Below are 72,089 nucleotides of genomic sequence, written 5' to 3' on the forward strand. Positions count from 1 at the left end.
ACTACTTACTAGAATATTATCTTTTAAAGCATCTTGATATACATATACATGAGTTACTTGTATAATCACATAACCACTTAGGGGCTGTTTGGTTCATTCACATCTGAATGAACATCTCATTCAGCAATAACGATAAGTCTTAATGATTAAGATCTAATTTTAACCATTCAGATGTTTTTCTGTTTGAAACCAAACAGTCTGAAGTCTGAATGAATCAGATGTTTACTTCCATTCAGATGTAAACAAACAGCCCATTAGTTTTCTCACTCCGTTATATCTAATTAACATCATATATTCAGATGTAAACAAACAACCCATTAGTTTTCTCACTCCGTTATATCTAATTAACATCATAATACGGTTCTCTGTTATACTTAGTTATGGTTGGTTAAGTATTGAATGCATCCCTAGTTAATTATGCTAACAGAATACTATAAAGATAAAAAGGATGGTAGTACATGTTATTTAATTTCTGGCAGTTTAATAGTAGTTTTAAAGTGAGGACCTTTAATTGTACTTGTCATTTAAGTATAGGGTTGTTTTATGTTAACTTCTTTGTAAAAGGTATCTACTTTTTAATGTTTAAAGGGGAGTTGTTACTTGTTTGGTCTCCTTCAAAGATTTGAAGCAAATGACTATAAAAGTAAAAATGTTTAGATTTTGTTAAATTTGGACTTGTATTTTTATTTTTGGCTATTTTTCAAACTAGAGTCAAAAGTGTTAGTTACATCCATATTATCATCAAACCGTATGCTAAAACTCAATACAAACTAAGTTACAAATCACATAGGCACATAGAATTGTCATTGCAACTGACTCCAAGATTGCAACACATTATGATAACATATTCAACTCAAAGCACCAAACCCGATACATGCTTCATGAGCAACATTAAACTCTTGAATTGTGTGTAACGAATGAACATTTTTAAATAGACGGTCTTCAATAGTAGTTGTGAATAGATCTATGATTCACGGGTTAGCTGCCTTTACATCAATCTAAAATTGAGCCCGCAAAAGCAATCTTAGCAAACTTGGTAGGTTCGTGGTTGTCGATCATTTCAACATGTTTACTCATAACATGTTAAATGCACCAGTCAAATGACTATGTTAACCAGGATAAAGGTCAATCAAATTTGTGTTTATGATCCATACAACCCATAAAATTGCTTTGTCTTTAGAAATTGTTATTACTTGTATATGTAGTTTTAGTTGTCATGTTTTTATATATACTTTTGGTGATAGTATTTAACACATTAAAATATAGTAGCTGGCAAATTAATTGAACAATCTTCTTATACTTACACATTTAGGCTAGGGGTGGCAATTTAGACCTAAACCTTTTCAAATGAGTTAATTTGAGTTGTTTTAAAAGTTAAATGAGTTGGTTTGGGTAAAAGGTCTTAACTAAATGGGTCAAAATGAGTCATTTGAAATTCCATCTTTTTATTTTCGGGTCAAAATGGGTCGACAAGTTCAAAGAAATGGGTCGATGTGGGTTAGTGTCCTAAGGAAATGTGACATGTTTCGGATCGGAACGGGTTTTCGTACAAATTGGAACGGGTTCGGTTCAGGTTTCAAGCCAACACGAGTTTTCACCCGAGACGTGTTGGGTTTTGGTTTCTTTTGTTTCTTTCTGGTCGATTCCGGACTCGTTTTTGTTCGTTTTTTCAGTTTTATTTTTGTTCGGTTTGAATTCTTTTAGTTTCGTTTTGATTGATTTTAATTCGATTTCGATTGATGTGGTCCGGTTTTGGCTTTTTGTTTCTTTGTTTCATTTTCGTCGATTCTTTCGGTTTCGGTTCGATTCTAGGTGTTTTTATTTTTATTTTTTGTATATGGAACGAGGACAACGTAGGAAACATTTTAGTGTTTTTAATTTTTTTGTTTATGATTTATATTTTGAGTTATAAATTTTTTATTATTATTTTTGAATATTTTTTTGAGTGTTTTTTATCTTAATAGAAAACTTCTCAAAAGAAATTCAAAAAAAATCATAACTTAAAATATAAATAAAAAACAGAAAATCTAAAAAAAAACTAAAGTGTTTCCGCTGTTATTCTCGTTCACAAAAAAATAAAAAAACATTCAAAACCCGGTTCGACCCTAACCTATTTCGACTCAAACCAAAACAACCATTTTTTAATTGACCCGTTTTGACCAAAACTCATCTTGACTCATACTCGTTTTGATCCATGACTCATTTCAACTCATGACTCGTTCGACCCAACCTAACCCATTTACCACCTCTAATTTATGCTAAATAGTTTAGAACATTCACAGTATATTAGTAGCTTTTCATATATTCTTATAATTTAACTAAAAAACACGCTTCTTAATAAAATGCTCTTTTAAAATTCTCATAAAAATCTCATTTCTCATATCTATTCAAACTCGATCAAGTAATATTATTTAGTACTATTTCTATTTTTTTCACCTCGTTAAAAATATATAAAAAATAAATATACAGATTACAGAGTCTAAAAGCCTCCTGTTGGGCCTTGTGATCTCATCCAGATCCAGTGAGTTAACTAATGGTCCACTAACATCTTTATTCTTCCTGCAAACATAGTAAGTTAACCACCCAATCCAACATGTTTTTCTAATTTTTCTTCATCTAAACAAATCTTGTATGAATCCGTAACTATACAAACCATCCTTCGTCTTAATGGACGTGATTTGTTTCCTTGTATAGTTCCTGCTTTGCAGCCTTATTTTATTTTCTTTCCTTTTTGTTTTTATACCCGTACATGATAAGACATGAACACGAAATGTGTATATACATGTACACGACATAAAACTTATTGTGTAACTGTATCCCAAACACGAACCTGCTTTGTATACACGATAAGAGCTTTTTAGAAACACATATTTCACATCTTGTTTAGTGAAACAAAAGTCAGAGTGAGAGAATGTTCGTGAGTGGTGAGTGGTGACGGTTGAGAAACAGAGAGTGAAGAAACACTAAGTGACCCGGGGCAGATTATAGATAATCTGGGGGTTAAGTAATGTTTCCCACGAGGATGAGGTCCAGCAGAGAAGGTTGTTCTTCAAGGGACCTGCAAAACAGACACCGTAAGCTCGTCACTGAGAAGGGGGGGGGGGGTTCCTCCTTGTGACCACCCTCCGGCGTGAAAATCAGACTAGATTGCTCTGAATATAAGTGTATATTAAGAGATTGCTAGATAAGATTGAGATATCAGATGATGTCCTTACCATTCCAAGGTGTTGGAGTATTTATAGCCGAATGTAGGTTTCCTAGAAGGTACAGCCGGCTGAATAGTATTCCAGTTCCACCAACAGTGGACTACGCACAGGCCATGCTGGTTGGTGGATAGGTTACGGCCGACAGTAATAAGGTCGGCTGTACACTGTTCCTTTACTGCCGGCTGCGCACTGTTCCACCAACTGTAGGCTGCGCACGTCCCATCGTAAGGGTTGGTGAGTAGGCAGCGGCTAATAGTGACAAACAGTACTAGAGGGTGCTCCTCCTCGTACTGTTGTCGGTGAGCTGTCACCCTGTGATTGGTTCATGGGCTGTTCTGGTCAAATCGTCTGTTCTGCCCATACCTTAGTAGGTATAGTACAAAAGATCTTCCAGAAGCATACGGACTGGCTCATTTAGGCGGGAGTATTCCCGCCTTGCTCATTCCTTCATGTGACTACTGAAGTAGCTAGTGCCTTGTGCGTGTAGCCTTGCTGTTAGTGCGGGTAGCCTTCCCTGATGGCTTGTATCCGCAACTGCGGGAACAGGCGGGGTACTTCACCATTGGGAGGCTTTCCCTGCGGGTACAGCTGGCGTACTGCGCGTAAGGTTCTCTGAGCATGGTGGGTCCTGCTGGAGCAGTTGGTCGTTGCGCAGACGTCCCTGTTCAAGGTGAGTCTTGCGGGTCCAACTGGGCTCTGCTGGGACCTACCTCTTCAAGTCCCCCCAGTCCAATGTTCTTCTCATGAATTATTAATAAGTGAGGTGAACTTTTGGACTTAGCAAGGGGTTTTGAAAAGGGCTTTAGTTTTTAGGTTTTCCGTGGTGATTCTTCCCGCGGTTTTCCTGATGTCACGCAGAAATTCCCGACTTTTCTGCTTGATCTTAGGGTATGAAGCGGGTAGGTTTGTAACCTTCTCGCAAGTCAGGAGCGTTGAGTCTCACTTGTGGATTCTCCATGGGGTTTTAATAGTTTTCAACATAGTGATCAATTATGCTAAAACCACCAATTCCATCTTGGAGTTTCAAACAATATAGTTATCGACGTTCCCGTCATGCGGGGATGTTATTCCCGTTTCCGCAAGCATGGCCCAGAAGATCCTTCTTGGTTTGAATTCCCTGCAGAGTGCTAAGTATGTGAAGGGTTTTGCCTTGACACTGTACCCGCACTCGTCTTACGGTTACTTTATTCCCAAGGTATTCCTGGTGTCAATTCCCTGCGGGTGCTAAGTATGTGAAGGGTTTTGCCTTGACACTGTACCCGCACCCGTCTTATGGTTACTTGGTTACCATGGTAAGGGGTATTTTCCCGCCTACTTTTGAATCTTTTTTTGAATTTTTTTGAAATTCGAAGAGTTGGTGAAAGGATAAGAACAGTCCAAACCTCTGAAACGTCGTGCGACGGTTTTTTCTGACTGTGTCAGGACGTGCAGGAAGTTATGGTGACGTGACAGTACATGGTCATTCCAGACGCTTTTTCAGGCGCGTGGGCGCGATTTTTCGGGCGCGTGGCCGCGAAATTAATGGTACGCGTCCTTTCAACAGCTGTTGCCGGCTTGCTTTTTGCCATGTGTCATAGTTTTATTGCACCTTCGATTTCTCTCTCCTCCGCATTAAATTCACCGCATTAATTGCGATTAGTATATAAAGGGGGAGAGGGCTCTTTGCAATTCACACTTTCACTTCTCTCTTCATCTTTAACGATTTCCGGCGAATACTCTCTTTTTTAGTCGGGCATTCTCTTGAAATCGTTTTCTTCCATCTGCAAGATGTCGTCTCGTGATCTTGAGTCTTCAGTCGATGACAAGAGTACTGCTGGCGAGTGCCAGTGTGCTCTGCCTGTCGATCTGTACCAGTACGTCGTCAGGAAGTTCATGCTCGAGTCTCTCGAGCCTGAGTTTCCTGAACCCCATCAGACAGTGTACGATGCCCCCAGAGGCAAGATCGGGGTATATGCTGCATTCTTTGTTTATGGGAATCTTAGGTTCCCATTGACAAAGTTTGTTTACCGTGTCCTGGAGAGGCACGGTGTGCACCTGACCGAGGTGCACCCGATGGCGATTGCCAAGATTCGGCACTTCGAGTGGGTGTGCCGGATTCTGGGCATTGAGCCCTATGTTGACCGCCTGATGACCTTCTACACTTGGAGGTGCATCCAGGGGTGGTATACATTGATAACCCGGATTAAGGGTTTGAAGATCTGCGCAACCGAGCGCAGTCTTCGCTCGTGGAAGCGGGAGTTCTTCTACATATCCGCTCGCGCCATCCCCCTTGCCATGAAATTCAAGAACGGGCAAGCACTTCCCAGCCTTCACGCCTCCAACTACGAGGAGGCGGAATGGTTTTCGAAGATATCCCGAGTCCAATCTCCGGTTTACCGGTTTGCGGAGTCCGGGATGGTGATGCTGGGGATGAGCCGGGTGTGGAAGGAGGCGGATGCGCGAAAGATTCCGATCGTCCTCGAATACGGTTCGAACTCTGTCCCTTACGGTATGCTTTGTTTCTTTTTGTTGATTCTGAATTTCTTCTAACTTTTTTCCTGTTTATTTCAGAGGGGAACGACTTGCAGTCGCTCCTGAACCCGCGGGAGGCTGACGGTCCCGCTCGGATGGGTACTCGCGCTCTAGACGAGAACGAGTTGCCCATCCTAGAACAAACGGCGGATCGGTTCGTGGAGGTCTACCCGCTAGGCCATGAGATCCTGAGCGCCAGGCGGCCAGGTAAGGCGCTATTCAACCCTCGACCCCTCAATGTTGAAACCTCTGCTGGAATTCCTCTAATCGTATGTTCTGATGAGGAATCCGCAGATGGTCCTCCGTTGGTGCGGAAGAAGAAGGCTGCCGGCGGGAAGGGGAAGGAGAAGGTGGCCTCCACTGCCGATCCGGTGCCTCGGTCTGATTCGGAGACCGAGAGCGAAGAGGTGGCGGGGAATCCCGGTGGTGATAAGACCACCGCTCCGGAGGCTGCGACTGTCACCTCCGGAGAGCCCAAGAAGACGACGGTGAGCGGCGCAAAGAGGCCGGCTCCATCGGGTTCGTCCCCGCCTCTCCGTACCTTTAGGCTCAAGAAAACCCGTAAGTACAAACTTCCTTTCTTTAACTTCATAGCTTAATATCATTAACACTTATCTTCTTTACGCAGGCGTGGATGTTGACGCATTCCAGGGTGGAGCGCAGAGGAGTACCTCTCCGCCAATGACGGTAGGCTTGGTCAGCCTACCTGAGGCGACGACCCAGGCGCCTGCGCCTGCTTCCGCTGGTTCAGTTGCTTACTCCTTTGAGCCGACTGTTCCAGCTGTGATGACGTCACCGCCGGCTGTGAGTGCTATTTTTACAGCATCTTTCACCGAGCCGGTGGTTACTATTGTTGCGGATTCCGCAGCGGCGACCGCGGCGGCCGCTACCATGCCTCCTCCGTCATCGGCAACGACGGCCGATCCTTCAGGTATGCATGGGGCGTATCGCCGAACTCTGCCACCTTCCCATCTGCCTGACATCTTGGATGGATTTCCCTTGGGTTCAGGTGATGGGTTCGGCGGCTATCGACCTGTTATTGACCCTACAGGTGCGTAGGGTTCTTTTGGCCTATTTTATATTTTTCAATCATCTTTTCCTAACTGCTCTTTGTTTTTTGCAGTGTCGGATTCCAATGAAGTGTATGTTCCACGATGGAACATTCGCCGAGGAACAACCCTTCGCACACCTGTGGAGTGCGTGGAGTGGGCTCGTCACGTTGCTCCCAGTGGTGCGTTGGGGGAAGCCATGGCTAGCTACCAGGAGGGTAGGCTAAGCAATGAGCTTCGGGTTCTCCTGGCCCGGATGCAGCCGCGCGTCGAGCTGCTTTGTCGTGAAAACGACAAGTTAAAAGCAGCTCGCCTTCAGGAAGTAGCTCAGGCGCGGGCTGTCCGGGAGGAGAATAGGAGGCTTTCCGCCGCGGCGGCGGAGAAGGAGAAGGCGTTCAAGGCCCTTGAAGTTGAGGTTCAGGCCCGTCTCGAGGCTCGCTCCAAGGCTGCCCAAGCTGTTAATGAACAGCTTCGGCTGGCTAAGGAGACTGCTAGGAACGCGACTGAAACGGTCACCAAGGCTGAAGCTGCTGCTGAGCCTCTACGCCTGGAGAATGAAGAGCTTAAAGCCAAATTAGAGGCTCTCCAGCAGGCTCATGATGCCTTGGCGATGGAGGACGCTAAGAAGCTTCAAGAAATCCTGGACCAGAGGGGGGTGCTTGACCATACCGAGCGTAAGCTAAAGGGCGTCGAAGAGGCTGCGGCTAAAGATGTGTTGCTTGCCAACCTCAAGAGTGAAGCCGAACGCGCCTGTACCCAAGCTCAAGCCGCCCTCCAAGAAGCTCTGGTTGCCAAGGAATGGCTTCTTCGAGAAGCGTTGTCTCAGGTAAGCTTTTCATGTCTTTAAGCTTTTCTTTGTAAATAGAAAAGGTTCTGATACTTGTATATTTTCTTTGTAGGTTGTGCATCGGGTCTTCTCAGAGACGTCTTATGACGATGCTATGAGCGCAGCCCTCAACGCTTCTCATGAGGATGGGGAAAAGGCCGGCTTCCTGCTTGGTCTAGGGTTCGTTGAGAAAGGCATCCCGCCTTCCAACTTCCCTTTGTACAATGTTGATACTGAAGCTGTTTACGACCAAGCAGTGAATCAGTATGCCGCCTTCCCGCATCCGGTGGTGGAGAAGGTGAACGAAGTCGCTGCTGCTGATGATGGGCTAGCTATCCTTAAAGCTTTCCTTGAACCACCACGCTCTACCGATGGAGCGGGTCCAAGTGGAAGTGGTCCTGAAGCTTGATTCTGAAGATCCCTTTCCACCATTAGCGTAGATTTTTTGCTTTTGTATAGCTATCTTTGTAATATTTGAATTTGATGAAATAAAGATTGTGTTAGTTCTTTGCCTTGTTATTTTACGCATGTTTTGATCTAACTTAGCAATTTCTTTAGTACTTAGATAAGTTAACTTTTTAACGTGGCAAATTATAAGTTTGTTTCGCTTCCTCTTTCATGATTGTGCGGGTATGACCGTCACTTACACTTAGTAGGATGGCTTAACTTTACTTATATCCGACCTGCGTGGAAGTTTTCCTCATCTTTTCCTTTGAAATTTTCTAAGTGTTCAGAATAAGTTAACCTTTGAACGTGGTAGATGATAGGTTGAAGTTTTGCTTCCTTGTTCGTGATTGTGCGGGTAAGACCGTCACTTGCACTTACAAGGATGGCTAAACTTTACTTACATCTGACCTGCGTGTAGGTTTTCCTTAAAACTTGAGATTTCTAGCGTTGTGTTTATGCGGGTTTTGCCGCCTTCCACACGTAACGACTTACTTCTTCCCCCATTTATGCGGTGAATACCGGCACATTAGTGTGGGAAGTTCATAAGTATAAAGGTAAGGCTATCAACACATTGTGAAAGGAGAATCATTTCCATTAGACGTGGCTCTAGGCCTTTTCTTTACAAGTTTGGAATTGATCTACATATAACATTTGCGTAATTGAGCTCCATTCCATGTTCTTGGGATGGGAGTGCCATCGAGCCTTTCGAGCCGGTATGCGCCCTTTCCCAGGACTTCTTTGATGATGTATGGCCCTTCCCAGACCGGGGCCAACTTTCCTGGGCGTTCTTGGTTCGAAGCCTCGTTGTTACGCAGTATGTAGTCTCCTACTTTGAAGTTGCAGAGTTTTACCCGCGTGTTGTAGTACTTTTGCATTTGTCGCTTGTAGTTCTCTTCACGCACTGCGGCTAAGTCTCTGCGTTCCTCGGTTAGCATAAGGTCCAACCGTCTTTCCGCATCATTGTCTTCTGGCTGAATCAAGACCCTTGGTGAGGGTAAACCAATTTCGACCGGGACCATGGCTTCAGTGCCATAAGTGAGGCTGAACGGGGTTTCTCCCGTAATGGCCTTTTTCAGCGTTCTGTTTGCCCAAAGGACGTGCGGAAGCTCGTCCACCCAGCCGGATCTGTGTTCCAAGAGTCTTTTCTTTATGCCTTCGACGATGCTCTTATTTGCTCTTTCCACCTCACCATTACCTTGCGGGTGTGCCACTGAGGTAAAGGTGTGGGTGATTTGAAGTTCTTTCAGCCACTGTTGTAGCTTCTTGTCAGCAAAGTTGGTGCCGTTATCGCTCACCAAATTCTGTGGAAGTCCAAAACGACAAATAATAAATTCCCAAATAAACTTTTTGATATGTTTCGCGGTTGTTTGGGCTAAGGGTTTTGCTTCTATCCACTTGGTGAAGTAGTCGATGGCTACCACTAGGAACTGAACATTTCCTGCTGCTATAGGAAATGGGCCTGTCACATCGATGGCCCACTTCTGAAATGGCCATGAAGAGGTGACTGGAACAAGTTCATTCTTCGGGCGGTGCGTGTTGGGTGCGTAAAGCTGGCAAGACCTGCATTTTCTGATGTATGCCAGCGCATCCGTATGCATCCCCGGCCAAAAGTATCCCGCGTTGTTTAGCTTAACTACAACAGCGCGGGGACCTGCGTGTACTCCACAGATGCCTTCGTGTACCTCCCTTAGGAGGTAGTCAGCATCTTGGTTGTCCACGCATCTTAAGAGTGGGCCAAGAAAGTTACGTCTGTAAAGGATGTCATCGATGAGTTGATAATTCAGTGCTTTACAGCGTAGTTTTCTTGCCTGTGTTTTTGACTCTGGTAGTGTACCTGCCGCAAGGTATTTTATTATTGGTGTCATCCACGTTTCCGTGCCGGTTTGGATGACACAAATTTCCTTGTGCGGGACCGAAGGTGTCTCGAGGAGTTCAATGCGGATATCCTTTCCTAAGTGTGTGAAGGCTAATGATGCAAGCTTGCTTAACGCATCCGCAGATTTGTTTTCACTTCGCTTGACGTGTATGACTTTGCAGTAGTTGAAATCGCGCATAAGGGATTTTGCTTGCGCGAGGTACAGGGCCATTGTGTCGTTCACGGCCGTGTACGTTCCGTTGATTTGATTGGCTACTAACATGGAATCCACGTGGGCTTCCAAGTTTTTCACTCCCATCTTACGCGCAATTCTCAGCCCAGCCAAGAATGCCTCATACTCGGCTTCGTTATTCGTACTTGGAAAATCCAGTCGAATAGCGTAAGTGTATTCTTGGCCTGCTGTGTTGGTTAGTTTCAGCCCTGCGCCTGAACCCTCGTTACTGGCTGCTCCATCAGTGTAGAGTCGCCAGACATCATTGATGTCTTGTGCTGGAGAGGGTTGAGCCTCTTCCTGGCACTCTTTTTCCCGCGATGCAGGCACTTCTGCAATAAAGTCGGCCAGAACCTGGCCTTTTATGGCTGGTCTTGGCTTATACTTTATCGCGTATTCCCCCAACTCAATTGCCCATTTGGCTAGGCGTCCCGATAACTCGGGTTTGCCTAGAACGTTTGCAAGTTTGAAGTTTGAGAGAATGGTGATTGGGTGACCCTGGAAATACCGTCTTAACCTGCGTGAAGCGTGTATAAGTGCTAAGACTAATTTTTCGAGGGTAGAGTACCGGGTTTCTACGTCTGTTAGGATACGGCTGACATAATAGATTGGCATCTGGATGCCTTTTCGCTCTACTAGCAGGACTGCCCCGGTTGCTCTCTCTGTTGCGGAAAGGTATAGGATTAACTCCTCTCCCGCTTTTGGTGCTGTGAGCGTTGGGAGTTCGATCAAGCGTGACCGAATCTCCTGAAAAGCTGCTTCCGCTTCTGGTGTCCAGCGGAAGTGCGTTTTCTTTAAACAGTTTCTCAACGTTGTCACGAAGGGAAACGACTTATCCGCGTGGTTTGCCAAAAAGCGATTAAGTGCCACTAGTCGTCCATTCAGTGTCTGAGCCTGTTTGATGGTAGTAGGTGATTCCATTTTGATAATGGCTTCGACCTTCTCAGGGTTCGCTCTGAAGCCATCTTTAGTGACGATGACCCCCAAGAACTTCCCTTCTTCCATTCCAAAGGCACACTTGCTCGGGTTGAGCTTCATGTTTATCTTCCTGAGCGTGTTGAAAGTCTCTTCGATGTATTTCAACATCGCTTCTGGGTCAGGGCTTTTGATGACCAAGTCATCCATGTAGACTTCCAAGTTCCTCCCAATTTGGGCATGAAACTGGTTGTCCATCAGGCGTTGGTATGTGGACCCGGCATTCTTAAGTCCGAATGGCATCATTTGGTAACAAAATGTGCCATCGGGCGTCCGAAAAGCGGTTTTGTCCTGATCATCAACGGCCATGTGGATTTGATGGTACCCCTTATACGCGTCCAGGAAGCATTTAAGGCGGAACGGTGCCAACGAGTCCACCTTAAGATCAATTTCGGGTAACGGATAACAATCTTTGGGGCATGCTTTGTTCAAGTCTTTGAAATCTATGCACATACGCCATTGTTTGTTATTCTTCGGTACCATAACGGGATTTGCAACCCAAGTTTGATATCTACTAACGCGTACGATGCCTGCGTCAAGGAGTTCCTTGACTTGGGTTCTACACGCGTTAGTTTGTTCTGGCCCCATTACTCTGCGCTTTTGTACGATCGGCGTAACAGCCGGATCGCATTTGAGCTTATGCTCTGCCTTACTTCGGGGTACACCAGTCATGTCAGCTGGTGTCCACGCGAAGATGTCAGCGTTCTTTTGTAATAAGCGCTTGAGTAAGGTGCGTGTGGGATCAACAATTGTTGGGCCAATGGAGACGGCCTGGTCCGGGTACTTGCCGTTGAAGGCCCATCTTTCTGGTTCGGTGATGGTTGGTTTAGCCATCTTTGGTTTGGGTTTAGATGAGACAGATGCGATGCATACCTGGGGAATGCCGGTGATCATCGCTACACCCTCAGCTGTTGGCCATCCCATCATGCCGTGGACTGAGGATACCACGGCGTTGAATCTTGCCATCCCGTCTCTCCCGAAGAGAATGTCGTATGTGTGGTGTGGCTTCCTCATCACGACAAAGTCCACATCTTCCGTGCGGGAGTGTTTCCCATCCGTAAGAGTGACGGGGAAAGATAGGATACCCAGGGGGTGTTTGTGCTGCCATCAAACCCTTCCATCGAGGCGCAGATCGTTTCCAGGCGTTCCTTGTCTTCGTCATCTAGCTTGTCGAAGAACTGCCTGTACATCACCGTTGACGAGGCGCCGTTGTCAGCAAGAGTGCGAGAAGTGATGTAGTGCCCCAGCTGGCTTTTGATGACGATAGGGCCTTCTTTGCTGGGTCCTCCTGGCACTCGCGGGAAGCGCACCTCAGCTTCCTTCCACGCACATGGTTCTGTCGTTCGCCTTTTTATTCCTCTGATCTTACCATGAACCATGTTGATGCTGATGTCAACGGGCTTTCGTCCGTTGCCTCGGTACCGGTTGTCGTTCCTTCCTCCCTTCTTGATTGATGCCACCAGGTGTGCCAGTCTTCCATCCTTGACGAATGCTTCAACAATATCCTTCAAGGATGTACACTCTTCCGTACCATGACCTTTTGTCCCGTGGAAGTCACAGGATTTGCTCTGATCCGCATTAGGTCGCTGCCGGATCATTGGAGCTTTTGGCCATGGTAGCTTTTCAGTGGCAAATATCTCCGTGACGCTTTTGGTGAGTGGCGTCCACCGGTGCTTTTGGCTTGAAGGGTGTGTGTGATTTCTTCCGCCAACAAGAGGGTGAGAGCTGGATGAGGTGTCAAAGTTTACCCTTGACTGCCAGATACCTAGCTTCCTCTTTTTGTTCTGCCGGGCGATCCGAACATTGTTCTCTCTTGTCCTCTGCGTGTAGAGGTGTGTACTCTGGGGAAGATCCCTTCCCAGTTGCTTCTCCGTCTCGGCAAAGCGCTTGGCCGCCGTCATGATGGCATCCCATGTTGATGGCATGCCATCCTTACCCGTCAATGTGCGGATAAGCTCTGGGTATTCGGCGCCCTGGATGAAAGCGGCGCGAACAAGATCTTCACTTATGTTGCCGAGACTTAGCTTTTTGGAGTTGAAGCGAGTGATGAAGTCTAGTAAAGATTCATCCTCCTGTCTAACGCAGTTGAGGATCGTCCACTGTTCTTCAGTATATTTCCTCTGCTGGCTGAAGTGCTAGCTGAACTTGTTCTGAAAGTCCGCCCAATCATAAATGTGGTGGACCGGTAAACGGTCGAACCATGCCCTGGCCGCTCCAACCAGAGTCATCTGGAACATATAACACCACGTGGGTTCCGTCCAGTTACTGACGGTTGCCCCCGCAATGAATCTGTTCAAGTGGTCGTCTGGGTCGGATAGACCATCATAAGTGCCAATGTTGGACATTTGTTTGGCACTTCTCGGGGCGATTGCTTCCGCAATGTCCCTTGCGAACTTTGACTTTCCTGCATTTGTAGCAGTTGGTCTAAAGGTTTTGGAGAAGTCACGCGGGTTTCTCTCCGCATTTGTTGGTTTAAAAGCTTCCCCAAAATTCCTTTTCGGTTGGAAGTCCGTTTCCTTACGCTTCCCTTTCGCCTTATGGCGAGGGTTTGCGTCGGTATCGGATTCTTCCCTCTCGTCGTCTGAGTACTCGCACTCACTGTTCATATTGAGATGGCGAGTACTGCCGAATTCGTCAGCCTGTTGAACTGAACGCAAGCGTTCATCCAATTCAGCTTGGAACTCTCTCTGACGTGCTTCGGCCCACGCCTTCACTTGATCTAGTGTTTGGCGAGGGACCCTCGTTCGTTTTTCCAACTGGGCATCAGTGAACCCCAGTGGAATATTTACTGCACTTGCCCCGGCTTGGGTGGTCGGGGTAGTGTTCGTAAGATTTGTATAACCGCCGGTGTTCCCCCCAGTTGCTGGGGTTGTGGTTACCGGGGTTTCTTGGTCGATTACTGGCCTTTGGACCGGAGTAACGTTAACCATTTCTTCAGAAATTTTGAAAAAACTAAGAATTAGTTCTAGCTTTTATGCATGGATGGCGCCAATGAAGAAACACTAAGTGACCCGGGGCAGATTATAGATAATCTGGGGGTTAAGTAATGTTTCCCACGAGGATGAGGTCCAGCAGAGAAGGTTGTTCTTCAAGGGACCTGCAAAACAGACACCGTAAGCTCGTCACTGAGAAGGGGGGGGGGGTTCCTCCTTGTGACCACCCTCCGGCGTGAGAATCAGACTAGATTGCTCTGAATATAAGTGTATATTATGAGATTGCTAGATAAGATTGAGATATCAGATGATGTCCTTACCATTCCAAGGTGTTTTAGGAAGGGTTTAGGATAACTTATAACTATATATATATATATATATATATATATATATATATATATATATATGATCAGAATCAGGATCATGAGAGAACCTTTTTGAAATTGAGAACTATGAGAACCATTTTGAACCACAAACAACCCAAAAATAAACAGTCATGGTCATGGTTGAAATTGAGAACTATGAGAACCATTACCATGGTCATGGTTGACATGGTGGCAAGATAATTGATAAACAGTCAGCTTCGGTGTCGAACACTTAGTAATACTTGTTGATAGGTTAGCTACCTATTGATATATAAATTGACTTAACACTATCTGGTAACGCAAACGCAAAACGTAAACGAAAACGCAAACGCTTTATTTATATAAACTTGTGAACTCACCAACCCTGTGTTGACACTTTTAGTATGTTATTCTCAGGTAGCCGAGGCGGGCGCGCGGTTTAGGACATGCATTCGCTAAACATCATTGTTTTAAAAACTGCTTTTAATTTCTGTCTTGACAACTTGTGTTTTTAAGTCGTCCTGTGTGGTGCAACTGTTTTGGTTTACGATTTACGCTTCCGCATTTTTACTTAAGACTTGATGTCTTGGTTGTTTGAAAACTTTATTTTTGGTGTTAGATTATAACTAATTATTCCGATCCTGTTAGTTCACACCTATGACGGTAAAACTCCGTTAGTGGATTTCGAGGGTGTGACATTACGAGAAACTCGTAGTGTCCATAACGCGTCCTAAACGCTGTTTTAGGGATGTCTGCCTCTTTCACCTTCAGCTGATGATAGCCTGATCTGAGATCTATTCGTGAGAACCAACTTGAACCTTGCAGTTGGTCAAACAGATCATCAATCCTTGGCAAGGGATATCTATTCTTTACCGTAAGCTTATTCAATTCACGATAGTCTATGCACATTCTCATACTTCCATCCTTCTTATTCACAAACAACACTGGTGCGCCCCACGTGGAAACACTTGGTCTTATGAAACCTTTGTCGAGGAGTTCTTGCAGTTGGGACATCAATTCTTTCATTTCGGACGGTGCTAGACGGTAAGGTGCTTTCGCGACGGGTTGGGCGCCTGGTACTAAGTCTATCTGGAATTCTATCTCTCGCTCCTGTGGCAACCCCGGAAGATCCTCTGGGAATACTTCTGGGTAGTCGCGCACGATAGGAACATTTTTCATTTCTTTCGTCTCGGCCGTAGCGTTGACAACATACGCCAGGTAGGCACAGCACCCTCGCCTTAGCAAACCCTCGGCTTTTATCATCGAAATGACATTAAGCCCAAAACTTTCCTTATCACCATAAACCGTCACCGCACTACCATCCAAGGACTTTAACCTTATTATCCTACTCCTACACACTATCTGAGCTTCGTACTCAAACAACCAATCCATCCCCAAAACCACATCGAACCCTCCTAAGATCATAACATACAAAGTAATAGGGAACTCATGTCTCTCCAATTCTATCTTACAGTCCTTAACCATTTTCATTATTTTAACCGAAGTGTCACCAGTGGTTTCTACTATAAGAGTTTCAGACACTCGGCAACATTTCATTTTAGCTAGTTTACTAAATGGTGTGGCTACGAAACTTTTGTTTGCGCCCGAATCAAACAATACTGAAGCGGAAATACTGTTTACTAGAAACGTACATGTGACGACATCTGGGATCTGCTTAGCTTGCTCCTGGTTCAGTATGTAGGCTCTGGTTCTTGGCCTAGCTTGCTCAGTATCCTTCTTCCCACTCCCTCCAGCTTCACCCTCGGTACACTCCCTAGAAAAGTGACCTGTCTTACCACACTTGTAGCATGCAGGCTTAGAACTGCACTCATGAGCATAATGACCTGCCTTCCCACACTTGTAGCAAACATTCGACCCAACTCTACACTCTCCAGCATGCATCTTTCCACACTTATGACATGTATCCGAACCCTTCCCCACCTACACTCACCACTGTGTGCCTTGCCACAAGTCTTGCACGACCTGTTCTCCCAAACTCTCGGCTGCTTGTTCTTAGGGTTCCACATCTGGGTACCGGGTCGTTTAGCAGGAGCGACCCATTTCTTCTCCTTCTTCTCGTCTCCCACCACCACCTCATCTGCAGCCAGGTCTGCATAGACCATCTCTGCGAGTTCGACAGCAGAATCGAAAGTAGCAGGTTTACTTGTCCTGACTAACATGTGGACTCTCTGTGGCAATCCCCTCACATAACACTTGATTCTCTTAGCCTCAGTGTTGACCATATCGGGCACCAACCTAGACATTCGGTTGAACTCAGTGGTGTACTCACGATGTGTCATCGTCCAAGCTTTCAAGTTCAGGAACTTCATCTCCGCCCTTTCAACTTCTGCATCAGCGCAGAACCTCTTCATCACTAACTTTTTTCTGATCCTCCCACTTCAAGGCTTTGATTTCCTCTCGACTCCTTCTTTGCTCAATCGATTCCCACCAATACATTGCCTCATCTTTAAACGATTGGGTGGCATAACCGACAGCTTGGTCAGAACGACACTCGCTGATTCGGATAATTTTATCCATGGCGGTTATCCACTGAAGAGTGGCGATGGAATCACCCAAACCAGTCAGCTTCGGCGGGTCACATCCTTTGAAGGACTTATAGTTGCACCTGCCTCGGCATCTCTTCCTGTCACCGGCTTTCACAGACCTAACTCCACTCGAGGCCTCCCTCTCTTCTTCTTCTTCATTTCTCACACCATCACCCCCTGCCCCTCCAGCAGTCCCTTCCCGACTTCCAGCAGACCCTCCCGGAGTAATATTCTTCACAGCAGTGGCTACAGCTTGAACAATAGCTGCTTGAATTGCGGGATCCAGTTGAACCTCTTCGTTGTTGACCAGACCTCCTCCAGCTGCACTCCCCTCATCTCCGGTGTTGGAAGCTGTCTCAACCGAAGGTTGCTGGACACGACGTGGCCTGCCGCGTCGTCCAGTGCGACCTCCAGCTCCAGCAATGTCTCCAGCTCCAACCATCGTATTCTAAAAGGGAGACACAAACATCATCACTCAAGGAACAATTTAGTACAAGGATAGTAAGGCTAACAGGTAATAACAATGGCCAGCTGTAATTAGCTGATCACATTACCTTCCGTGTCCTATACACTTCCTTTTATGAGTCCATTTGTGCTGATTCTACTTAAACAGTTAGTCAATCAATACAATCAATTAATCCTATCCTTATCGATCACATATCCTTTCTTTATCTGTTATCATACATCATTTAATCATACATCTTACCTTTGCTGAGCTTGCTTGAGCGACCCATGGCATTCTTGAACTGGCATCTTGTTTTTTTTCTTACTTAAATCCCATTCTCTGTTCGAGTCTAAGCATGTAGGATGCTTAAATCTCTCGAACTTTGCTCTGATACCAACTTGTAAGGCCCCGTTACCGGTAGCCCTACTTTCGTGTTGGATTTACTCATAAACGCAGTTCTAATATCAGAGTTAATAAAAAACATTCGCGGAATATAAAAACTTTAATAAAACATTTCATAACAATTCAAAACTTGTCTTAAACAACCAACTTGTCTTTCGAAAACTAAGTAATTAAAACATAACACACCCTGAGCCTTCCGATGCCAGTCTCTTATTCAACGCCACGTGTCCCCTCAAGCGAGCTGCCTCATCCTACTCACCTGCGTGCATACTAAAAGTCAGCTACGCTGAGTGAGTTCTAGTTAATCATACATTATACAATACACACAAACTTATATTCTTTCATACTTTACTAACTTGCTTTCATATCTTACGTTATAAAGAGCATTACGCCCTACATTCCTCGAGTATTATTAGGGCTCGGTACCCTCATTCCTCGAGTATTATTAGGGCTCGGTACCCTCATTCCTCGAGTATTATTAGGGCTCGGTACCCTCCTTCCTCGAGTATTATTAGGGCTCGGTACCCTCTTTCCTCGAATATTAGTAGGGTTCGGTTCCCTAGTTCTCGAATATTAGTAGGGTTCGATTCCCTCTTCGTTACCATACAAACATACATCATACCTCGAGTATTATTAGGGCTCGGTACCCTTTTCGTAACCATACAACCATACAACCATCCTTTCCTTCTTTTATTAACTTTATCACTTTCATACACATAAGCATACATATCATACTTTCCTTATACATAGCGTTACAACCTGACAGTACGTGCAATATCCGAAGATCGTTCACGTACCATCAAGCAATCATTCATACATTTCACATTATTCACATAAGGTATACGCTTATCTCTTAGGATAAGCGTATTAACAAACATATTGAGTATGCACACAGCCCCGAAAACATAACACATAAATGGGGCTAGAACTCACCTGAAGTCGGTTACGTTCACCGTTAATTGTTATTCCGTTCTTCAGTTGGGCGCGGCTAACTGTATAACAATTACTCGTATTAATTATCTATTACTAGCCATATTACTAGCTTATTTGAAATTAATTCATTCCTTTCTAAGTTAAAGGACCATTTTGTCCTTCTGTTAAACTTCAATTCGTTACTTTGGTCTTAGCGAATTAGACCTTCTAATTCGTTATCTTTGTTAACGAATGGTCTTAAAGAATCAAGGGTAATTCGTTACCCTTTTCCTTAACGAATCGGATAAAGAATCAAGCCTAGTTCGTTAGGCTTCCTTATGCGAATCAGCTAAAGAATCACCCTCTGGTTCTCTAAGTTCCCTTAGCGAATCAGCTAAAGAATCACCCTCTAGTTCTCTAAGTTTCCTTAGCGAACTAGCTAAAGAATCACCCTCTGATTCTCTAAGTTTCCTTAGCGAACTAGCTAAAGAATCACCCTCTAGTTCTCTAAGTTTCCTTAGCGAACTAGCTAAAGAATCACCCTCTGATTCTCTAAGTTTCCTTAGCGAACTAGCTAAAGAAGCACCCTCTAGTTCTCTAAGTTTCCTTAGCGAACTAGCTAAAGAATCACCATCTAGTTCTCTAAGTTTCCTTAGCGAACTAGCTAAAGAATCAGCCTCTAGTTCTCTAAGTTTCCTTAGCGAACTAGCTAAAGAATCACCCTCTAGTTCTCTAAGTTTCCTTAGGGAACTTGCTAAAGAATCACCCTCTAGTTCTCTAAGTTTCCTTAGCGACTAGCTAAAGAATCACCCTCTAGTTCTCTAAGTTTCCTTAGCGAACTAGCTAAAGAATCACCCTCTAGTTCTCTAAGTTTCCTTAGCGAACTAGGGTTAGGTCACGGAACATTCCCTGACACCGTTATCTTTTCCGGCGCCGCCTTTCCGGCGCCGTCATCGCCGAAAAACCGCGTTTTTGCCGGAAAAACGAGATCTCACTCGTTCTTCCACCGTTTTCATTGTTTTTCGCCCGTTTGATCCAGATTTGAGCTAGGGTGATCCCTAAACTCATCTTAGGTCCGGTTTATACCCGATTCCACCCGGATCTTGTGATTTAAATGGTTTAACGGTGTCGGCTCGTCGTTACGCGACTATAACTAACGTTTTAGGCTCGTACAATATTAAACTATCATTACCTCGGGTCGGTGCTCGGTTTCGTTCTTGATTTCGGCTAGAGATAAGGGAGAACTAGAGAGAAATCTTAAGTGTGTGTTTTGGGTGGTGTATGGAATATGTGTGAATGAGGATTAAATGGATATTAAGGGTTTATATATTCATGGATCATGGGCTTAAGCCCATGGTCTTTCCTTCTTTCTTTCATAACCCAAGTCCATAACCCATATTCATTTACCCAACACTAGCCCAACTCGTATTCTATTTATCTAAACCGATAACGACTCACTATGAATAACGAAATTTATTTTTATTATAATAATCGAAAGTAGGATGTTACAGCTCATCCGTAATAGAAGCTTCTATGTTAGCATTGTGTTATTAGTTTTAAAATGATCTTAATTTGTGAATGAGGAAGAAATTATCATAGTTTTGTTAAACTTTGCCAACAACTCAAATAACTAACTATGCAATATTCAATAAATCGTGTATTCACATGGATTTGTAGGACGTGTTCATTGCTTATTTGATTATAAGGCATCAACTAATTTTTATTTGTAACACCTGCTTACTCACTTAATATATATTTTAATATTGAGGAAGAACACGACATTTGAACAACTTTATTGTAAAAGTTAAATTTGCAAATTAATTCTTTGGTACATCATGTTTGCAAATTAATATCTTACTTCGTAGGTTGATTAGTGTTACCTTTCATAGAAAGTCAAGACAATGATGATAATTCTCATATGCCAAACAATCAACCAAACCTTTAAGCACCAAAAATGTAGATGAAGTATTAATAAAATAATGTTGTAATGAATTTTAGGCTATGATTAACTTGAGTTGTAACATATGCATGTTAGGTTTGAAAGTCTCTGCTTTTAAAGTCACTTATTAAGCATTACACCTAGCGTGCTACAAATTTAATGTATTTAGTTTTTCCTTATAATACTCATGAAGTTTGAGACACAACTTTTGTTGTTTCACATTAGGCAAGCAAATGCGACTGCAGTTTGTTGAGTGGGAGAAAGATATTAATGGGATGATTGGTGCTGCTAAATATGGTGATCTTGCACCGATGTTTATTTATGGAAGCTATGACTTTGAAATGGTGAGTTTTCGTTGTATATGATCAAAGTTAATAGTTTTTATAATTGTTTGAAATATGTAGCTTTTAGTTTATGTTACGTTTTGTAGGAGACATGTGACTTCCTTATCATAATGCAAGTTCATGTATTTTCTATTGTTATGGCGTTCTTAAACATCTTGATTTATTCAAGATGTTTTAAGAATCTACTACTATAATAAAAGAATACCCACTTTTGTACTTGTCACTCTCTCAACCCTTCTACCTTTTTCAAACCCGTTTTCATATATGGTTTGTTTCTTGGATTTATTGGATACCACATGGGTTATTATCCGACCCAACAGGTCAGATCTCTTCCAGTTTAGAACACCCTATCCCAAACACCACTGTAGATTTAGATCCAACTCCTCGCCATTGCCGATGTAGATCCAACTCCCAAACGCCATGACACCATTCCGCCATTGGACCACTGCCACTACCGCTACTGCAGCTCCTCCCACCGTCTACCGTAGCCCCTTCACTCCCTCCACAGCGTATGTTTGTTCCTCCTAAAACAAAAATTAGGGTTTGTACTTTGGTTTATAAGTTGAGATCGAGTTTATTTTGATTTTGAGTCTTATACATTGTCTCACGCACACACTCCGCTCATCTGTACTAGAAGCTTCTATGTTAGCATTGTGTTATTAGTTTTAAAATGATCTTAATTTGTGAATGAGGAAGAAATTATCATAGTTTTGTTAGACTTTGCCAACAACTCAAATAACTAATTATGCAATATTCAATAAATCGTGTATTCACATGGATTTGTAGGACGTGTTCATTGCTTATTTGATTATAAGGCATCAACTAATTTTTATTTGTAACACCTGCTTACTCACTTAATGTATATTTTAATATTATGGAAGAACACGACATTTGAATGGGATGATTGGTGCTGCTAAATATGGTGATCTTGCACCGATGTTCATTTATGGAAGCTATGACTTTGAAATGGTGGGTTTTCGTTGTATATGATCGAAGTTATTAGTTTTTATAATTGTTTGAAATGTGTAGCTTTTAGTTTATGTTACATTTTGTAGGAGACATTGACTTCCTTATCATAATGCAAGTTCATGCATTTTTCTATTGTTATGACGTTCTTAAACATCTTGATTTATTCGAGATGTTTTAAGAAGCCTAAAAGGACAAACCAGAGTCTTAAGCATCGGTTCTGGTCTACTACATGGAATGTCTTAATGCTTATTATATCTTCGCTTTTCTTTTTATATTTTAACTTTATCTTTATCCTTAAGTAGTAATATGAAACAATTTAGCTACGGAAGAAGGCATGTGAAATGGGATTGAAGTGGTGGGAACGTTGCTTTATTTTAGTTTTTGTTGTATTTTTAGAGATATAAAATAAAAGTCAATTAAAATACTTTCTTTCTTAAAAATTTTCATTATATATATTGACTACATTACCATAAATCAACATACTAACAATTTAATTTGTTCTTTTTGTTTATTTTGGAAAGCTAGAATCATTAAGTTTTTTAGCCAACACGTATATAACTTAACACCTAATTTGTATATTATTAAATATTTTAAACATGTTAAATTAGCATATAATTTCAATTTATTTAAATTAATTGAAGATATGTTCACCTATCTCAATCTTTTTAAAATTTTCCAATCTTCACAAAATATATAATAATCACATGTATCTAAATATTCAAAATTTGAAGTTTCCTGATCAACAAGTCAATTTAGATATTATGGCAATAGTTCAGAAGTTTATCAAAATTCGATTAACTATAAATCCAAATGATTTACTTATTTGGAAAGCTACAATAGCGGTTTATTAGTTGTCTCAATTTCAATAATTACTAATATATCATATATATTGTAACAACTTTCTAAGATATTAACTAATCATACAGGTTAGTATTCAAAGATGATGGTTTCTTATTGCAGTATGTTTCATGATAACCATAAAGAAAAGACAAGGTCAATCATTATCTAGGGTTGGTTTGTACATGAAAGACCTCACATGGACAATTATACTTCGCATTGTCAAGAGTTTCAAGTCGGCATGAACTAAAGATTTTGATTCTTAATAAACAAGCTATATTAACTAATACAACAACCAACGTAGTGTATGCGTAATGTTTTTTTTTTAATTTATGTAATTTTAATGTAAATTGTAATCGTATTAACAATACATGATAATAATTATATTGTTGATTGTATTTTGCTTAATATTTATATATTAAAAGTTTCATCAGTTCCCAGTGTAATACACGTCCTCAAACTAGCGTATATATATATATAAAAAAAGACAATGAAGAAGAAAAAGATAACACAAAATTATTGGTTGGATTTCCATATACACCACCTGTCACTAATCCTCCATTCATTCGTCACAAAAACTCACAATAATAATAATAATAATAGTATTATTATTATTAGGGCTCAATTCACCTTCATTCAACCTTCAAACAACAAACTTATTATGATATCATCAGCATTGTGATTGACGATGATCATGGCCAACGGTAGTACTAGTAGTAGTAATAGTCCTTCGTACGGCTGGCCGTTTGACGATTACGATGACGGTTACCGGTTTGACGTAACCGCCGCCATTGACGACGAACCGTTGGATTTTGACTTGCTCTTCAATTCCATCGGAGAACAACAACAGTCACATGGTGCCGAGGTATATTATTATTGTATTTTGACTACTTAGGGTTTGATCGTCTCATTATTATTATTGTTATTATTATTATTATTATTTTGTCAATCTGTTTGAATGAATGTTAAGTGATTAGAGTGAATGTATGTTAACCTAATTAATCCAATTTTGTTGTTCAACATCAACCCTAGTTCAACCCGTGTAGGCTCGAAAAAAACCCTTTCGGTAATCTCGTTAACATGATAAATTTATATAATTTTAAAAGAAGCTATAGCAAACCATGTTCAATTAGAGAAAATAAAGTGCTCGTTTTTATGGTATAATTTGTGTTAACGTATGAAAAAGTTATGGCGGTTTAAACATAGTGGAGGGAAGTTGGTTTAAAAAGAAATGTATGAGGGGGTAAGATTGTAAATATTCTATATATAAACACAAAAGTTCATGTGGATGAGAGCATTCTCAGCTCGTGCCCTATAAATACGTGAGTGAGTTTGTGAGTAGAGGAGAGAGAACATGTTATGTGAGAAAGTCAAATTTGGATTTTTATAGTTCACATCGTATAACTTTTTAATATTTTTTGAAAGTACTTGTGAGGGGAGAGAGAAATAATAATGACAAAGGTATGAAAAAATTTTATTTGACTGAAAATGACATGAAAAAGATAATGATTTTTAGTGTAATTCTCATCCGGATCTCCATCCTCATCTTTATAATTATACTACAAAACACTACATCTCTCTTTCTTGTTCAATTAAATAATATTACTTTATATCTTTATCATTACAGCTTTCTCTCTCCTATACTCACAACCAATTCAACGAATATTAAAAAATAAATAGGGACAAACAAAGTTTTCCCAAATTTACAAAAAATCACTACCTTTTCTCTCTCCACCCTACAATTTACACTCACAACCACTCAAAAATCACCCTATAATTTACAAACTCTCCTCACAATAATATTGGGAATGGGTTGGGAATGCTCTAAAAGACAAGTTTGCCCCTTGAACTATTAACCACATGCATCAACTGTTGTACAATTAGCATTAATAGTTGCATTACTTAAAATTTAAGATGCTCTTGTGTTATGCAGTATAATATAGTAAAGATAAGTTTGATGCTATTTCTTAGTACTTTATGTTATTTGGATACCGTGTTCAGGTGCCGTGTATGAAGATTGAATCATAGGATTGTTATTCTAGGGTGTTACCTCTATAATTGTTTGGGGTGTTAGCCCCACACATGCCTGCAAACGTGTACTTGTACAGTTGTACGGTTGTACCACAAATTAACAGATACTGATACGATAAACTTATATCAAATTGTGTTTCATGATAATATTTCAAACATATGTCTCAATTATAAGTAGTGTGATTATAAGAATTACAATATAACAAACAACTAACCAATTTAATAACCGTGTCATGAATATTGTGCAGAACCTCCAGGCTGATCCACAATCAAGTACTGCACCCTGTAACGAGTCGGCTCATGGGGCTAATGAGCATTTTGAACCTCACAACAATAATCTTTTCGCCTCTCAAACAAACTTACCTGTCACTTATGATACTTTTGATTGGCCGATGTCAGTTCCTGAACACGTTACCCCTTGGATAGCAAATCATGATGTTGCTCAAGATTTTTCATTATTCAATAATTATGAAACTAAATCTGAGATCAATGATACTTTTGGGATACCTGATGGAATGTATTCAGTTACAAACAGCCACCAAACATTGGAGATCCCGGACCCAATGATGAATCTTATTAGTGATGAGTTCTTCATACCGTTTGATGAACTGTTGTATGTTGGTTCATCAAGTACAAATCATAATGGTAATATTGAATCAGAGGAACATTTAATGCAAAATCTATCAAGAAACATTGCGATAGATTATGAGACTTTACCTGAAGTGGATAAAGAATCTACCAGTGGGCCTCGTGTATGTGATATGTCAAATACGAAACAATTGGAGTGTGTAAAGAGTGCTCCAACACTTGTTACTCAACATAAAAAGTCAGATAATGGCTTGTTGGTTCCACTTTTGAGACACCAGGTTTGCTCAAGAATTTTGATTTTCACTTAATATTGAGTTGTTAAGCCTAGTTTTCATTTGTATAACTGTTAAGGTTTACTGTAACAGCGAATTGCTTTATCATGGATGTCAAAAAGGGAGACAAAAAGCACACGCTGCTGTGGAGGAATTCTTGCAGATGATCAAGTTTCTATTCATATTTCCTTTCAGTTTATTATATATAATTCAGCCTCGTTTAATAATGTAGTGTAGAGCTGTTCAAAAAGCTCATAGCTTGCTTGAGAAAAGGTCGCTTGAAATTGGCTTGTTTGTAAACGAGTCAAGTCGATCCCAAGCCAAGGTAAGCTTGGCTTGTTGGCTCACTTGCTGGTTCGTTTAAATTAAAGCCCAAATTTTTATATATAGACATTATAACCCAAAAATATAATCCAAATTTTAATATATAATTTTGCAGTTTATTATTTATGCATTAAGTTTATGTTAAAAATATTACCTTTTTATATGTCAATATGTGTAAAAATATAAAATTGTTTTCTATTTTAAAAATAAACGAGCTGACTCGATGAGCCATGAGCCGGCTCAAACTTTTTACGAGTGGAGCCCGAGCCAAGGTTTACTTGGATCGTTTAAATTAAAGCCCAAATATTAATATATTATATTATAACTCAAAATCAATCAATCAATCAAACCCAGTAATATATATTATAGCTCAAAAGTATAACCCATTTTAATATATATAAATTATTAATGTTGTAGTTATTAATTATGTATTACGTGTATGCTAAAAATAATATTTTTTTATATATCTGCATGTGCAAAAATATAAATTATTTTAAAACAATAAACGAGCTTGCTTGAAGCCGAACCGAACCGAACGGCCCTGCTGCAGTGTATATGATTAAAAATATAAAATTAGTTAATTTCAAAATCATCAAGTAATAAAAAAACGTTAAATTGAATTAAATATTAAACGAGCTGGCTTGATGAGCCACAAGCGAGCTCTAGCTCAGCATTTCAGCTCTTAAAGGTAAATGAGCCGAGCCTGAGCCCAACCTGGCTCGTCTCGGCTCGTTTACAACCCTACTATATAGTGTATATAAATTTTTATTTCTCATCAATCATCCTGTTTAACCACTGCGTTTACTATCTTGCAGGGGCTTGGTAAAACCGTATCGGCAATTGCCCTTATATTAAAGGAAAGATCACCTCCATCCTCTAGTGTTTCCAACATTCAAACAAAAGATAAAAAAATAGAAACTTTATATTTAGACAAAGACGAACACACAAACCATTCGGTTCATCCAACAACCAGTCTATCTGCAGGCACGCTCATTGTATGCCCTACAAGTGTCCTTCGTCAATGGTGCGAAGAATTACAAAACAAAGTAACTAACGAAGCGAATCTTTCCGTTTTAGTATATTATGGAGTAAACCGTACCAAAGATCCTGTTGAATTAACCAAATACGACGTCATCATCACGACATATGCAATTGTAAGCATGGAGGTACCAAAGCAACCATTTGATGAAGATGATGATGAAACCAAGATTAAAATCTCACCAACCAAAAAAAGAAAATACCCGCCAACCGAATCAACTGCTTGTCCTCTAGCTAAGTTGAGGTGGTTTAGAGTGATATTAGACGAGGCGCAAAGTATTAAAAATTATAAAACGCAAGTGGCTCGTGCTTGTTGGGGGCTTAGAGCTAAACGAAGATGGTGCTTATCGGGAACTCCTATACAAAACTCCATTGATGATTTGTATAGTTATTTTCGGTTTTTAAAATATGACCCGTATTCTGTATATAAAAAGTTTTGTACCCAGATAAAGGCCCCGATTCAAAGGAATCCGAACCTTGGGTATAAAAAGTTGCAGGTTATTTTAAAGACTATCATGCTTCGCCGCACAAAAGGTTCACATTATAAAATTTGTGCCTTTTTATATTTCTTTTAAGTGTTTTAAGGAAATAAATTTGATTTATTTGTAACAATTTTTTTTTGGGGTAGGTACTCTTCTTAAGGGAGAACCAATTATCTCATTGCCATCGAAAACTATTATTTTGAAAAGAGTTGACTTTAGCGCTGAGGAGCGCAGTTTTTACCAAAGTCTTGAGGCCGAAGCACGTGCTCTGTTTGAAGTATGTTTTTTTAGCTTCTTTATTCATGAATAATTTAGTGTTATACAAATACTATCTTAACTTTTTGGGGGTGTTTGGGATTCCTTATTTTACCTCCTTATAACTTTTCATTAAGTTAATTACAAAATATAACTTATGGAATTTTTTCTCTCACAACATAAGCAATCCCAAAAACCTTATTACTTCTCAAAAAGTTTATAAGTTGGTGAAAATTAGCAATCCCAAACACCCCCTTTATATGGTATTTGCTTAAAGTTTATTTCTTTTGGGCTAAAAACTGCTTTTAATCATTTATATATAGTCGGATCTGTACTTGTGATCATGCAAAACCAAATTTTGTGCCGTTTTCATTTTTACTTTGTGATGCTATTTTTTCATGGCGTTTATTACTTGGGATGTAAACGAGGCGGGCCAGGGCTTGTCTTAGCAGGAGGTTGGGTTGTTAAGATTGAGTTCAGCTGGTTTCTAGCTTTAGTTCTAAAGTTTGAGCTGGGCTCGTTCATTATATATTTGTTAGTTTTTATACATTTTTAATAGCAATTTATATCATAATTTTATATTTAACAATAATTATTATATAATATATATTAAATTAAATTAATAAATATAATAGGCTTGTTTTGAGCTTTATTTTTAAAGTTTGAGCTTGACTCATTTTTTATTTTTAAATCATAATATTTAAACTTATGTATATTTGTAACTAAAAATGTTATATAACATAAAATATATATTTATTGTTCCAAAACGAACGAAAAACGTGTTGTTCCGGACACGTAAACAGGCCCACGCCAGACCGTCCCAGGCCCATCACGTGAGATTTAAATCAGCCTCAGCGGCAAGGCGATTGGCACTTAGGATCGGTTTTGAACCCACGACCTCTAGGTTATTGTTCCAAGTCTTACGCCCACTTAACCAACTGAGCTACATAGCGGGGACATAAAATAAAATATATATTTCAGTCATATCATAATTAGGCAATAAATATATTAAATCAAAATTATATAAATTATAGGCTCGTCTTGACTCGCGAGGCAGCTCGAGGTTGATGAGTGAAGCTCTGGCTCAGGCTCGTTTATTAAACAAGCTACTTTTTAGGCTCAAGCTCGTTTAAGCTTGGCTGGATTCAAGCTTTTTTAAGCCGATCTCGAGTAGCTCATGAGCTGTCTTGCTCGTTTAAACCTCTCGTACTTTTTTGTTAGTTATGTAAATGTAAATAGGTTAAGCTAATTGTCGAAAATCTGTAAACATACTAGACTATTCTTTATATCTTTTTTTTTATATATAATTTCAATTATAGAATTATAGCATTTAACTTCTTAATTTCAGAAATATGCTGCAGCTGGAACGGTCAAAGAAAACTATGTAAACATATTGTTAATGCTTTTACGCCTTCGTCAAGCATGCGATCACCCTTTACTTGTTAAACGATGTGGCTCGAGTAGTTACCGGAGGAGGTTATCTGTTGAAAAGGCAAAACAACTTCCTCAACAAAAACTAAACCGTCTTTTAAACTGTTTAGAAGCTTCATTAGCAATTTGCAGCATATGTAATGTATGTACATTATTTCTCTACACCCATTATATATAGTGTTAATAAATAATATCATAAGGAGATGGGGGGGGGGTGTGTGTAAACGAGCCGGGCCCGTTTCGAGCTCTTTATTAAAATCTCAAGTCCGGCTCGTTTATTATTAAGTAATTAATTAATATAAAATTTTAGTTAGTTTTTTATATTTTGAGAAAACCCTTATACGAGCTTAAGCAAGGCTCGACCTCGTGCGTGTAGTACTTTAAATAAGCCAAATCTTGGCTGGAGCTCGAGTATGCAGTGTGAAATTAATACATAGAAGTCCATAAAATTCAAAAATTAAAAATACACAAGGCTTGAGCTCGGACTCGATGGAGCTTTATTTGAAACTCGGGCTCGGCGATAAGGCTCGTCTCGTTTCTAGCTTTTTATCAATCCGATCTCGAGTCGCGAGCGACTCGGCTTGTTTCAACCCTTAAATTTATAACAACCCACATACTTTCTCATTTTTTTCTAAACGGTTCCTCAACATAATTTTAGTGCATATCCCCGGCTCCCCGCACGTGTTAACAAACATGAAAAAGTTCCTTAACTCAATTTTGCTATCTTAAAGTCCCCACACTTGTCTATAGACTAAAATGCATGTACTTGTCAAAAAATATTTAAAATAATGACTCGTGATTTTGAAATTTGTCAAGATTTGATAAATAAAAAACATTTTTTTTACCTTTTTGCATTTATATAAATATATATATAATCTTATTTAATTCTTTGTTTTCACAAGTACATGCATTTTAGACGGATATAAGGACTTCAATATGGCAAAATTGTGTTGAATGATTTTAATCTTGTTTTTTTGACTTGTGAAGGGACTTTTATATGACAAAATTATGTTGAGTGACTTTTTCATGAAAAATGAGAAAGCATATTGATTTTTTTACAATATCAACCCTTGTAAACAAGGAAAGTTTTCATTTATATATTTCACTCTTTATCTTATTTGTATAAATAATTCTCTAGGATCCGCCAGAAGACGCGGTTGTAACAACTTGTGAACACGTTTTCTGCAATCAATGCATCCTTGAACATCTTTCAAGTGACGAAAACGAGTGTCCGCATTCAGAATGCAAAACGATTCTTAACAAATCCTCGGTCCTCTGTAAATCGACACTTACAGCATCGATCAGTGACCGTGATTCAGTGGAATCCAGTCAACCAGTTGACTCTTTGAAAATTGAGGCTGCAAAGGCACTTGATTCCTCAAAAATGAAAGCTGCCATTGAAGTCCTTAAATCTATAACCATGAATGATCACAATATTAAGGAGAAAGCAATTGTGTTTTCACAGTGGACCGGGATGCTAGATTTGCTTGAAGTTTGTCTTAAGGATTCGTCAATCGGTTATAGGAGACTTGACGGGACAATGTCAGTTGTTGCCCGAGATAAAGCAGTGAAGGATTTCAACAAGCTTCCTGAGGTATGTGTGCGGGATTGGGTGCCGGGTCAATTGGGTTCGGGTCAGAATGGGTATTTTGTGCAGGCCAACTTGGTTCAGTTTGGGATTTTTTACCGGGTTTCACATGTTTTTAGCTATTTTTAAATTTTGCTTGTTTGGCGTGTTAAGAGATGAAACATAATTTGAATTAGGGTGTTGTATGAGGCTATGAGCCATACCAAGGAGGCTCGGGCTTGGCTGTCTCTCTCTCTCTCTCACACACATATATAAAAACTAAATATAATATTTGTAACATACATATAATGCAGAATTGTAAATTACAGAATTCATAATTTATATATCTATATAGTAGATATATTAAATCACAAGTTTATATACGTGTAAATAAACAAATTAGATATATATGTAATAACCAATTTACATTTGTGAAAACTAATTTCAGTAATTGTAATCATAAAATCAACCATACTTGTTATGATTTGACTTATTATTATGAAATTCTGTTTTTGTAGGTGAGTGTTATAATTATGTCATTGAAAGCGGCTAGTCTAGGGTTAAACATGGTTGCTGCTTGTCATGTGATTCTGCTGGATATCTGGTGGAACCCAACGATAGAGGATCAAGCAATTGATAGGGCCCACCGGATAGGCCAAACCCGTCCAGTTACAGTTTTGCGCTTCACTGTTAAAGATACTGTTGAAGATCGTATTTTAGCTCTTCAGGTATTAAAAAACACCGAAAGTTTTATACAAAAATATGGTAGCCAGTTAAACACATTTATACTATTTCTGGAAATCCTTGTTAAATGCGACACTTTAATTACTGTAGGGGTGTAAACGCGCCGACCCGTTTAAGTTAAGAGAGCTCAAGCTCATTAATAATTATTCAAGCTTGAGCTCGGCTCGTTTTCTCTTCATTATATATAATTATCTTATTTTTATGCATGCATTATTAGTTTTATAATTATAAATTTATATCTATACACATAAATAAATATATTATCTAGTTATTTTTCATAATAGTATTTGATATATGTTATATAAAATATATTTACTTGAATAACAGACTCGTAGCACTAGTTAAGCTTGATATGTGAAACCTGGTCTGGCTCGTTTAAGTTAAGAGAGCTTGAGATAGAGCTCATTATTAGTGTTTTCAAATTTCAAGGTCAAGCTTTATGCATTTATCACTTATTAAATATATTAGTATCTTATGTTTATGGATATATATTTATTTTTTATAATTATAATTTACTTTGGGGTGTGTCTATATATATTATTTAGTTATTTTTCGTTTATACTATTTTATACAACAGTATATGTTATGTAATTGTGTATTTGTCAAGCTTGAGATTTGAAGCTCTAGTTCAAGCTCATTTATAAATGCGTTTCAATTTAGACTCGAGCTTTTAGCAAAAGCCGATCATGAGTAGCTCATGAACGGCTCGGCTCGTTTACACCCCTACCGAATTACTAATTGAGTTTAATAATCTTTTGCAGAAAAAGAAAAGAAAAATGGTGGCATCGGCAATTGGAGACGACAATAATGGTGGCTCGCAAACTCGCCTTACTTTTGCTGACATGAAATATTTATTTCAAGCATAGTACCGGGTACCTTCATCATTAACCGTGTTGATATGTTAGATGGTTCTTTTGGATGCTGATTGATTGTCGTTGTCAATCAACGACATTATTGACATAGTTATTATTATCAAATTATATTAGAGTCTTAAGAAGGAAAAGAGTTTTTGGTTTTGCTTGATGGAGATGATCAGTAATAGTCTTAGAATGATCTCAACTTTCTCCCATGGTTTTAATTATAGCTTATTGGATGAAAAGTTTATATTTCTATTTAATCTTAAAGATCTAAATGTTTCCTTTTTCTTAAGGATGAATACAAACAATTGCTAGTTAATATGTATGGGAATACCTTGCATTTAGCAACTATATATATATACCGGTCCGTTCAATATTTGAAGTAGAGAACTGTGATAATGTCGACGTTGTATACACCAGTAAATATAAATTTAGTCGCTCATGAGGTTTAATCACTAGGTTTTAAGATATGATAGCTATTTAGGGAAAGTTGAAATTTCAGAAAAAGTTTACATGTCAAGAACAAATGTATGGTTTTATATAAGTAATTATGATTATAATAACTAGTATAGTAATGTTTTCATTATAGAGTAATACCATCAATGATCTCTTTCACTTACCAAACACTAAAAGTAAATTTTAGGTATGCCAATTTAGTGAAGAAAGATGATAAGAGAAAGTAGGATCACCAAGGGAGCCCAAGACTGTATTAGGATGGAATCCACCAATGCCTTGTTGAGTTGGGTTCAACAAAGAGATGAATGAACCATTCCGGTCCATCATTCCGTTGATGTCATCGTCCGAATGAAACCTTTTCTCGGCGGAGTCAAGATTCCAATAGTGAGTAGTCGGGTATGAGCGTTTCCCGGGGTTCAAAATCATCGAAGAAACTCCGGATTTCAATGAGGAACTTGAAGAACCAAGTTTGGATATAGAGTTGCTTTGTCGCATTCTTGATCCGTCTTCATTGTTCAATAGTTCAAAGTAAGTTTCTTGGTTGTTGTCGATCAATCCGTTGGAGTTTGTAGCCTTGAGAGCAATCATGTTTTCCATGTAGTCATTGTCCATATCTCTGTCTGTCGGTCTACTCGTGTTGTTCTTCTTATAAATACGACACAGAACCCATTCGTCGAGCTACATATATATACAAGAAAATGAATCTTGAATCTGTATTAACATAATATAGATTAATAATGTACCCGTAAAGAGTTCTTTTTGTTTGATAGATTGACGGCTGGTGACTTATAAGAAGCATTTTCAACAAGTCGATATTCATGCATGATCCAATTGGTTTTAATCCCTTTTGGCGGCTTTCCACCATAGAAAACAAGTGCCTTCTTAACTCCAACCTTTTGATCTCCGGTCGATGATAAAATCGGTCTATCAGTTCCAGTAGCTTTCCAATACCCCGATGTGGCAGCGCGATTAGGTCTCATTCCATTAGGGTATTTCCTATCGCGTGGGCTAAAAAAGTACCATTCTTGATCACCAAAAATAGCTTTGCCTAATCAAAGAAAATGAAAAAAACACGCTTACGCGTTTAAAATATACGATTAATAACTAAACCGAGTCAACACGAGGGTAAAGATGGTTTACTTGGTAGCTCCCATGGATCAAACTTGTAAAGATCAACCTCGGCTATGATGGCAACGGGCAAAGGGATCGAAGAAGCTTTCTTCTTTAGGTAATGAACGACTAGTTCTTCATCTGTTGGATGAAACCGAAACCCGGGTGGGAGATTCGGGTATTGTGAACATGTCGATGAATCGGTGCTCTCCATCTTTAAAGGTTTTTATTTGTTGGTTTTGATGTTGTGAAATGTTTGTAAAATGTTGATCAAGAAATATGATCAAATGACATAATGTTTAAAATCTTAGATATGTAACAATATTTATTATGTGTGAGGAAGGTGGCCCACTTGAAGCCATTGGTGATTTGACACGTGTAAAGAGGTAGGGTTGATGTGGGTCCCGTTTCATGAATTTAAGGTGTTAAGTTTTCATTGTCATGCTTTTGTTGTGTTAACACTTTAACAAACAAAATTCCTTTAAAACACCATTAATCGTACATCAATATATGTTATGCATGTAGCTTTAAACCGTCTAAACAAATAAAATTAATTTCGTTATCTGGATTCGAATTTTAACTAGTTTGTTATCAAATATTAAATATTTTGTATCTATCTAACCAGAGTTATCGTGTTTTTAAATCACTTATCTTCATCATAACCGTCATCATCACCATCAATGCTTTCAACGAAAGTGATCATCTCAATAAGTTTTAGTCATCCATAAGACCTAAAATTAAACACAAAAACAAAATTCATGGATTCTTATCGTTGTCTTTTTTCGAAATTTATACAATTTAAACGATGTAGAAGTCTTCGAGAATGGAAAGATGATGCTACCCGCTCGTTTGAGATGTCATTTTTCATCATGTGTTTATTGTATTTATTGTTTCAAGTCTACATCAAACGATACGAGAAATATTGATATTGATTTGTGATCTTGATTTAGCATATACTGTCATTTCTTGAATAGTCAAGTTAATCTCTACCAAAAATTTGATGTTACACCTCAACTACCTTGTTCAAGCTCATAAATCATAAACTACATCATTATAGTTGATAATTGAAATTAGCTTAAAATGTTAAATTCAAGTATTTGTATTGTAAAAATGAGAAACACCGGTGTAAAAAGTATTTATATTGTAATTGATACGCTATAAAATTAGGAGAAAATATGTAATTAACACTGGTGTAAAAAGTATTTATATTGTAAACGTGAGAAACACTTGTCATGCACCCTATCTATATATGTGTTTATTTGAAAACTAATCACATATTTACATATTTGACCAACCCACGTTATAAGAATAACATTAAAATTTTTAGATTTTCCAATTTATAGAATCAATTGTGTAATTACACGTGTCTCGATTTTGCCTAGTCACCGAGACTTTATGGGTATATCTCGCTTGCTAGAAGATATACGGTGAATTATCATAAATCTCCTAGTCAACGAGGCATATCCATAAAATCTCGTTGACTAGAAGAGAGGACGAGAAAGTCCGTAAATTATGAGAATGTCTCCTCCAAAATAATAAAAAGAATATCTCGCTATATTAAAAAAATAGAAAAATAATAAAAAATTTCCATGTATTAAAAAGAAAATATAGTTTTTTTTCTCTCTGTGTGCGAGATTTTTTAATGATTGCCATTCCTTTTTTTTTTCACATCCAAAATAATATATATTTAAAAAGTAAAAAAAAAAATTAAACTTTACTTATTAACTCCAACGGCTAATTATTTTTTTATTCTTAAACAATAGGGCCACGGCCGTGCCGTTGGGCAGAAAGCCGATGATTTCGACGAGGCCCTTCCTTTTAACCCGAACAGCCAGATTCATTACAGGTCATCCCCTACCTCCGAATCCTTTGACGGACACCAGAGAAGTTAGTTCTTCGCCTATCACATTGGTCAACTTGAACTTCCCTCTAGTCCTAGAATCACTACCTCTTTCTCTGATGAGAAAGTCGTAGGTGAAAGAGGGCCTTTCACCCATACTCATTAAAAAATGGGGGAGCTTACTTATCCATTTCGAGATAGTTGCTACCTATATGTTCTGATTCATTTACTACAAGAAAGCCACTATTCCCTCCAAGCGTAGGTCGAGATTGAAAGGCAAGAAGGAGTGTTCAAGCCGTAGATGGTTCCCGGTTATGCCTGTTTCCTCTCTTCCATTGCTTTACTTCATAATCATAAGGAGACTAGGTTATTCTCATTCCTACTTCAGTCCATCAATGCAGGCGGTTAGACTCTTGCTATAGATTAGGGCCTCTATCGTGCTATTCTATACATAGGTAGGCGACAAAGACAAGGGATCTCTCTCGCTATATAGATGGTTGTTGCTTGCGAGAAGCGTCTCTTCCCTTTCAAAAAATTGAAAATAGAAAGAATTTTTCCACATGTATTATACGCTCGCTCTCTACTCCCCGAAAGCTCACTCACAATCTATGGCTCACTTAGGGCTAGAAAGATAGGCTTCTTCATACAAAGCCAACCGGGAACCCTATTTCGACAGATCAAACTAGCTAGGATCGAGGATTCACGCCTTCCCTTCCGCTTACACCATTTCTTTGTGAAAGAAGTTAGACGACACAGTTCTTTTTACTATGACTTTCAAAAAGAGTTGCCTTATCTCGGTAACGGGGTCTGTTGATTCGGAATCGTGGGATGAGTAGATGTAACAGATGATGAATCTTTCTGTGAGATTCCTTTAAAAAATAAATAAATGCGACATATTATTTGAAAAACTTGTAAAAAATTGCGAAACATTATTAATTAAATTAGTACATTTGTTTTTAAATAAATGTATATAATTTCAATAAGAGTTATAAAAGATGTAATTGTTGAAGAGTTATAACTTATAAGAGAGATGATTTCTTGTGTTTCACCGTAACTCTAGCAAGATCGAAAAAACCTTTCAATTGGCAATTTTTTCATCTTTTCACACAATATCATAAAGACAAATTTGCATAAACGAATTGGTGAAAAAAAGGTATACCAATAATATACGAATTAATAGGAATAATATACAAACTCGCATAAACCTTTTCAATCAAATACCAAATGTACGTGATACCGAAGAAAAAAAAGGGCATACCAATAATATATACACAAATTGAAAATTTGTATATTATCAGGAGTGGCAGAACCAGAAAATTTTAAGCGGGGTCATAATAGCGTACGCCAATTATTTTAGAGAACACACACCTATTCATTGCAACATATGTATCTCAAAACAAACCAACCAAGCATCCCATTGTCTACAAATTAGACTCCTACAATAATAAACTGAAAACAAACTGCTATTAAACATAACATGGCTTTAAGAAACCCATTCCAGCTCCATGACTCGGCTTCGAACCCGTCAATACTTAGTACACCCTACTAAGTTATTTTGTATCTAGGGTGTCTGCAACTGCGACAACGCATGGAATACATTTTTTTAAATTTCTTAGCGTCATACGCTAGATATTTATTGTTTGATCCTTCTTCAAACTCGAAACTAAATGCAGGTGCTAACTCTCTCCCCATCGCTTGAAAATAAGCCATACTGTAAACACGAGTAACGTCACCAACAAGAATATACGCTAATTTGAACGATTAGGAAAACGAATACTTTACTTACCTTAAATAATATTTCCCATCCGATATATTCTTAACCCGGCCCCGTAACTCAAGTTGCATATAGCCACCAATGCAGACCGCGGGTTCAGGCAACTCGATCAGTTGAAATTGGTTTTTCTGATTCTAATGAAATATGTCATATTGTTACATGAGTACTGCAAGTATATTCTTGACAAAATTACAAAGGTTCTTTAAAAAGTTTACTTTCACTCACTGTCTTTTATGTGAAAATTACCTCGTTTTTAGTCCTTTTAACTAACGACGATCCATTTTTTCAGTTAAGTCTTGGCATCTGCCATGCATGTGAGCAAAGGGTAATTTCCACCCTTATTAATAAATAGTATTTGCTCTCACATGCATGACACATGCCAAGACTTAACTGAAAAAATGGATGGTCGTTAGTCAAAAGGACCAAAAACGAGGTAATTTATCACATAAAGGACGAGTAAAAGTAAACTTTTTAAAGGACCCGATCCATAAAACAACTATATTTAAAGAACAAACTTTGTAATTCTGTATATATTCTTTTAAACTTATAAATAAAAGTAAATGAAAAATGAACTCACCATAGGGAAAATAGGTGATGTGTATGTCCAGATAAACTTGCCATCTGCACATTCTTGTGCCTTAATGAAATCATAATTCAACTCTTTCAAAAAAAAATTCGGATAACCCATTCGGAATCGCACAAATCGAGGTGCGTGGGTAGAGAAATCCGTTTCAAACAAACCTGTGCATATGAATGAATGCCAGTTAGATCTAGGCCTATAAACGAACCGAACGTTCGGTGAACAGTTCATGAACCGGTCGGCGGGAACTTCGTTTATTTAGCAAACGAACGAACATGAACAAAAAGTTTGTGTTCGTCTAATTAAACAAACGAACATGAACATGAACATATGTTTCGATCGTTCATTTATGTCCGTGAAGTAACGTTCGTTTATTCATGTTCATTAATTATATTTTGTTCATATATGTCCGTTTGAATTGTTTATGTTTCTTTTGTTCAATTATGTTTGTTTATTTTTGTTCAATTATGTTCGTGAATTGTTCGTATAGATTTTAAATAAACAAACACGGACATGTTCATTTTTTAAACAAACGAACATGAACACAAAGTATTTGTTCGAAGTGTTCATGTTTGTTTGAAGTTAAATGAATGAACACGAACATGCCCTTGTTCATATTCGTTCGGTTCGTTTACACGGCTATTCACGGGTTGATATGATTGAGACATGTTTAACTCCCAAACTTTTTTTTTATATTTTCGTGTATTATATTTGTAGTTTAGTACTTCAAATTTACATTTTACAACATAAATATGAGTGTATATGAAACAGTTACATACTTACAGTAATAAAAATAAAAATAACTAAATTTGTTAAATTACAAACCTGTCTAATTGACATGAATACGACCTGTTTAGCTAACAGGTTCACGGTTCAACCCAAACTGTTTACATTAAAGAATATGTCAAGGGATCGGAAAAGGCAAACCTTGGAAAGGATGTAACAAAATCTGGATCACGACACAAAAACTAGGCATCACTTTGTATATCAACGTCTCGGGTGTTTCGGGGTCATAACTTCCGTTGCTTGACCAGTAATTACCTTGACGTATGGTTCTGGTCTTTACAGAGATCATAGTATTCTTAAAAGTTTCTTCTGGGTAGTTGTTTGTGCTAGAGGCACTCACGGGGGCCTCAATGCAATAAGCCACGTTAAATGAGTTGATGGCCTTGAAAAGAGAAGCGTAGACCCAATGATCTCTCAGAGTGTCAGCCGAGTTGTCATGACAACTCGGTTGGACTATATGAGTAATGCAAGCAAGCTCTGGATATTTTGTCATACGGAGCTTCTTGCTAAGTCCATTAGAAACCACTATATTTTTCATACATGAAAGTTAATAAATACGGAGTAATAAATATAATGATACATTATTATTTATTATTAATAAAGGTTTAAATATAGAAAGTGGAATAATACACACCAATATTCCGCCAGTGTCTAGAAACAGCAGATGCACGCAACAGGTCGGTTGATTTATCAAGACATGTAAGTATTTTGAGTGCCATATCGGGTTCAAGGCATTTCAAGAAATCGATTGCAGTCGGAGTCTCGTCCATGTTTTATAAGGATTTCAATTCTGGTTGATGGGTTAAAATTAGGTTAGGTTAATTTCATCAAGAACAAAGAATAAATCAATGATTGTCAAATAAATTTTATATATATATATATATATATATATATATATATATATATTCATGTACATAATGTTTGAACAAGAACTAGACTACATGTTTAATTTAAAAAATGACACAAACCATGGTATCAAACTACGAAAACACTAGATGTAAAAGAGTCTAAAAAATCATACCAAAATTTAAAAGACTTCTAACAAAATAACATTTTTAAAAAAAAATTCTCACAACTATGATGATTCATACAAATTTCCATACTAACTACGGTTTTTTTGAACCGCAAACTATACTACTGCTACCGCTACTGTTACTACTAAATTACACCATTTTCTAAGCTAACACGATGGGCAAGCAATGAACTTATGACCTCCCACTAAAAGACATAAGCCAAGCCTCTACCACAGGGCCAACTACCGAAGTGTAGGGGTGTTTATCGAATCGAATAACGAATTTTCGACCGAATAATTTATTTTTTTGCTAGTATTCGTATTCGACTCGTGTTTGTTTAAAAGTTGAATTATTCGATTCAAATTCCTATTCGTATTATATGTCATGTTCGAAAATCGATTAGATTCGTACTTTAAACTCAAATTCGAACTGAATTAGGATAAATTCAATTTGATTCAAGTGCACATATGTTAAAAAATAATTCAAAAACCATAATCATAATTGTAAAGCACACAAATATAATTGTAAAGCACACAAATATAACTTTAAAGTAACTATAATACCACATGATAATAAGTTCAAAATTAAAATACAAATAGTATGAGCTATTGGGTTTAAATATTTTGTAATAAACATTTATTATTTATGAATTTTGCCCAAATTAAAATATTAAATATATACTGATATAATATATATTAATTTGAATTTGAATCAAATAAAAAGTAATAAATTTGTGTTCGATTACTATACTTGAATACGAATGTTTTAAAACCAAATTCTAAACTTTAAATCTTTACTTTGGGAACTCATACCGTACCGGCATACCGATAGATCTGGCATGATTCACGGTACGCTGGTACGATCTCATCCCTAAACATTACCATGAAGCTACATAAAATGAACAGACACATTAGATGGAAGAAGTGAAACCAAATTACATGAAAAAAAGATAAACCTATTGCATTCTTTGTTGATGCAAGCTTAATATTGTAACTGAAGTGAAGACAGTCGTTGTGAGATTGAAATGATTGTAGTTATAGAAAGTCGAGGAAGAAAAGCAAAGGAATCGGTGTCGTTTGAGGATTGGAGGATTTGCATGTACCAAAGTACTTTGGTCGTCCTTTGTTTGCTTTTGTTATGTGTAATAAATAATTGCGCCAATGAGTTTGTGGTGGAGTGACAAGGAAAAGAGAATTGGTATTTTATGTGACCCAAGTTTGATTTATGTTCTCATAATTTATTTTTAGTTTTGGCAGGACGAGGTGATGATGGAAAACTAGGAGAGTGGGTGACGTTCATTAGTTTGATCATTGAATTGATCGGGTTTTATCGCATCACACTTTCGTGCATTCGGACGAGTGTTCACCAATGTCATGCGGTTTTGTAACACTTTTGTTTATTAAGTAAATAAGTATTTGATCGACTCGCTTAATCCAATTCGTTTTGGCCCGACCTATTTTGACCACTTTTTTTTTTGTTTAATTTGTGATTTTGTGCCCTCTTGGGCCATCACGAAAGTTTCTCGATATGAATCTGGTTCTGTTTATACCAGAAATACTTTGTCGTAGAAAATGTCATGTCTCAAATATCATCTATACGCTTTGAAACTAACTCCACAATTAATCGTGTTCATGTGAGAATACCACAAAGATAGGTGACCTCTCACGAAGTCTTTACACCATCAACTAAATACAAAACATGTGATCTTCGTGAGAGAGAAAGGAACAATATTAGTACTAGAGGAGGCAAATGTTAAGCTACCAAACTAAGGTTATTCATTCATGCTATAAGCATTTTATTTCCTTTCTGGTCTTAAAAGGTTTTTGCAAGTTTGGTATGATAGATACTGAAACTGTAACTACTGAAATCGACGATGGTTACTATCTGCTTAAATCAACCTGTTAGGATAAAATTAAACTCGATACTTTCCTTGCTAGTGGAATGAATCAAGATTAACTGGTGTTAGAATTTTCTTTGAAAGGGCGAAAATGTATTTCGCTTTAAAATCTTTCCATGTGAACACTATGTCATAGTTTAGAAAGTAAACAACAAATGAGTATCCAAAACCATAACTTAACTTGAATCGTTTATAAAATCATTAGGGTTCCAACCCATGCTTATCGCGTGTCACGAAACAAACCCACGAGTTAGAGCGGGAATATTTCCACTCAACGTCAACTAAATCCGCATGAGCATACAACTTTTAGATGGTTTGATTAATAACAAGATTGATTACAACTACATGGTGATTTTCAAAGCAAAGTAGCTAGTATATACTCAAGGTTTCTAAACATCTATATATATTGACCATTGTTACTTACTTGCTAGTTATCGATTGTCACGTTTATTATCACGTTAGTTAATTGTTACAATCAGAGGGTTTGTAGCCCAACGGTATATAGGTACTTGATAAGTTGTAGGTTGAAAGTCCCATAGTAAACAAAAATGGTGTAGTTGTTTGACGTAATAAGAAGTTACTAGTTGCTATTTTATATATGAAACTCTTGCTATTAAAAAACCTTAGTAGACCATTGCTAGGCTTCAAATGATATTCCATGTAACCTTACTAGTTAATTCCATTAGAGTTATCAATAGTGACGACACACACCAATCCTAATAATTTTTCAATGAATTACCATCTTTTAACTCAAGCCTTATCATCGGTCAATATTTAAGGCACGATTTACATGTACGAGCTCCTGTTATGAAGAACAAATGATATATTAAATTAGGCCTGTAAACAAACCGAACGAAAAAGAACAAGGGTATGTTTGTGTTCATTCATGTTACTTTAAACGAGCAAGAGCACGAACACTTAAGCGAACAAATATTTGGTGTTCATGTTCATTTGTTTTAAAATAAACATGTACGTTTATTTAAAATCTAAACGAGGGGTTCAAGAACATAAATGAATAAATTGAACAAAGATAAACAAACATATATGAACCTACTTAAATGAGCACAGACAAACTTAAATGAACACAAAGAAACATAAACAAATGTTCATAAACATAAATGAACGAACGAAACATGTGTTCATGTTCGTTCGTTTATTAATAAACAAACATAAACGAACTGTGACATTCGTCAAATTCGGGTTTTAGATTTTCTTTCGCATTTTATTGTAATAAATTATACTTCATACCCGTATTGTATTGTAAACCCGACCCTGTAATTTTGTTAATAATTTTAGTCGATCTTTAAATTTTTCACGTACTTAGTTCATCAAAACTCATTATGTAGACATGTACTAATCGTTGTTTAGTTAACATAAATTAGTTTATAAATTATAAGGGGTAATACTTGCCATTTCCAAATCTATATTAACTTTGTTAAGTTTAATACCCCTTTTATAAAATATGTAGAACTTGAGGGGCCTTTTGTGAAAAATATGCATACATATATAACCAAACTTAACCTAACCCTACCATATTATTCAAACATCACCAGCCGCCTCCCTTTCTCTTTCGTTTTTCGGCGCCGATTTTCGACGACCGGCGACTTCGTCGGCGATTTCCGGCCACCCATTTCTCCCCTGTTTTTCCGACGCACCACCACTGACCACCACAAACCCTAACCCTAACTTATTTAACTCAGCCGCCACCCCTAGCCATTTTTCCGGCGAGCCCGAACCTCCGGCGAGCACCCCCCACCTCCAGCCGCACTCCTTCTTCACCCTCTCGGTTCTCCTGTATCACCCCGCACCCAACCCTCCTTCTCTCCCCTCTTCGGATTCGTTTTTCGGCGACCGGAAAACCGGCCGCCGGTGCCGTGGCTCCCGGTGTTCCGTCTCTCTCTAGCGTCGTCTCTCTCTTTATCTCACTTTCGGTTTTCTCTCCCTCTCTCTCACTCTCTTTCTCTCCGGTTTGTATTTTCGGCACGTCTCCGGTAGGGGTGTACACGGACCGGACCGAACCGGACGAGAGCATGTCCGTGTCCGTCCGTTAAGCTTTTGACGGACAAACGGACGGTTCACGAACACTCTACCGAACGAAAATTCATGTCCGTGTCCGTCCATTAAGAAATTGAGTTTGTCCGTGTCCGTCCATGTCCGTCCGTTAATATTTTAAACGGGCGTTAACGGACAATAATGGGCAAACGGACACTAATGGACATTAATGGACAAACAAACATGTGAACATTAATGGACAACGAACACTAATGGACAAATATAAACGGTTACATATTAACACCAAACATATATCTTAACAACTTCACATACAAATTAGGAATTACACCATATAACATCCAAATATACTTAACACTTAATATATTAACATAAAGTGGATCACTATAATATAAGAGACATCAAACATGTGTAGTAATATAAAAGTGTTATTAATAACACTAGAAATTCCGCAGTTAAATTAAAATACTGGATAGATATAAACACTAACGATACCTGACGGACATTACCGAACGTAATCGGACGAACGTTACCGGGCGTTCAGGAACACTATCGAACGGACTTGGCCCTTGTCCGTGTTCGTCCGTTAAGCTTACCGAACGAAATTTTTGTGTCCATGTCCGGTTCGTTTATTAAACGGACGAACATAAACGAACTTCTTGCCGAACGGACGCCCGGACGTCCGCCGGACGTCCGGTTCGCTTACAGCCCTAGTCTCCGGCAAACATTCCTCCGACGACTCGTGAACAACTAATAGGTAAATTAACAATTGTGGGTTTAACTTTGAGTTTGTTTAACAAATTGTTATCTTGGTTTGTTCGGCTTCTACGCTAGTTATTAAGCTTGAGGTCACGGGTTCGATTCTCTCCATGACCAACCTCGGTTTGTTTTTGTTAACGGGTTACTCAAGTTAATATCACTATTTTTATTAACATCATACGTATTATCTAGATAATATATATTATTAGTATTATTATTATTACTATTGTTATTATTAATAAGATAATATTAATTATTATTATTATTATCACTATTATTATTGTTATTATTATCATTTAACAAAACAATTATTATTATCATTATTTTCATAATAATAGATTATTATTATTATGATTATGATTATCATTATTATTATTATTAAGGAATATTATTAGAATCTAATATTGTTAATATTATCTACTTGTTTTATTAAACCGAAACCCATGTCGGGCATAGTTACCATTTAACGTCATCGTCACTCGAGTTATATCTTTTTATCACTAATACTACTATTATTAAAATGTTATGAGTATTAGTTATTATTAATATGACACATAAAATTATAATAATAATAATAATAATAATTATTATTATTATTATTAAAACTTATAAATCTATTAATGATATATTCAACAACAAAATTAATAATTATTATATTTACTATTACTACTACTATTATTAGTTTTAAAAACAATTCTCAAGTGGTAGTATATTTATATATGTTATTATCATCATGATCTTATATATATATATATATATATAACATAATTTTTAAAGACATTATTATCCTTACCATCTTTTATCATTAATAATATCATTATAAGCTTTACTATATTTTATAAAACCGAACCCTTGATTTAAAACCCGTCTTGTTTCTATTTAATATTGGTATAGTTATTTAAAAGCCCAAATAAAATAATATTATTTTATTTTTAAATTACCAATTAAGTACGAGTCCCTAATCGTTAACAAATTAACCGGTAACCCGATTAACAACTGAACATTCTCATTCAATGCTTCAAATGTAGTTTCAACTAAAGTTCAAGTTCATTAATATATTTTATTTATACGTTTTCAATTAGCTTTCAAGTCGGATTTGTTCGTTTCGTTCACAAGCTTTCTATATGTCGATCATTTATTAGTTCTCGATTCGTCAATCGAGGTGAGTACATTTCATCCCCCGTTTTCCCTTTTATGTTTTGGGGGTAACATGCATACTTATTTAAAACAAGAATGATTCATTATACACTTTTATCAAACCACAAACTTTAGGGTATATGATACTTGGAATACTTGCTCTTTTGTGTGTTATATGCCTCATATGCTTTACGTGCGCGAATGTTTATTTTTATGTTGTTGTTGAGCCTCATTAAGTATGATCATACGCTCCCCTAACTACTTAGCCTTGTGCTAGTAGAATAGGGCCTCATTATCCGAGTATGTCGGTTGTTACCGAGTAGAAAGGATCCTCATTTACATATGTTTTATATGCCACGATTGATGCTTTTATTTATAGTCTTATATACGTTTGTGGATTTCGCTCATATTATATATACTCAAACTGTGAAATTGCTCACCAACATACGTGTTGACAAATATTATTTTATGCATGTTACAGGTTTGACTTTTGTTGACTCGAGGACTTGATGAAAAACGTTACCAAGACTATTAGGGTATTAGTAAAATGAACAATATGATTACTACTTGTTTCCAAATTTGTTTATATGAACGAGATGTGTTTGTTTATTGATTTATGAAATGAATGAGTGATTAAATATTGTCACTTTAAATAGTGTCTTGTGTATTTGTCAAATCACGTTGCACCCCGGCATGTTCCGCCGCCTTTGGTCGGGGTGTGACACGAACTTCTCATTGAACAATTCACCGAACGTTTGATTCGTTTACTTGCCTAATTGAAAGAATCAGTGCCAATAATATTAATCAAATACATACGACCTGGTTTTATATATTTTCTCTCTGTCCATTAATTTCCATTATTGATCCTCAAATGCAAATATGAACCAAATTAGTATCAAACAATAGCCATTTACATCATTAATCATGCTAAAATGTGTGGGTGTTGCGTTCAAAATTAGGTTTCATTATTCACATATGTTACTTGTTTATCTAACACTCACGAGATATCAAGTATATTCGTGACAAGAGTCGAGTATGGAAAGAAAGACTTAACATTATTGGACATAGACCTCATGTTCCCGTTCATAGTTTTCGGCAGTTCCGGGTAATTACATGATTACATCTCCTTGCAGCCGGCTGTTTTGTCCCCTTAGGTTTTTGCTTTTGAATATGGCAGGATAGTAAAGAAACAACCTAATATGTGGAGAATAAATAACTGTATTTAAGGGTGTTGTATTTCAACACCTTGCTGATTTTGCTCTCTTGTACCTTGTACCATTTATGTTTTATTAAAGTTTGTTTTGTTAGCAAAAAAATATATTCATTGACTAGCCCCATACATCACATCTTAAAACATGCATGTAAGATAATTCTAACAATCTCATATCTTAATTCTTAAGTTACAACCAAAATTCGACCATTCATTAACTTGAAACACTAGTTTTAAGACTCTCTTTCACCAATCCCTTAACATTGATAAATATCTAATTCAATACTTTCCTTGCGAGTGGAATTAATGTATCTCCAAAATATAAATACCAAGATATACTAAAATTTAGAAAATATGTTACCATTTTAAAAAGTAAAACAAGTAACCGATGAGCTTCCAACCCATAAACTTATTTGGATCAAATAGAAAATTAACGTATTAACTATGCAAACATCAAGTAGTGTAATTAAACTCAATGTAATTACACTACTTGATTCAAAGGGTGCACACGAGCCTTGCTGAGCCGAGCCTGAGCTTGACTAGGCTCGCTTAAGTTACACGTAACTTGAGCTCGGCTCGTTTCGAGCTCTATTTTCAAAGCTCGAGCTCGACTTGTTTACTATTTATTAATTAATTTTTTTCATATTTATAATTATAATTTTATGTATAAAATAATAAATCTTATTTAGTTATTTTTTTCATAACATTATATATATATATTAATTAATATTATTAAATATATATTAAAAGTTATATAAATAGCATGCTCGTTTAGACTCGTGAGCCGACTCGACTTCGATAAGTGAAGCTCGAGCCCATTTATTAAACAAGCTTTTTTTTAAGCTCAAGCTTGGCTCAATTAAGTTTTTTCACAAGCCGATCTCGAATAGCTCACGAGTATCTCAGCTTGTTTGCACCAGGTGCTTGAGTCACACAATTAATATGTTTTATTTTTAGTTGGTACGTTTTTAAGTTTCATGTATTAATATTATTATTAGTATTAGGGGTCTAATCTAATCCAACCCATCATCGTTCTCGTGTAGTGGTAGGAATTGGAAGCGGGAATAATCCCTCTTTAATTATTTGAATCCAATCGCCTCGAAACCCTAAACGTGTTCTTCTTCTTCAAATTCTCCTTCGTTTTGGTTTCTTTTACTCTAATAATAATAATAATAATAATAATAATAATGACGATTGACGATGCGATCTGTGATCAACCTCCAGTTGACAACGATGACAACGGAACCACCGCGTGCAGGCGGTCCAGTAGAAGTAACAGGAACACAAAGCCTCTCTATAAATCGCTTGACTTTAATTTTATCCCTGTGATTAACAACAACAACCCTAGGAAGAAGAAGCAGAAGAATACAGAGGCTGAAGAAGAAGACGAAGGCAACTCAATCAAGAAGGAGGATCCAAGGAGGCCTAAATGTGCTGCCAGGCATATGGTTCAAGATGAAAATGTATTATTATTATTATTATTATTACTGTTATTATAATATTTATTATTATTATTATTACTATTACTATTACTATTATTATTATTATTTATTATTATTATTATTATTATTATTATTATTATTGTTATATTTATTGTTATTGTTGTTGTCAAATTGCAGGGAGTTTTGCAGTATGTTGAATCAGTTATGTGCCATCAGTGTCAAAGGAACGACAAGGGCCGAGTTGTTCGCTGCCAGAAATGCAAAACAAAGCGTTACTGTGTGCCTTGTATGACTACTTGGTAATCTAATTCTTACAGTGTTTTACTCTTTTATGTATGTCAGTCAATACCTTGGTTAGGTTAAAAGATTATTATTATTATTGCTTTAATGTAGGTATCCTAACATGACAGAAGACATGTTTGCTGACTGTTGCCCTGTTTGCCTTGACAACTGCAACTGCAAATCGTGCTTGCGTGACGTGCATCCTAAAGTTTGTTCTTTTGTTATGTTACATGTTGCTGTTGTTAGATAAGTTTTGCAATGCTGAATCTGTTGTTGATTATTTAGGTGAAAAACAAGATTGATTTTAAACCTAGTGCTGATCAGAAAGTTCAATACTCTATTTACATCCTGCATGTTCTTCTTCCGTTCTTGAAGCGTCTCAATGAGGAACAGGAAAACGAGAAGAGGATAGAGTCTCAAATCCAAGGTTTATACTTTTAACTTAATTTGATCACATGATTGTAGCAATCAATTCATATTTTGTATATCCTTTTTGTTAAATATGTTGTTGTGTGCAGGGTGTGCTTTATCAGATGTAAACTTGAATATGGTAGACTACAGCTTGGATGAGCGCATGTACTGGTATGTTAAATTATTAATGTTAGGGTTTTGTTTTGTGATGACATTTTTTTAAACTTTTTGTTACATGGTGTATGCAGTGACTGTTGTAAAACATCGATTTTTGACTTGCATAGAAGCTGTCCTAAATGTAACTATGATCTTTGCCTTCAATGTTGTCGGGAATCGCGTGATGGAAATCTTCAAGGAAACAAAGAAGTAGTTATCAATAGCGTTCAGTTTGAAGATCCAGGTTCTGGTTACTTACATGGGTTAAAAGAAGATAAATACCACCAAAAGTTTATTAATTTTCACAAGAGTATAACACCAAAAGAGAATACAAGTGTCGATTGGAAGTCTTTAACAGATGGTAGAGTTCCTTGTCCTCCAGAAAGTATGGGTGGTTGTGGGTGTGGGATCTTACAGTTAATGCACGTAAAACCACTTGACAAGATTCCAACTTTGTTGAAGGACACACAGAATCTTTTAAAGCTTCATAAGTTGGAGGATGATATGCGAAAGATGCCTAAAGAATGGTGCACTTGTTCAGATTTGGTCAATGAAAGTCAGTTACGCAAAGCTGCTTCTCGTGAACATTCTAATGACAATTATCTGTATTGTCCACGCGCTGTGGATATTAATTCGGGAGATCTAAAACATTTTCAGTGGCATTGGTCAAAAGGTGAACCTGTCATAGTCAGTAATGTTCTAGAAACTACTCTCGGGTTGAGCTGGGAACCAATGGTTATGTGGCGTGCGTTTCGCCAGATTTCAAATGTTAACCATGACCAGCTCTTGGATGTTGCTGCTCTTAGCTGTTTAGATTGGTGTGAGGTTTGTTAACAGTTAACTGTATCTTTTTTGTTCTTGACATTACGTTCAGAATATAATATATAACATGCATGATCAACATTTTTCATGAAATGCAGATTGATGTTAATGTTCATCAGTTTTTCAAGTGGTACACAGAGGGTAAATATGATAACGAAGGGTGGCCTGAAATCCTTAAGTTGAAAGACTGGCCTCCATCAAGTTTATTCGAAGAACGTTTGCCCCGTCATGGTGTTGAGTTTATTACTTCCTTACCTTTTAAAGAATACACCCATCCTCGTGACGGTTACCTGAATCTTGCTGTTAAGTTTCCCAAAACGTCTTTAAAGCCAGATATGGGTCCCAAAACGTATATCGCATACGGTGTTTCTCAAGAATTAGGTCGTGGGGACTCTGTAACTAAACTTCACTGTGACATGTCTGACGCAGTATGTTATTAAATCTTTTTACCATATAAAGATATAAACTTTATTTTTAGAAGTGACAATCTTCTGCTATACTGAAATAAAATCATTGTCATGCCATAGCTTTAATAATTTCTTTATATATTTCTGTTTACATGAAGGTGAATGTGTTGACTCACATTGCAACTGTTACCCCTGATTCTGATCACACTAAAAAGATAAATGATTTGAAAGCGAAGCACAAGGCTCAAGATCTGAAGGAACTTTTTGGAATTGATGTTAATAACCAATCAAAAGATGAGAATGACACAATTCTAACTACTAGTAACCAATCAGATGAAAGCCCGTTAAACAATGAAGGATGTGATGAATTCGAGTGTATAACTGACAAAGTTCAAGAAATTGATGTGGAAGGAAAACGTTCCAGGAAAAGAGGCTGTCAAAAACAAAATATAAACGCAGAAATGATATTGAAGTGTGTTAAAGAAGAATCCGAGTGTGTAACTGATGCGGTTCAAGAAATTGACGTGGAAGGAAAATGTTCCAGGAAAAGAGGCTGTCAAAAACAAAATATAAATGGCGAAAAGAAATTGAAGTGCACTAAAGTAGAAAAAACTGATAGCCCACGTGGTGAAGAAACCGAGAATCATGATCATGTTAATGGTAGTTATGTGGATGGATTTGATCTGGAAGGCGGAGGTGCGCTGTGGGATATATTTAGGCGGGAAGATACTTCTAAATTGGAGGAATATGTTAAAAAACATTTCACAGAGTTCAGACATATCTACTGTCGTCCACTTCAGCAAGTAATGATTAATAATGCTTTTTAAGTTATTAAAATTCTAGATTCTTAACTAACTTTAATGTGTTTCTTAATTCAGGTTATTCATCCGATTCATGACCAAACGTTTTACTTAACCACAGAGCATAAACGGAAGCTGAAAGAAGAGTTTGGTTAGTTTACATTTACGACAGCTTTTACTCATTTAATATTGTATTATTTTTTATATTTTGCTTATTTTGTTTTTGGTTTTTATCAGGAATCGAGCCGTGGACTTTTGTTCAAAAGCTTGGAGATGCTGTTTTTATACCTGCTGGCTGTGCACATCAAGTTAGAAATTTGAAGGTTTATAACTTTCTACTACTTTTCAGACTAGTTTTTCATTTCATTGATTTTTGACTTTTTTCTGTATATAAACATGTTCTGTGTTGACTTGCAGTCGTGTATTAAAGTGGCGTTGGACTTTGTTTCTCCTGAAAATGTTGGTGAATGCATTCGGTTAACTGAAGATTTTCGTGTTCTACCCAAAAGTCATAGGGCAAAAGAAGATAAACTTGAGGTAAACAAAACATTTTTCATGTTTTGATGTTATTATTAATATTGAGTTTGATACAAAATAATCGGTTTATGACAGGTGAAAAAAATGGCACTTTATGCAGTGGATGTGGCTGTACATGACTTGAAGTACCCGAATGAAACCAGGTGAGTTTGAAGTATTACTTGTTGATAAATAAAGTTATTTTTAATGCAGTTTGCATCAAGATAACATATGGTTTTGCTGGTATTTGATTTCAGTGAAGAGCCTAAACTCGCGAAGGCAAAACCGTTGAAGAAAAAATCATTGACGAAGAAAAGGAAGCCTAGGAACACTAAGAAGACTTAACAGTTATATTTTGTAGTAAACCAAATCCTCCTAAGTCTTGCAAATTATACCTACCAAACTATAATTTAAGGGTTTGTTTTTTTGCTCATTTTTGAATATGGTAAGTGAGGGTTTTGTTATGAGGGTATCATTTAATTTATGTCAAGATGGTGTAGTTATTAAACTTAATTCATATTCTCTATTTAGATAAAATTATATGTTCATCATTTTTTATCTTGATACTGATATCTAATATGGTTATTAATTTATCACCATCTTCACAGCTTATAATAAGAACATTTCTAGTAACGTTTCTTGAATTACCATTTTCATTTAGAAATGAAATACTTTTGAAATATACCGTCGATTGACATAAAAGATGTTCGTGAGAACTTGATCCTGACATCAACAATGCAGCTTCGTCTTTCCGACTTCTTTATATCTTCTTGTCCATCAACACTAGCTCTTTACACAAACAGTGTTATTCTACAACTTCTTGTAGCAATGGCATTTAGATTCTTTATTCGAACATTCATGGAACAACTAGAGAGTAATGAAGAATGATAACCGGTAGTTTTGCAGCATTTGAATGCATCCATTGTGGCGTCTGGGTCCTAATTACGAACACCCTTCAATGGACAAAGAAAGACGTAACATATGACAACCAATCATCTTTAATGTTTCATTTTTTTTTCTCTTTATTTGATTTTGTGTATTGTGTATGTGGTGCATGCTGAGATGGATATGGAAAAGGTGTTTTAAAAACAAGATTATGGTGGATTTGGATTGGATTACGAATCTCGGATACCTGATCCAAGATTAGATTGATTTAGCATGTTTGCTTAGGTTATCGGTTTTAGTTTTTATGTGAATTCAGGTTAAAACTAGAACAAGACTATTGAGCATTTTGATTGGATCAAGTATCTCGAATACATGATCCAAGATTAGACTGATTTAGCATGTTTAGTTAGTTTGTCGGTTTTAGTTTTGAGGTAAATTAAGTCTCAATCCAGGCAAAAACTAAAATATTAATATATGAGGCTACAACATCATTACACCCGTAAAACAAAAGCTGACTGGACGCCACATGGCGCAATTCGCCTTATTTTGTAGCCCCTCCACTACACATAACCTTACTGGAATTGTTATCTTATAAATTTGTTTCTCTAAAATATATAAATATATTTGGAACACTAAATTTTTGAACTTCAGTATCCTAAAACGTTTCCCTTGACTGCAACATTTCCATGGTTCAGAACCTCACTTGACGTTATGTGTTAAATCTCGGGCATATAGCTCTATCGAGTTACATCAACTTCATAAACGGAAGCTCAAAAGTCATGCAAGGTGTACCTACCAAACCAAACTATGATCTAAGGGACTGTTTTTTTGGAATATGGTAGGTTTGTTAAGGGGATTTAGTTATAAAGTAAATTGTTTTATTATTTTTTATATTGTGGTAATCTAAATAGTTAAACAAATATAACAATATTGCTGCTAATAAGTGCCAAGCAAATGTAAATATTGTACAAATCAGACTTTAACCCCAAATTGGTTCCTGGTCAAAGTGCTCAAAACCATTTAATTAAGAACTAAAGTACATACATAACATACATTTAAAATTAGATGCTTACATCTGGGGTGTTCACGGTCTGGTTTATACAAGTTTTAGGTCAAACCATTAGCCAAACCGTTAATAACGGTTTTTGAATAACAAAAACCAACTGTTGGAATTTGAATCCGAACCGCTACTAACGGTTTAACTTCGGTTTGGTTTCATGGTTTGGGTCAAAGACAAGTAAAATGAAAATCTAGTTTTTAACTTGAAGATTATAAACCTATATTTTATCAATTATTTGATAAATGGAAAAACTAAAAAAGTCATTTACAATTTTACATATTACCATTTTATACATAGACTTTTTAGCTATGATTTTTTTCCTTTAAAAAATGAAAAGTACTGTCTTTTATTGAAAAACAAAGTTAATAACAACAATTCACATCCTATATATGTTATATGAAATTTGTTCTATCATATATAATGACGTATACTTTATATCTAGGTTTATAAACCTCATTTTACGATTGTTCTAGATAGACAATCTTTTTCCGCACACTCCAAGACAATCTGCGTATGTAATGCCATTCACGTCTATTGCGGAGACGCGGGTTGTGGAATACTCTGAGGTAAGATAAGCAAATGATTATGCAGAGCCGTAAGCGAACCGAAACAAACAAGATTTTGTTGTTCATTTCGGTTTGAAATTTTAAACCGCACTAAACCAAAATGCATAAAGTAAAAATATTAAAGAGCTGTTAGAATTTTAATTTAGATGTACACTTATAATAACTATATTAATAAACAAATGCAGCTAGTCTTTAAGCTGAGTTTCAACCAAATATATGGTGAAGATAACAGTTGGTGTTTTCATTTTATTCTTGTACTTTATATCTATAAAACAGAAGTGCTGAGGGTTGTTCACTTGATTCTGATAAAAGCAATGAAATGCTAGCCCATATCTCTCTTTTGAAATGCTAGCCCATATGCTCCAAACTCAAATTCCTCGTAAAATTTTTAAACTTAATTTTCATTCAAACCAAACACTAACGTAGATGTTAATTTGTTACTTTTTTTTAAATGACTGATCATCATGTGTGGTGTGCAGTGCGGGAGAATATGGTGGGTTGAAAGTGACAACATGCATATATGGAATATAGGAGAGTTCATTCTAGTAAATTTGGCTGCATCTGCAAGACTTCTCAGACTCCAACACATGGATCAACCCCTTCACAGTTCACACGATATTTGCTGATGTTTTATGAGTCGCAGCCAGCGGGGGTCAAATCTACTGGGACTTTAAGTTCGACTGGGGGCTTTTTGCAACAAACAGCAAGAACAAGCATTTACGGGATAATTTGGTTTTTTCACCCGTTTTTTATTACGTGGCCATGGTAAGTGAACAACTTCTTAAACAAACCGAACGAACATCGACACTTAATCAAACCAATATTTGTGTCGGTGTTCGTTCAGTTTGTTTAAGAAGTTGTTCACTTACCATGGCCACGTAATAAAAAACGGATGAAAAACCAAATTATCCCGTAAATGATTGTTCTTGCTATTTGTTGCAAAAAACCCCAGTCGAACTTAAAATCCCAGTAGATTTGACCCCTGCTGGCTACTATTGATAAAACAATAGCAAATATCGTGTGAAGGGGTTTATCCATGTGTTGGAGTCTGAAAAGTCTCGCAGATGCAGCCAAAATTACAAGAACGAATTTCCCTACATTCCATATATGTATGGTGTCATTTTCATCCCACCATATTTTCTCGCACTGCACACCACACATGATGATCAGTCATTTAAAAAGTAACAAATTAACAGCTACGTTAGTGTTTGGTCTTGTTGACCATCAAACTGGAACAAATAAGATAAAGGGAGCCGGGGTTATTGTAAATGACTAATGGGTTGGGATTTATACAATACAAAGTAAACGCATATAAAAAACTCATAAATTTTTTGAAATCCATATTCGAATCCAAATTAATTATTTAAATCAGTTTATTCGGTTTCGGTTTTCCTAAACATCCCCACCCAATCTATGCAATCAAAGATCCTAACCTAATCACTTTTATCGGTTATCGTTCCTCTGTTTATCCTTCGTCTTTGATAATTAAGGGTTGATAAATGTATTAAATTGTATGAAATAAAAACTTGCCTGTGTTATTCTCAAAACATACGGTAAAACAGAAAGTGTGTATGTTGCCGACCAATAATATGCCTCGTGTGTACAACTGTGGTAGTGCATGGTGGCACGCGTCATGACAAACAAACAACCGATCATATAAGCATGTTTGCATATCCATATCTAAAAAAATGTACGAACTTTAGACTAACATAAATAAATAGAATGATGTGATAATCATATTCGAATAAAATTTAGTAGCACCTGACTTGATAGCTGGTCAGCTATAACACATCTATCCATGTCACCTGGTAATTGATTAATGCAAATAGTCAGGGTGTGCATCACTCGATTCGACATATCCACGTATCTTTGTGAGTATAATCAATAAATTTTTACAACTTTAGATAACTGACACTTTCTCTTTTGTGATTTTATTACAATTCACGATACATTTTAGATTTAGAAAAGTTTGATGCTTTTACTTAGCCAACAAGTTTGAAAGAAGATGGTGCACTACTTAAGTATAATGAAAAAGTTTGTATTAACTTTATAATTAACAAATACTTGGAACCGATCTCAAAAATCCCAAATATTTGGTATCGATACCGAAATGTTCGGTTCGGTACTCGTATTCGTCCAAGATTTGGGAAATATCGGTAACTTCCCAATACCAAAAACTTAAAACTTGGTACGTACTGACGGTACCCAATCGTTAACCGGTACCAAAAACGCTCATCCCTAGACCGGTTTTGAGCACTTTGACTAGGAACCGGTTTGGGGTTAATGACCGATTTGTGCAATATTTACGTTTGCTTGGCACTTTTTGTATGTTTATTTTGTTAGTATTAGAACCATTGTGTCTAGGGATGAGCTTGGAACTGTACAACCGATACTGAAAATCCAGATCTTGAAAACTGAAAATATTTGGTACCGATACTGAAAATCCAGATCTTGAAAACTGAAAATATTTGGTACCGATACTGAAAATCCAGATCTTGAAAACTGAAAATATTTGGTACCGAAACTGAAAATCCAGATCTTGAAAACTGAAAATATTTGGTACCGATACTGAAAATCCAGATCTTGAAAACTGAAAAAAAAAGGAAAAGAGAGGGAGAGGGGGAACGAAGGGTCACCGGAAAAACGAAAAGGAAATTTCGTTTTATGTGTCAAATCTACCGGATGGGGTGATGTTAAGGGATCTGTGGTTTGCTTTTCGGCACTTTGAAATCATGTCCGATGCTTATATAACAAAGAAGAAGGATGTTGGCGGGATGAGGTTTGGGTTCATAAGATTCAAGGGGGTTGGTAACGTCACCCAGTTTGCTGATAGGCTGAATGGAACGAGAATACGAGGAGCTGTTATGTCGGTATCGAGTGCCGTGTTTGATAGGAAGGGGGTGGTCATTCCTGAAGCTAGGAAAGTGTATGCAAGGAAGACGGTTCCGACACGGGTGACACCACAGGACATCGACTGTCAGAGTGAGAAGCAAAAAGGTGTCTCATACAAAGACATTGTAGAGAAATGGAATAAGGTTTCGGTGAAGATAAAAGAAGTAGTGTTGGAGTGTCCAAAACTTAACTATTCGTCATTGGTACTGGGAAGATCAGTGGTGGCGGAATTAAAAAATGTGGAGTCGTTATGTGGAGTAAAAGAGATGATGTCACAGGCTGGATTTTCGAATGTGGCGTTATCTTACATTGGGGGACTCACTTTGCTGATTGTGTTTAAGAGGGAAGACATGGCCGCTGATTTTTTGTCCAATAAAAAGGAGATTTGGAGGAGTCACCTTAATAAGGTGAATCTTTGGAGTGGACAAAAGGTTAATACTGGAAGGATTACCGGCTTGAAAATACTAGGACTGCTGATGTGCTTGAAGTAGTCAGATAATTATTAACTAAAAATAAACTAATCTAGACACTAAGTAATACTCTAGACCCTTAAACTACTAACCGGCAAGTGAAACGATCGACTCTAGTATAGCTATGTAAGTCCGGATATCGAACCCACGAGACTCTTCAAATTACGAAATTAGCAAATTAGACTCAACTACAAGACACGACTATTTATTAATAATATTTGAGGGGGATTTTAAAACTAATTAATTAAAACTCTAATAATAATTAACTAATGATTACTTTAATTTAACTATTAATAAACTAATTAATATAATAATAAATCAAACCCTAATTATTAGAATAATAATAAAACATAATCATTACTTATTAATTAATTAATAAAAATTAAACCCTAATTAGTTTTAACTAATAAAAAATTTAGAAAACTTGGATTAATTCAGATGATTAAAATAACTACCCAGGCCGGAATCCCCAAAGTTACGGTTATTAATTTAAATGAAAAAAACGCAAGTTATGGAACCGGGATCATAAGATAGACCCTTGACAGAAAACTCGAACAGGACCCTTGAACTTCAAGAAGACGCCTATGGGTTTCTAACAAGTTTTAAGATTCACCAGTTTTATATTAAACTTCCTTACGGTTATTTAATTGCTTATATCTAAGTATCTTTTATGACGAAAACCTACCTTACAGCGCGGAATTCAAAAGATAGCAAAGCAAACTTAATTAATTTAATAGACTAAGCTGACAATCAAATCTAGACGGACTCCTTACGAAGAACTAAATCTAGCAATCCCGACAAGCAAAGATCTATTAATAGCCTATCACTTTACAGCTTTTTAAATTAGCAGCTCACTTTTATTTGTTTAATTGATTTTATTGTTTCTATGATCTTAATCGATATCAATCATAAACTAGTCAAGAACACATAGTAAATGACCTAACAAAACCCTATCCTATGAAACAATCAACAAGGGCAATGTGAAACAATAAATTCAAGTAAACAAAACCAACAATCATACGCATCAACTAAATAAAACTTAACCGTTTACTTAGAACATAATATCCATAACGAAACGAAAATCCAAATAAAATCAAACCGAACTAAGGTTCATCACGACCTAGGCAGTCTATGGAATTTAGCCTAGCATATTAAAATCTAAATCAAACAAAACAAATAAAACGAAAACATGGTGAAAGTATAAGAAATGGGGAATCGAAGATGATAAAACCCGTAAACTCGAACGTGAACGTGTAGCTCTTCACCGGATGTTCTCTCGCCTTCAAAATCATCAACAAACGCGTAAAATAGCTCCAAGAACTCTCCAAAATCGGCTAGTGGCTTTCAGGTTATGTTAGGTTTAAGTGAAAGGTGTTTAAATAGCGAAAACAAGGCGCCGCGCTAAGGGCATTTGGCCTCCCCCCTTCGCATGTCACACCCCAACCTACGGAGGAAATGCCGGGGCGGACAGATTGCTCACAGCTTTTCAAAGGTACTATCATGCACAATGACAATATCTATTAATTGAATTCAATTATCAAATAAATCGAAATACAAACAAGTACATCATTTATACAACAATACAAATTTTATACTTCTTGATTAAAATATTCTTCTAACTAAAGTCTTCACTAAGTCTTCACCAACCAGCATATGCGTATAAAATAGAATTTTGTCAACAACACATGTTGAGTGAGCAACACACCAGTTTAAGTGTATATATAGTATAGTATAAAAATAAGTATTTGCAACAAGTCATATGAGAATAACAAATTAACCAAATGAGAAAGTATAACTGAGATGTCGAGAAGCACAAAAGCTAACGACTAGCGTATGATCATACTAGACTGAGATTATGTTGGACCTCTCCGAATGCGAAAGCATACAAAGCAAATAAGCATATAAACAAGTAAGGTATAAGTTGTTAACACATAAGACAAAGTTGCAGTTTTGAGTATAAGTATGTATAAGAAATATTATTTACGCATATGTCCCCAAAACATTGAAAGCGGTAAAATAAGGGAATGTGGTACTCACCTCGATAGACGAACAATGGAAATAGATATCAATAAAAATGACGATTCGCGGAAATCACGCGTTGACGATTAAGCCTAAAAAGGAATAAGGAGAATACGAATATGTTTAATTTAATGAACTAGATCGATTAAGAAGACTCAAAAATTATGATTATTATTAAATTAATATTATACCCTTTGTAATAATAACTAATGTAATTATATTGAAAGATATTATATGAAAAATTATTAGTTTGTTAAGTTACAAATAAAGTGTATTATAATACTTTATTATAAAAATATTGTATAAGTAAAACCCGTCATTAACCGTTTAAAAGTATACTATAACATTTAATACAATATATAAAAATATTATATGCATAAAATACATGTTTAAGAATTATAAGTTTGTTAAAGTATATATATTAAACCGAAAATATTATTTTACGTGATATTATATATACATACATCTACGCTTACATATACGTACATAAACAAGCGAAAGATACGAGAAAATACAAGTATTATATAGCCGGTTTTTAATAAAAATAATTTATTTAATTATTCTTATATTTTTATTGATTAAAATATGATTTAAAAACAAATATACCAAAAATATATATGTGAACGGGGTGGCAGGGTTCGAACCCCTGACCTGCCATCCCACCACAAACGCTTAAACCAGCAAGTCTACCCAGCTACTTGCAATTTAAGATAGGAACCAAACAGATATATAACAGGCGCAGCATATCATAACTAGATTAAGAACCCTAATAACTCAATCGATCAATCCGTTAATCGATCGATCGATTAAAGTTGGGGTTATTGTCCAACAACAAATGAAGATCCAAACCATATGTTTTATTACCTGAAACGATGGTCAAAAGCACGTTAATATTTATAGACAGACGGTGACCATGGCGGCGTAAGAACAGGTACAGAACCACAGCGATAGTATAATACAACTTAGGGCTTTGATTTGCGATGGAATAAGGGTCGTTCTGGTACGTTTAATTGAATTTATATAACCGTTTATATGTATTTCACATTAGGTTATGGTCGGCTAAGATAATACACAATGAAGATCCGATTTTTGATTTAATTAACGTAACACGAGTGTCGGGTAGGCCGAAAAAGGAAGATTAACAATTTACATGATTTGATTTCCATATTGATTCCGAGAATTATAGTCCAAGACTTCACCATTTGATAATCAGGTTCTTTGTTAAGGTTTTGATTTGGTTAACCCGTTTTTCGCTAATGGATTATAAGAGAAAATTTGCATTTTAGTCCTCAAGGTTTGAGGTTGGAAGCAAGAGGGATAAAAGTCTAGTTTTGGATTAAAACTGCATATTTTTCAAAGTAGTTTTTAATAATTTAATATATATTTATACAATAATATTGAAATAATAATAATGAATAGATAAACGTGATAAAGTTTCCGAACATCAAAATGGGTCGGGTCTTTTAATAAGAAAATATGGGTTCGAAAAACCCGAGTTGTTACATCGCACGGCGCGGAGTGCTTCTCCATGGGGGCCGGTCCGGTCTGACCGGTTCCCTGTTCTGGTTCTTCCTGACGCGTTCCGGATCTCCGTTTCGGCTCGTTTTAGCTCGTTTTTCGCCATTTTTTAATCACGATCAAATCCCGGAACCTACGAAACATAGAAATGTTAATAGTATACAAATCTCGACTAGAAACGAACAAAAACTATTAAAATATTAATTAAAATGAACAAGGGAAACATATATATTTAGAATTATATCAACTGCCGGTTATGCTTAGGGATGATTCCAATTATGATATTATTGGTATGCTCTTTGGCACGTTGGTTTGTAATTCAAAGTTTTCATGGTTGAGGTCCGATAATTCATCCGGGGAATGCTTTGTTCTAACACATGTTGGGGGTCGAATAGAGGAAACGGTTAACGTTATGTGGAAGGGAAAGGTGTACAGGGTTTGGGTCATCGAAGAGTTGAGGTCTTGGGTACCCAGTTTTTCTAATGACACGTCTTCTGGGTAGACTGAAAAATCCTCGTCGGATGATGGTGAGGATGTAGTTAATCGGGTTGAGGTGTTAGAAGAGGGTGAGTTCCGACCACCTCCACCCGCATCACCGCCGCCAAAGGTAGGGATGCAGCCGGAAGTCGGCGAGGCGGACTGCATGTTTGGGGATGGGTAAACTTTGGAAATGATGAAAATAGGGGTAAAAAAGTTGGAGAGGACGTGCATGGGATTCATGTTCCCAAGGAGAGTATTAATATGGGGGTGGGCCCCATGAAGGAGGTATTGTGCACTAGTCCTAGACCTGAGGGGGGTGGCTTTAGGTCAAGTACAACTACAGGTCATGAAGGTTTAGGGGGTTTAGACCCAATTAAGACCCCCATTTCCAGGAAAAGACCTAGGGCCTCTCGATCTCCTACCTTGAGCCCGGTGGACGTTGGGACTGTGGGTGAGAATAGAGATTTAATGGCGGAAATTTTTGGGGAAGACGCTCGAATTCAAGCAAAGGTAAGCCTGGTGGGGGATATTGTAGGTGCCACAGAAGATAATATGATGGTCGATGAGTCGGGAGACGGGGAGACTAATCACCAGTTGGAGACGGGTTCAGAAGAGGGGGCTGCCGAGTCCGCGGTGCCTAGTCAGAATTCGGTAGTGGGGTTAGAGGGTACCCGGAACTTGCCACTAGTTAGCGCTAATTCTGAAGATTTGATTATCCACGAGGTAAGTGAGACAATGAAAATTGGTACTGTAATTGGGATTGATTTATCTAAACACAGTACATTGGTGAGAACATCTATCTTGGGTGAAGGTGGTTTTAACGGTGGGTTATGAATATTATAAAGGTGAATATAAGGGGAATCGGCGAGGCAGGTAATGCCGATTGGATAAGGGGTCTAAAGACAAGCAATGGGTTTCACTTCTTAGCAATTCAAGAAACAAAAAAAATAAATATTCCGGGGTACTTGGTTAGCTGGTTATGGGGGAAATCTGCATTTTAGTATGATAGCGTTGATGCGGAAGGTAGATCTGGGGGAATCTTGAGTGTTTGGGACCCATCATACTTTCGAAAAGTGGGCTGAATAATGCATAGGCGGTATTTGGTAACTATCGGCGAAATAAAGCCGCTAGGGTGTGAAATATGCTTTGTAAATGTGTATGCGCCAAATGATTCGAGGGAGAAACGGAGTTTGTGGACCGAACTATTGGGGTTACGAGCGTCACTAAATGGTATGGTTATGTTTATGGGAGACTTTAACGAGGTCCGGAGCTCTGTGGAAAGAAGAAACTCGGAATTCTCACAGCCTAATGCTAATGTGTTTAATGACTTCATTGAAAGAGCTGGATTGACGGAGTATCAAATGGGAGGGGGCTTATTCACCTATGTTTCCGATAACGGGGTAAAGATGAGTAAGTTGGATCGGCTGTTGGTGTGTTCGGAGTTTCATAATCGGTGGCTGTTAGCCTAGGTAACAGTTTTAGAAAAAGGTGACTCGGATCATAGGCCGATTCTATTATCTACGGTAAATAATAATTTTGGACATATACTATTCCGCTTTTATAATTCGTGGCTGGAACTTGAAGGGTTTGAAGAGTTCGTCTCATCCAAATGTAGAGCCTTTAGATTTGATGGGCCGGCGGACTTCGGGTTTATCACAAAGTTGAGATGGTTGAAAGGTCATATAAAAAGGTGGCTGTTGGTAGAAAAACAGAAGAAGGAAGGTCTATACACGGTAAAAAATAAAGGAGATTGAAAGGCTAGAGGGAGAGGCGGAGCATAGAAATTTGTCGGATTATGAGTTGGGGCTTAGGTCGGAGTGTGTGGCTTTCGTTAATGAGTTTGAGAAATTAAAGTGTGCGGACTTAAGACAAAAGGCTCGAGTACGGTGGGCGGTTGAAGGTGATGAGAATTCTAAGTTGTTCCATTGTATTCTCAATGCCAATCTTAGCAGTAATAGATTACATGGCCTGTCAATTAATGGAGCTTGGGAGATAAATATAGTACTAATTAAAGAAGCAGCTTTTGGGTTTTTTGAGGATCGGTTTCGGGAACCAGAAACGGATCGGCCCGTGGCAGTTTTGGATGGAATCAAAAGACTAGAGGAAGGCGATGTTAGTATTTTGGACGCCCCGTTTTCGGTAGTAGAAATCAAAGACACGGTTTGGGAGTGTGATGGGGAGCGGGCACCGGGCCCGGACGGTTTAAATTTCAAGTTTCTAAAGAGATTTTGGAGTTGTTTTGAAGGTGATTTTATTAAGATATTTGCTGATTTATATGCAAATAAACCATTTAGTTTCAGATGTTTGTCCTCTTTTATTGCCTTAATTCCTAAGTCGAAAGATCCGGGTGGTTTAAATGATTATAGACCGATCAGTTTAATTGGTTGTATGAATAAAGTTATCTCTAAAGTGCTGGTCCGAAGGTTAAAATTAGTGATCGGTGGCTTAATATCGGAAGAGCAATAGGCGTTTATCATGAATTGGAGTATTCTTGACGGACCGTTGATTCTCAACGAGACGTTCGCATGGTTAAAAAAGTCGCATGGGAAAGGCATGTTTTATAAAATTGATATCGAAAAGGCCTATGATTCGTTGAGTTGGCTCTACTTGGATTCGGTTTTGGGTTAAATGAACTTTCCATCAAAATGGAGAAGATTGGTGGCGGGGATATTGATAGCTAGTTGGGCCTCGGTACTTGTTAACGGGTCTCCGACTCCGGAGTTTTTATGTACCCGGGGGTTAAGACAAGGAGATCCACTATCCCCGTTCCTTTTTGTCATTGCGATGGAAGGGCTGTCATGCTTAATTAAAAAAGCGGTTAGCAGTGGGGCTTTCAAAGGGTTACAATGTGGGGTAGGATGACCACTTCTTTCTCATCTTTTATATGCAGATGATGCGATCATTATTGGAGAATGGAACCGTGCCAACGCACAAAACCTTAAGAGAATTTTAAGGTGTTTTTCCTTAGTTTCGGGCTTAAAGCTAAATCAAACCAAGTGTCAAATCTTTGAGACTGAGGTGGGGGAGGTTGAATTAGGGGAAGTGGCTTCGGATCTGGGTTGCAAAGTTGGGAAGGTGCCTTTTATTTACCTCGGTTTGCACGTCGGGGTGAATATGAATAGAATTAATGCATGGGAGTCGATTATTGAGGTGTTTAAAAAAAAGACTATCTTTGTGGAAAGCTAAACAGTTATCATATGGTGGTCGGATAACGGTGATCAAATCGGTCTTGAATTCTCTTCCCACTTACTATTTCTCATTATTCAAAGCCCCGGAAGGGGTTTTGGAGAAACTCAAAATACTCCGTAGAATTTTCTTTTGGGGAGGGTCGGAGGAGAAGACAAAGATGAATTGGGTTGCTTGGGATGTGGTTGTGGCTCCGGGTGAAGAGGGAGGTCTCGAGTTACGAAGACTAAGAGATGTTAATGTCTCACTCCTTGCTAAGTGGTGGTGGCGGTTCAAAAACGAGAAAGGTAGTTTGTGGTGGAAGGTGGTTTGGGCTAATCATAGTTCATCAAGATCATGGTCTGCTATACCGGCAAAGATGTCTGCACCGTGTCCGTGGAACCAAATAGTAAGCCTAAATTCTAATTTTCTCTCGTTGGGTATTGACTTAAATAAGAGTTTTCGGAACATAGTTAAGGACGGGAGAAGTACATGGTTTTGGCTTGATTAGTGGTTGGAGTCGGGTCCATTTTGTGTTCGTTTTCCGAGACTTTTCGCCTTGGAGAAGAAGAAAACTTGTGTTGTGGCCGATAGGTTATTCATGGCTGATGGTTTCATTTGTGGGAATTGGAATTGGTCTAGGTCGCCGACCCGCGAATCAGATGTGTTGGAGCTGAGGCAGTTGCTCCAAATCTGCCTCCAAGTTCATTTGGTTAATGGTGTAGATAGGGTGGTGTGGGTCGGGGGAGATAGTGAGGATTTTTCGGCCCGGTCCATTAAAAACTAATTTCGGCCCGTTCTAATAATGACCCGGGTTTCGTGTTTGAATGGAGTAAATATTTACCAAAGAAGGTGGGCATTGTGGCATGGAGAGCGGCTTTAGGTCGTTTACCAACTTTTAATGCTCTAGAAAGAAGGGGAATTTCGGTGAGCACTCGTTTATGCCCGATTTGTAATGAGTTGGAGGAGTCCGTGGAACACTTATTTGTTTCGTGTAGTATGGCTCAAGCGATGTGGAGTGAGGTTGCTCAATGGTGTAAGGTTCCTCATCCACTTTTGTTTTCCTTTCGGGATGTTTTGGATCTACACAAATTTGCACCCATGTCCTCTGAGAAAGCGAAGGCCGTATATGCGGTGTGCTTAGTTGCAACTTGGTGCTTGTGGAAAAGGAGGAATTTATTGGTTCATGATGGGGGTTGGATCGACATAGACGGACTTGTGGAAGAAATAAAAATAATGTGTTTCTTGTGGGTGAAGAATAAAGGGAGGGGAAACAATCTTACGTGGGAAAAATGGCGTTGTTTTAGTTTCTAGCGGTGTCGTTTGGTAATTCATAGTTGGTGTGGGTGTTGGATTGTTTCTAGCATGTTGTATGTTTGTAAACTTTTGTAGCTTCTTGCTAAGAGTTTTGGAATGAATTTGTTGGTCTTTCAAAAAAAAAAAGAAAACTGAAAATATTTGGTACCGATACTGAAAATCCAGATCTTGAAAACTGAAAATATTTGGTACCGATACTGAAAATCCAGATCTTAAAAACTGAAAATATTTGGTACCGATACTGAAAATCCAGATCTTGAAAACTGAAAATATTTGGTACCGATACTGATAATCTAGATCTTGAAAACTGAAAATATCTGGTACCGATACCGTACTGTGTACCGAAAACTGGTATGTTTTGGCTTCAATGAATGCAAAAGTAAGAGAGGAGAGATTTTATACCTAATTTAGTTCCGAGACCACCGATTGTATCAAAGAAGCGATAAATTTGTAAGAGGTAAGGCTGTCCGGTAATCACGCACCGGTCCGATCCGGCTAGATCACTACATCTCTTTCATACAGACATGCTTGGTGGCCATAACATTTTCATCCTATCTGATTTCCATTCCTTCGAAGAAATACCATAAGAGCCATTTCATATTCTTCACTGTGATTTGATTTACGGGTTCGCCGGTAACGGTTTGAATCGATCTATTTAGAATATCAGGTGAGATGTGGATAGGGTTTTTCAGATCTAAAATGAAAATGAAAAAGGGAAACAAGAAGAACAAGTGGAGACGGTTGCTTTGTATGTGATTCAATATAATAAAAATGTATATATTAAAAGTTATTATTTGATAAAATATAAAAGATAATATATTATAAAAGTATTTTTATTTGATTAAATATAAAGTGGTAGGTGATGAATGATGTGTTGGTTTATGAAGGTTTGTTGTTGTTGAAGTAGGTTTCTAAGGTTGAAGATGTATGTGTTGGGTGGAAGATAAAAGAGTTTTATATAGAAGTTTTTTATTTTTGTTTTTACTTTTTCTACGGAGAAGCTAGTTAGGATGAGGGTAGTATGAGCTTGTTCCAACCCCAAGTGATTCAATATATTTACGCTACGTATGCGTTGACGTGACACATGATCAAGACCCAAAGTCTGTAGTGGTCTAGGTGATTCAGAGCTTGATTGAATTTATTTTTTATATTTTTTTTGCTATACACACAAATATAAATTAAAATATTTCATTAAAACATAAATAAAAATAAAAAATACATAAAAATAGCGTTTCTATTTTTTTGTCGTCAATTCCTTCCGAATACGATATTTTTATTCCTTCATTATCGCTTGGTCGGATGGCGGTAGGTGGCTAAAGTCATATACTCGTATATTACGTGTGCCCGTTTTATCAATTTCAATACAAACGTACCTAAAATCGTGTAACCAAAGTGAAACGGTTGGCAGATTGTAAGTCGGTTTAATCAAGTTATAAACCTATCTATATTATAATCTAAGTACCCATTACCGGATATCTCACTTGACCTAACCAACAAGGTGGTATTCAAATTAGCGATTACAATGACAACAATAGTATCACATGTGGTCCAATTTCATAAAATCCAACAATTTTTTCAAAAAGAAAAAAACAAAATTGATAATATCTAAACAAATTAGTCAATACTTATGTCTAAAAAATCCTATAGATCGGCTTACAAATTATAGAGGTAGGGTACCAAAAAGACCCAAATACCCTTAAGTAGTACCCGCGGGTCATAAAGGAACCTCTAATAGGCCACCCGCGGGGCATACGGATCACCCGCATATCACGGTAGAGGAGGAACGTCCTCATACCACGCGCGGAAGCATTCCTGCACCCTCAGAAGTCGTCCGCAGGACAGGACATCAGTCCGCCCGAACAACCAGGAGGAAGTGCCAGCGGGACAACTGTCATCAACCAGTGATCACCTAGAAGAATATTCACGATTGTTACTTGAGGAATACGTGACCTACCAGCCAATGAGCAAAGGACACCTGGCCAGGTTGTTATAACCGTGCACATGGCTAGGAGGCAAGCCATCCTATCATTGGGCGACACGTGTCCAAGTTGTTATACCCATGCACATGGGGCGTATAGCTCAACCTATCATAAAAGGACACGTGTCCCGGCGGTTATCGAAGATCTTCTAGAAGAGGACAGCTGGCCCAATCATCTTCCTACATCCTTCGGCTATAAATACCTTGTCAAACGGTATGAGGTATTCATTCACTCACTTGAATTCTGACTATACTTAGTCTGTTTACTTCAGTACTTTCTCCATTTACGAGCGTTACTGATTCTCACACCGGAGGGTGGTTACAGGAAGACCCCCCTCTTGTCCTTCCTGTAACGAGACTCACGGTGTCTGTTTTGCAGGTTCCGGTCATTGGACTTTGGGAAGTTACACTCATATCTTAGTCATAATTATCGTACTTTACCCTGTGGATTCATTAGATCCAGGACCCATACCAGGGGATTGGATCCTTGTTTCTTCATTGGCGCCATCCGTTTTTGGTGTTAGAACTGCATAATTTTTTCTCCGTTGTTTTTTTTTTGGTTCGTTTAATATGAGTAAACTTCCTGAAGGGCCGACGGGAACTCCTGCACCCGATTCACGTGTAACTAACACAGAAGCACCTCCGGGTCTTAGTATTTTTGCACGTATCACGACTCCAAGTGGTCGTGCTCTCGAACGTGTCCCTGCTCCGGGGTCACGAATCATTGAGGTAACACCTGGGGGTTTTACCCTAGAAAATGTTACAGAACCAACTGGTCCCACTCCCACAAACATGGTACGTGCCTTGGCACCGGAAGGTTCCAATTTAGGTAATCAAAAACGAATTACGGAAGAGACTCGCTGGAAACAGCCAGAATTGGATCTGGAAAATAATTCAGGCGATTCTGACATGGCGAGATCTCATCAACGTAATTCTAGATCCAGAGGAGCATTAACTCCTGAAGAGTGGCTCCACGTACAACAACAAAGTTTGGTGGCTGAATACGAGCGTAGAAAACGTAACGAACAACTTCACGCTCGCACTTTGGATTATGAGGAATCCCCTAGGGGATCCCCTTCCCCTCCACCAATAGTTAGAGGAAGTTAGATTCGTTACAGCCAACAGGCGGAGCCAGAGTTTGGCGAATTACCGAGGCTACGCCCTTGTCCTCGCATTGACATGCCGATACCATCTTATTTGGACGAATTTGATAGTTACGATTCATCTTACCACCCGGGAGATTACAGTATGTATACCGGGGATAGTAGAATGAGCTCACAGGCGAGAAGTAGTCGTCCGCATGACATAGTCCGCCACACCGAGTACCATAGCAATGCTGAATGAGACTTTACCAAACCATATCGCCCAGCGGCTTTCGCCGAAAAATCAAAGTTCATAGCAAGTATTGCCACAGCACCCTTTCCTGTCAATGCTAAAATACCTACATCAGTGGGTAAATATAATGGTATGACTGATCCAAGTGATCATCTCCAGAATTTTATAGAGGTAGGAGGTGTTAGTGGTTGAACGCTCCCCTATTGATGTCACATGTTTGCATTGACACTAACAGGGGCAGCAAGAGAATGGTTTGAAAAGTTACCTGACGGAGAGGATTCTAGTTGGGACAATCTGGTGAAAAAAATTTCTCAACACTTCAGTCAGCAGAAGAAACATACGCGAGACCAATCAAAAATTTTAGATATTGTTCGTCGCGATAACGAGTCTATAGAAGATTTTATCACCAGGTTCAGTGACGAGAGCCTGAACATCGGTGAAATTAGCAAAGATATGCTTCGTGGTGCCTTCCGCAAAAACGTCAGATGTGATGATTTAGTCCGCACACTTACTGGCAGAGATGGAATGCCAAAAGAGTGGGAAGATCTCATGACTGCAGCAAAGGTGTATGCGAACACTGAAAAAACATTGAGAAGTGGTAACTCAAAGCAAAAATTTAAAGTCGAGTTTCAAACTCTGAGACCAAATAGACAGGCGAAAGGCCCTATCTGGTCGAGACTTCAGCCAAGTATGGAAGCACCAAAACCATTTGATGCACGATCCCTCATAGGCAACAAAAACAAAGCGGGACCCTCGAACCGAGGTCCCAATAATTGGACTCCTCTTTCAAAGACTCCCACCGAAATTCTCAGCACGGAGAATGTGACTTTTAGAAAACCGCAGCCACTGACGAGAAGGTCATTCCTTGACCCGAAGAAGCGTTGTTCGTATCATGATGACATTGGTCATAATACGAATGAGTGCAGAACATTAAAAAATGAAATTGAAGCGGCTGTAAAGTTTGGAAAACTTGGACACATGGTAAAAGGTGGGAAACCTGACAATGGTAAAGCTCCTGCACGGGATATCCAGGGTCCGAGTAAAAAGCAAGTCAGAGATTTAAACGTCCATATGATACAAGGCGGATACGATACAAGGAAAAAGAGGAAGGAGTCTGATGATGAGGAATGGAAGAGTGAGCCAGTGATCTTTCCTCGAATCAAGGGGGGCCGAATAACAAAAACCCCTTGATCATCACTGCCTTATTCGGACACTATCGTTCCCAATATGTCTTCTTCGACACAGGTAGTACTTCGGACATTATGTATTAACAATGTTTTGAACAGCTTGACGAAGAATACAAAGAAAGATTAAAACCCATCCACGCTCCAGTATCTTGGTTCGGAGAGGAAATAATGCATCCGCGAGGTGTAATTTCATTCCCAGTCACCCTAAGCAACGAAATTCATTCTAGGACCGAGGAGGTCGAATTTTTGGTTCTGCCAGCAACATCAAAACATGACATTATTCTTGGACGAGAAGCGATTGGTGACTTTAATGCTCATTCGTCCATGGCACACGGTGAAGTAGGAGTTCCAACCTGCACTGGCATAGCAATAATTCATGTTAATCGGCACTGCTTTTCAACCGAGAGCTCAAAACCTAGCAAGATTCCAAAACAAACTAAGAAGATTAAACCAGAGAAATGGGTTTTGAACAAAAAGTTTCCTGACCAAACTATAACAATAGGACCTGCTATTTCCCAGATAGTACGGACCTTCTTGAAACAGTTATTATCAAAGAATATTGATGTGTTCGCGTGGCAACCCGCGGATATGACCGGTGTTCCGCGGAACATTGCGGAACACAAATTAAGGGTAAATCCGTTGTTTACACCAATTCTTCAAAAACAACGTAAGATGGGTCCAGAACAAACAAAAGCAATGAACGAGCAAGTCCAGGACCTCTTACAAGCTGGAATCATCCGCCCAATTCATTATTAGACCTGGGTCGCTAATCCAGTTATTGTCCCCAAAAGTAATGGGTCATGGCGGATGTGTATCGATTTCAAGGACCTAAATAAAGCATGTCCCAAGGATTGTTATCCTTTACCTGAAATAGATCTCAAGGTTGATGCCGTGGCACCATTAAAATTCAAGTGTTTCCTGGATGCCTACAAAGGCTACCATCAGATCCGCATGGCAGCGGGCGACGAGGACAAAACAGCATTCCGTACCGATCAAGGCACATTTTGTTACAAAATGATGCCTTTCGGACTAAAAAATGCGGGAGCCACGTACCAACGATTGATGTACATAGCGTTTAAAGGACAAATCGATCGAAATTTAGAGGTGTATATGGATGATCTCGTAATCAAAAGTGTTGAGGAAGACCAGATGTTGAGAGATATTGAAGAAACTTTTGAAACCTTGAAAGGTATTAACATGAAGTTGAATCCGACCAAGTGTTCATTTGGAATGGAAGAAGGAAAGTTTCTGGGAGTGATTGTCACGGATGCGGGCTTCAAAGCTAACCCAGATAAAGTTCAAGCTATAGCCCGCATGCCTTCCCCATCTTCCCTCAAGGAAGTTCAGACACTCAATGGCCGACTGGTTGCTTTGAATCATTTTTTTGGTAAATCATGCAGCCAAGTCTCATCCTTTCATCTCAACTCTAAGGAATTGCCTCAAGAAAG

General features: G+C 38.0%; 4 protein-coding genes across 4 annotated transcripts; 2 read left to right on the forward strand and 2 right to left on the reverse strand.

Moving 5' to 3' along the window:
• The first annotated feature begins 23,466 nt into the window (after nt 1-23,466).
• Nucleotides 23,467-32,572, forward strand: LOC143537826 (helicase-like transcription factor CHR28). The gene is made up of 9 exons (XM_077031506.1): nt 23,467-23,637; nt 25,052-25,669; nt 25,757-25,834; nt 26,803-27,559; nt 27,654-27,784; nt 29,111-29,335; nt 30,332-30,787; nt 31,279-31,488; nt 32,266-32,572. The coding sequence occupies exons 1-9, from the start codon at nt 23,467-23,469 to the stop codon at nt 32,368-32,370; spliced, it is 2,751 nt and encodes a 916-aa protein (XP_076887621.1). The 3' UTR covers nt 32,371-32,572.
• A 379-nt stretch (nt 32,573-32,951) lies between these two features.
• LOC143537839 (NAC transcription factor 56-like) lies at nt 32,952-34,374 on the reverse strand. Its single transcript, XM_077031514.1, has 3 exons — nt 33,958-34,374; nt 33,561-33,865; nt 32,952-33,495 (listed from the first exon to the last, which is right to left on the reverse strand). Exons 1-3 carry the CDS (start codon nt 34,139-34,141, stop codon nt 33,001-33,003), a joined length of 984 nt encoding a protein of 327 aa, XP_076887629.1. The 5' UTR covers nt 34,142-34,374; the 3' UTR covers nt 32,952-33,000.
• Nucleotides 34,375-39,025: 4,651 nt separating this feature from the next.
• LOC143537827 (F-box protein At4g00755-like) lies at nt 39,026-39,677 on the reverse strand. The gene is made up of 2 exons (XM_077031507.1): nt 39,542-39,677; nt 39,026-39,432 (listed from the first exon to the last, which is right to left on the reverse strand). The coding sequence occupies exons 1-2, from the start codon at nt 39,675-39,677 to the stop codon at nt 39,026-39,028; spliced, it is 543 nt and encodes a 180-aa protein (XP_076887622.1).
• An 8,679-nt stretch (nt 39,678-48,356) lies between these two features.
• LOC143537840 (lysine-specific demethylase JMJ25-like) lies at nt 48,357-52,260 on the forward strand. Its single transcript, XM_077031515.1, has 13 exons — nt 48,357-48,396; nt 48,553-48,674; nt 48,769-48,865; nt 48,943-49,084; nt 49,176-49,239; nt 49,317-50,049; nt 50,145-50,474; nt 50,612-51,256; nt 51,332-51,404; nt 51,491-51,576; nt 51,671-51,790; nt 51,866-51,933; nt 52,027-52,260. The coding sequence occupies exons 1-13, from the start codon at nt 48,379-48,381 to the stop codon at nt 52,112-52,114; spliced, it is 2,586 nt and encodes an 861-aa protein (XP_076887630.1). The 5' UTR covers nt 48,357-48,378; the 3' UTR covers nt 52,115-52,260.
• The last annotated feature ends 19,829 nt before the right edge of the window (nt 52,261-72,089 follow it).

The sequence above is a fragment of the Bidens hawaiensis genome, unplaced genomic scaffold (genome assembly GCF_021521415.1).
Source record: "Bidens hawaiensis isolate Kalapana, Puna unplaced genomic scaffold, B.hawaiensis_p1.1 tig00011408_1, whole genome shotgun sequence".
NCBI lineage: Eukaryota > Viridiplantae > Streptophyta > Magnoliopsida > Asterales > Asteraceae > Bidens > Bidens hawaiensis.

Coding starts and splice junctions, on each gene's coding strand:
- LOC143537840 (XM_077031515.1), top strand. Junction 48,675..48,768: donor GTGCCTTGTATGACTACTTG/GTAATCTAATTC, acceptor GCTTTAATGTAG/GTATCCTAACATGACAGAAG. Junction 50,050..50,144: donor GCTGTTTAGATTGGTGTGAG/GTTTGTTAACAG, acceptor CATGAAATGCAG/ATTGATGTTAATGTTCATCA.
- LOC143537827 (XM_077031507.1), bottom strand. CDS start 39,677: ATGGACGAGACTCCGACTGCAATCGATTTCTTGAAATGCCTTGAACCC. Junction 39,433..39,541: donor TAGACACTGGCGGAATATTG/GTGTGTATTATT, acceptor TGAAAAATATAG/TGGTTTCTAATGGACTTAGC.
- LOC143537839 (XM_077031514.1), bottom strand. CDS start 34,141: ATGGAGAGCACCGATTCATCGACATGTTCACAATACCCGAATCTCCCA. Junction 33,866..33,957: donor TGATCCATGGGAGCTACCAA/GTAAACCATCTT, acceptor TTCTTTGATTAG/GCAAAGCTATTTTTGGTGAT. Junction 33,496..33,560: donor ACAAAAAGAACTCTTTACGG/GTACATTATTAA, acceptor ATATATATGTAG/CTCGACGAATGGGTTCTGTG.
- LOC143537826 (XM_077031506.1), top strand. CDS start 23,467: ATGGCCAACGGTAGTACTAGTAGTAGTAATAGTCCTTCGTACGGCTGG. Junction 25,835..26,802: donor GAATTCTTGCAGATGATCAA/GTTTCTATTCAT, acceptor ACTATCTTGCAG/GGGCTTGGTAAAACCGTATC. Junction 27,560..27,653: donor CATGCTTCGCCGCACAAAAG/GTTCACATTATA, acceptor TTTTTGGGGTAG/GTACTCTTCTTAAGGGAGAA.